The sequence below is a fragment of the Drosophila rhopaloa genome, unplaced genomic scaffold, assembly GCF_018152115.1.
Source record: "Drosophila rhopaloa isolate 14029-0021.01 unplaced genomic scaffold, ASM1815211v1 contig_190, whole genome shotgun sequence".
NCBI classification, from domain to species: Eukaryota; Metazoa; Arthropoda; class Insecta; order Diptera; family Drosophilidae; genus Drosophila; species Drosophila rhopaloa.
This window is the reverse complement of record NW_025335073.1, coordinates 804,149-865,096: the sequence shown is the minus strand read 5'-3', so window position 1 is coordinate 865,096 and position 60,948 is coordinate 804,149. Positions and strand designations below refer to the sequence as shown.

The window sequence follows — 60,948 nt, the reverse complement described above, 5'->3', positions numbered from 1 at the left end:
AACAGCTGATCTGAACAGCTGTTGCTAATCATTATAGCCTGATGAATTTTATACAACATTTCAAACAACAGCGTTATAAATGATTCTTGATAACTGACTGCAAGTGATCTATTATTATCATTAATGTCAAGGATGGCAGCGAGCCAAGCTCAATTCAATGGCATGATCTCGGTCTGCACTCGCTGCTCCCCCAGCCTTTCTCCAGCACTATCTTCACATGCACGGTCCTGAGGTCCACCTTTGCGCGCTTTGTAGGGGCCGCAGAGCTGCCTGAGCGTTGACTTCCGGTGCACAGGCTTCCATTTCATCGGGGTCCACATCTTATGCCTTCACAAACTACATATACTTTAAGACCTGCAATATATTTATTTTAATAGTTAAAGGAAAACCACAAATATAAGTCTGGGGACATTCTCTCGTTCTCCAAGGTGTTCTGCTCCATGTTGTGAATACGATATGCGCTTAGAAAAGAGTAGAGCAACTCTTATTGCTGCCACACGGATGGATAAACAGCAATTATTGATTTGGCGCATTCCATTTTCAAAAGTTCCTCGTCATTATTGTTTATTTTCACGGTCAAGAAGAAGAACTCAGAGATTCACCAGCACTTCAAAATTAACTGACATGAATGACTCTACCCCTTAAATCTGAATATTAAAAGTCCATAAAATCAAGCATTCTTGGTTAAAGCCTAGTACTCAGATCGACGAAAACTGTACGCCAGTCATGAGAGAGAGCGAGAGGCAAACAGCTGGCGTACACTTTTCGTCAAGGGTTTTTGTCACCTAGGACTTCAGATCGATGAAAAAATACCAGAAAATTGCATAGCGTTGCCAGTCTGCGGAAATGAACTTTGGGTGAACCCTAGCGAAAATATTAAAAAATGTAATCTTTTGGCGTGAGCTTCTCATTGAACATTTTAAATAATGGAGGGAAAAAATAAAAAACTCGCAAAAGTCGATTGCCGGAGTTCATATGTGAGGACAAAATAACATTAGTATTAATTTGCCTCTTGTCAGAGCAAAATATTTCATAGGTTAAAAATGTACGATAAAACACAATAAAATTGAAGCTATAAACTTTAAATTAGCAAATAATGATCAGTAAATTAAAAAAAACAACTTTTAAATTTAAATTGTATTGTTTTTTAATTTCTTTGTGCAGCGGCAGACTTGTCTTGCCAAGGTAGTTGATAATATCTTTTAAAGGCTCTTTTCCGCTTGTCAATAAACCCAGCTGATCGACAGTACGACCGTAGCACGCTTAATTGCGATGAACTTTCTAAATTTTGGTCACACTTGAAAGATCGGTCGATTTGTCGGTCTGAGTACTAGGCTTAAGAACTCACTGTTTGTTTTAAAATTGTTTTTTTTAATTGAAAAAACTGTAGAATATTAATTAACGGCTCCAAACGGGCCCTAAGTGATATCGATATTGATGTGTTATCGTAGGTAGATTCCAGTAGTATACATTTTTCTGTGTGTATATGCTATTAGAGAAAAGCCGGGAAATCGTTCTTTTCTACTGTGTCAATTGACATGCTCGATATTTTCAGTGCAACCCTTAAAAATTGTAGTTCTCTTCCTCAACTGCCTACTTCCTTCTTTTGGATTTAGCCGTCTTGTAAGTTGGATGTGTCTCTGGTCTGATAGTTAAAATGTTTTATGTGACTCTTCTGATGATATTCCATGCACCACTCTTAATCTTTTGGTGTTGATTATGGATTGCTGAATTATTTGTGAACACATTTTGTATATGAGATGTTTTGTGCACATTCATATTATATTGTATTTGTATTGTAGATACTAAAATGTACATTTTTAGTACAGTTGGAAGAGTTGATGGACCGATGATGTGACAGTTATTAAATAACGTGTAAATTTGTTACTAGGTCTATCAATTTGCGAAGATGGGGGCATACCGGTACATGCAGGAACTGTATAGGAAGAAACAGAGTGATGTTATGCGATACTTACTTCGTATTCGCGTGTGGCAATACCGCCAACTAACCAAACTACATCGTTCACCAAGACCTACTCGACCGGACAAGGCAAGGCGTTTGGGATATCGTGCAAAGCAAGGGTTCGTGATTTATAGAATTCGTGTCCGTCGCGGTGGCCGCAAGCGTCCAGTACCTAAAGGCTGCACCTACGGTAAGCCGAAGAGTCACGGTGTAAACCAACTAAAGCCATACCGTGGGTTACAATCCATTGCCGAGGTAAGAACTAAAAAAATTATAAACAATTATAGCTTTAATCTTGATGACAACAAATCTTAACATACAAACTATGTTGACTCTTAAACTTCCTTAGATGTCTGACACAAATCTTGCCAAACATGCGGTCCATGTTATACTACAAGTACTAAATCACTTTTTTTCTAGGAACGTGTTGGCCGACGACTTGGTGGCTTGAGAGTCTTGAACTCGTATTGGATTGCGCAAGATGCTTCTTATAAGTATTTTGAGGTAATTTTGATTGACACTCATCACAGTGCTATTCGCCGTGATCCAAAAATCAACTGGATCTGCAAACATGTCCACAAGCATCGCGAGTTGCGTGGCCTTACGTCAGCCGGAAAGAGCTCGCGTGGAATAGGAAAGGGATATAGATACTCCCAGACTATCGGTGGATCTAGGCGTGCTGCCTGGAAGCGTAAGAACCGTGAACACATGCATAGAAAACGATAAATTGTAGCCGTTTTATTCTCGTTTAAATAAAACATTTTGTGCATTATTTACGATATCTACATGCACTGTGAGAACAATATACATGTCATGCATTTATATTTTTGGAAGTTCATTAATAAGGGCATACATACTTTTATATTAAAAACTCGGAATGCAGCTTTGGTATCCTAACAGATGAAGGCCGGGATGACTTTCACAGTAATGGTATTATAATTTCAGCTGAAACGCTGTGAAAACATCCTTCCTTTCCTGTAAAGAATACATACAGTGGATCGCAGCTTATTTCGTGCAGTTACCTAAAAAAAAGTTCAAGTCGTTATTCCAGCTAAACTAAGAAACATAACAGAAAAATTTAAATGCAGTATTTTAAAAGGGAATATTAACTTGTTTACTAAATTAAAACGATTTTCTTAATCGTAAAAACAAAATACTTATTAAATAAAAACAAAATGTGCAGGCTTTTTTCAAGCCGCAGTTTATTTCGTGCAGTTCATTCTTCTTAACTTATTATTTGTAATTTATAAGCTAATATTTGGTATGTCCTCCTTTCTGGTTCACGACAGCCTTGAGACGAATTCCCAAGGAAGAAACTAACTTTTTAGTGGTTTCCACTGGAATTTTTGGCCATTCTTCCATAAGAACACTTCAAGTCGTTTTTGTTCGAAATCTTCCTCTTCCTTATAGCGATGTCCAATATTTCCCATAAATTTGCGATCACATTTAAATCTGGAGACTGTGCTGGCGTTATGACGACATGAGGGCAGTTCCAGACAAGTTAAATCTTCACAATTCCTGCTGAATGTTTCGGATCGTTGTCCTGGTAAAATCGAAATCGATCGCGTATGCCCAGTTTTTCAGCAGTTTGGAGCAGGTTTTCCTTATAAATCTGTAGGTATATCTTGGCCATCCATGATAACTTCAAAAAAAACGAGGTTGCCCCGCCAGAAGCTGCCATACAGGCCCAAACTATAAGATGATCCCGCCATGATTTCCATGTATTTCAGGTAAAGGGAAGTGGTCTGGTCGTGAGGTACCCCGTAATGCACTTATTAAACACTAGCAGGGTGCCCGCAGCTTCGCTTGCGATGGATAACCCCAATATCCTACTTTTCTTATGTAATAAGTATGTAGACATGGGGCAGACCACGTTTTTGCCATTCAATAGAATACATAAAACACTGTACTTCACCAAACAATTGGCCTTTAACCAACAGCGCCATTAATGTTTTAACTTTTAAATGAAAGACTCGAGATATGATATATGGAAACAACTCATTCGTTATTTCCTCCCATTTAGGGTTACAGGTAAATGTTATAAAAATATCAGGTCGGCCATGATGTCGAACATAAGTCATGGCATCCTGGGTCTTTTCATGCATACATATATCGAGGAGAGCTTGTAAAAGTGGAAGGTAAAATCACCATCTGACCAAGTTGAGTCATATCTGCATCTCCCCTACCTATAGCGTCTTGAAGATGTACATACGTAACTTTCTGCTCCCAACTTTTTTTGATTTGCTCGAATATAATTAAGCCGTTCGGTTTCCATTTTTGCACTCATATCAACCAAAAATTGATTAAACAGAGCTCTATAATAATTCAAGTGATTGACTTCAGTCTCCCTAAGAATTATTCGATAACTGTAAAAGCTTAATGCAGATACAGTCTTCTTTAGATCATTTTTAGTTAACGGATCCCGTTGGGGAATATTTATGGAATATCCATCATATCCGTGGCAAAAAATTAATGGATATTGTAGACAGTCATAAGATCGGTAAAGTTCACATTGCTATTATGACTCTCAATAACAATATCCCGACTTGGAAATTGTTGATCAACTAATACCAAACCCACTTCATTTGTTTGAGGTGCATTATAACGACCTCTATGAGCATTTGCTGGCTTTTTAACATCGTTAATGACCATTTTGAAGTCTTTGCAATCTTTTGGGTCACCAATAACTATAAACTAATGTCTACAGATATTAAAACCGTATTAAAGCTCATTTTATATTTTTAAGGAAGCGTACGGAAATGCAAGGCAGAGAGAGAGGGAGGGAGATGGAATCATTTGTTGACATTTGTTGACAATTATACAAATATGCAGGCAGAAAACGTATGGTGCTTATGGAGACACTTAAATTCGATAATAGATCGACTTTTTGCTTAGTTTCTTTGTTTAGAAGATAGCTAGAGCTTTAAACCATCAAATGAATCGTTAAAGCCTAAGGATAAACTTTACCGAAGGAATTTTTGATACTCAGTTTAGAAGTGCCATTTTTCGACGTTTGAAGATATTTTTGGCTAAATTGTAATTTTAGAACGGGTGTTAAAAATAGTAAAAAGCCTTAAATCTAAGCGGTCTAAACATTTATAATGTCTTTAACTATTTTTGGGCGAAAACACGGATTCGATTGCTAAAACGGTTTAGCGTCCAGAATTTTTGAAAGGAAAATTGACCTTTTTCCAATTGGAAGCGATTGGGGCCACTTGGGGAGCCCCAATAAATCTTAGCAAATCAGTTTAAAGTTATTAGAACGTAATAAAAATGCATATTAATATTGTTAGCCAGTGGTATTGGCTGTGCGTTGATTCCCAGTTTTCTTACTGATAGCTTTATATATAGAGATGATGACTGCCTTCCTGCCCTTCTTCCAAAGCCCAGCGGCTTGAACGCTTTGACGGGGTTTATTCGTGTGTGTTGCTGGTATAATTTAATTTTAATTTATTGTTAAGTTTAATTTAGTTTTAAGTTTTTAATTTTATGTTTTAAAAAGAAATCAAGATACACAGAGTCAGAGAGAGAGAGAGAGACAGTGCGAGAGAATGCATTCGGTGTTCAATGCTTGTGTATAATTTGTTGGAATTATTATTCCTACTTTAGGCTAATGTAACTTTTTTTAGAATTGACCTAGAGCTTCAGTAAAACCACCATATGAATCCTTAAAGTATCAGGATTCCCTCGATAAATTTTCATATTGCTAATTGACTTAGATCAGTGTTTTTTTGCCGTTTGGAAAAAATGAGGAAGATTCTTAGATTTTCAGAGATTGATAAAAAATAGTAAACATTAAAATATCGAATATTAAATTAAATAGAATCTTTATTATGTAGAGGACTAAATTTTTGTCCAAAAATCGCATCGATTGATTAACGCGTTTAGCGTCCAGATTTTTTTTATAGAAATTGGGGGTTTTTTTGCCACTGGAAGAAAATGGGGGCATGTTTGTGGCCAAAATAAATCTTAGCAAATCAGTTTAGTGTTATAAGAATTGAATGGTAAAAAATTTTAATAGGGTCATTTAATTAGTTTAGGCTGTGCGTTGATTCTTGGTTTTCAATGAACAGTTTTATATATAGATGTAATTGAGGTTTTCTTTCTTTACACTTTCAGTTTTTAACTGAAACTAAAATGAATCCCCATTTCCACACCACCCGAAGGTAGAGGATACGGCGCGTTTTTATTTAAGGTGGTTTCCCCAAATAGGCCTAGTCCACAATTAAAACATTTTTAATATATTCTTATTTTAAAACCTCTCTGTAAACGACATTCTTTGTTTGACCATCATGAGACAGGATCATAAGGCTCTTTGCCGAGCTGACTCTTGAACAGGCCACATAAAATTGGCCGTGGGAGAAACACTCTTCCCTAAGGTCTAATCCAGCTACTTTCAAAGTCTGTCCTTGTGATTTATTTATTGTTATCGCAAAACAAACCTTTACAGGAAACTGTAGGCGTTTAAATTCAAAAGGTAAGTTTGATGACGTTAAGGGAATTCTTGGTATGAATACTGTCTCTCCCTTGGCGCAGCCAGTAAAAATAACGGCTTCAATAACAAATTTGTGAAGAGTTTTCACTTGCAATCTTGTTCCATTGCATAATTTTTGGGGTTTTATGTTTCTTAATAACATAATTGGTGTTCCGACCTCAAGCGAAAGAATATGCAATGGGAGTCCAGCTGGATTCTGCTGGTTAAGAAATTCTACAGGATAATGTACAGCATTTTCTGGCTCAGTAACAGAGTCTATTGATTTGTATGTAACTTGCTCTCCATTAAATGATTTTATTAGCTGATCATTAATTGAAGCAGCTCTGTCATTTCTTGAAGTTAAAATGGCTCGTTCTGATAACCAGTCCAATGACTTATGTAAGATTTCTGAAATATCAGGAAAAATTTTAGAAGTAAGCTTTTCCAATGTGCTTACTACAGTACCCAAGCTTGATGACAATTTTATTTTGCCCTCAAGCGTCGGATAATCTCCATTTCCTATTTTAAGTAGAGTTAAAATTTCATCACCTAGTAAAATGTACGGGCATATTTTTTTTGTAAGAGCCATTTTGTGTATTTTACACCACAAAAAGGAAGATTTTATGCAAGATTTTATCTCATCAGCCCTTGTTCCTCGGGGTACAACTGGGAGTGTTTGTCTAAAATCTCCAGCTAATAGAACGGTAATACCTCCCATTAATAAGTCATTGCCTTTTATGTCTTTTATCGATCGATCAAGAGCTTCAAATCCACCTTTATGAGCCATAGTACATTCATCCCAAACAATGAGTTTACAATGTTTAAGGACGAATGCCATATTAGACTGTTTGGAAATGTTACAATAAGGTGTTTCTATATTTATTAAATCAAAAGGAAGCTTAAATGCTGAATGGGCTGTCCGTCCTCCGGTTAAGAGCGTGGCCGCAATTCCTGAAGATGCAACAGCTAATGCAATTTTTTTATCTTGTCTAATTTTTGCCAATAGCAAATTTAAAAGAAACGTTTTTCCAGTGCCACCAGGAGCATCCAAAAAATACATTCCTCCGTTTCCAGCGTCAATGCTGTCTAAGATTGTTTTATAACAGTTTTTTTGTTCAAGAGTAAGGGAATTTTCCTCGTTTCTTACTTGAGCTTCATTGCATTCAAAATTTATTTCTCGCAAGTAATCAATGTTTTCCAAAAACTCTTTATCTCTAATTGCCTTGGGTAAACCATAACTTGATAAGACATCTCCGCCCATTGACAATATGAGATCTTCAATACAAATTAAACATTTATTAAAAACTTTTTCTATAAGTTCTGGATCTATATCGTCATCTATTTTAGATTTTAATCTATACAATATATCTTCTGAAAGACTTTCCTTGTACTTATTCCAAAGAAGCATAGCATCAGATAACTGACAATGAGTTAACATAATTGCAAAGAGGTCACGCAATTTATTTGGAGACTGGCATAATGCTGCTTCTTCCAATGTGCAGTCCCAGTGCTTATCATCTTCTAGTAAGCCTAAAGCTTTGCAAGCCAATTGGAATGTTTTATACAAAACACCATTTACAGTTTTTAAAAAAGAGAATGATGTTGGACCCCGAACTTCGTGAAGTAAAAGTCTTAAATAATAACATTCACTATTTTTTGGATGTATTGTATACACACGCCCCAAAGTATTATCTTTTTTAACACCAGAAAACTCTGGTACATCTAACCCCTTCTTTCTTCTTTGGAATTTTTTATTAGCCCAAATGTAATAGGACGGCACCTCAACATAAAGAAGTGTTTTAGCAAAGTGGTCAATTTTGCAAAGATCGAAGAACGCTGTAAGCGTAGTTTTTGCCGGATTAGTTAGTTGATTAGCTAATTGATTGGGTTTATTTGGGTCAAAGTATATCCGCTGACCATTTTCCAAATGAACACTTAAATGAAAAATAGGGGGATATCTTTCATGTATTGGAAACGATAAAATCCTCCATACTGCCTCTGAGCTACTTATATATCGACCACTTTGGTACACATGGACCTCATCTTTAAGACTCTCGACTGCAACTGTTGCTTGGTCACTGCCCTTGTTAACATATTTACAAATGTATTTAATAGACTTTACTGAGTTGCAATGTTCCACATTTATATGAGCTCCAAAGGTCCGCAAAAGCACGGAATTGTATGGCACAACCCAACGATTATCTACAGTTATACCATTAATTTTAACAGTAAGCCCCCCATCCATTGGGGATCTTCGCCGATATTGGGGATAACCATCATTTTCTGTAATAGTTTCCTTAAGAAACTTTTTAGGAAATTTTTTTGTGCATTTACCTTCTTTCATACATGGCGAATTAATATTTAATACACCACATGGCCCATGTATCATGTTAGTCTTAACAATCTCATGCAGCGAAGGATCCTTTTGTAAATCAGGAATTTCTGCACAAATGTAAGAATCGATTTGATTAGGCATAATTTTAATCTTTAACCATATAAGTATGTGTACGTGGGGGAGACCACGTTTTTGCCATTCAATAGAATACATGAAGCACTGTACTTCCCCAAATAACCGGCCTTTAATCAACAACGCCATTAAAGCCTTAACCTTCAAATGAAATACTCGTGATATGATGTCATGTCGATCTTGAGGCTTTTGGCCTGGAAATAACTCATTTGTTATATCCTCCCATTTTGGGTTACATGTAAATGTAATAAAAAGATCAGGACGACCATAATGCCGAACATAAGTCATGGCATCTTGTGTCTTTTCATGCATATATCGAGGTGAACCTGTAAAAGTAGATGGCAAAATAATCATTTGACCAAGTTGAGCCACATCCGCATCACCCCTACCAATAGCGTCTTGAAGATGAATATAACTTTCTGCTCTCAACTTTTTTTGATTTGCTCGAATAAAATTAAGCCGCTCAGTTTCAATTTTTGCATACATATCAACCAAAAATTGATTAAACAGAGCTCTAAAATAATGCAAGTGATTGGCTTCACTTTCTCTAAGCATTATTCTATAGCTGTAAAAGTTCATGGCAGAGACAGTCTTTTTTAGATCAATATTTTTAATAGGGTCACGTTGAGGTATATTTACTGAATAACCGTCCTCTCCGTAGCAAAAAAGTAATGGATATTGTAGGCAGTCATAAGATCGATGAAGTTCACAGATTCGTTTAAGTTTGTTATTATGACTCTCAATAACAATGTCTCGATTTTGAAATTGTTGGTTAACTAATACCAATGCTACTTCATTTGTTTGAGGTGCATTATAACGACCTTTATGAGCCATTGGTGGCATTTTATCAGCGTTAATGACCATTTTGAAGTCTTTGCAATCTTTCGGAACTTTATTAAGAGCAGTTTTAAAATCTTTAACGTATGGATTGCATCTATGCAGCATAGACTGCAGTGATTTTATTAAGCCGTGTTTAACACCGGAATTGTGCTGACACCTTAAATCCACCTCTCGATCATCCTCACCAACAAAATATATCTGTAGATATTGAGCATTTGTTTGAGAAGTTGGTAACAGGCTACCTATCAAATGATAAACTTGGCCTTGTATTTTGAATGTTGGCATATATGCATCGCATACAACTTTTCCACTACCAAAAGATGTCATTTGAAAGCTATTATTATACTTTCTTGGATTGGCCTTGAAATGAGCATGGTTAGGATGGTTCCCCATTAATAAACTTTTAAGAGGTTCAGGTAAAGCCTGAAACGGAGGTAGTTGAATTTTACCCTCTTTACAGCACATGCCTTTGGCCTCATCTTTCCATTTCAATGCACCACAATATTTACATTTGTTATTCATTATACCGATTTTAATTTCAGGATTTGACATATAATCTACTTCGTAATCGTATTTAAATGCAGAGTTTTCTGTTACCCATTTTGAACATGATTTCTTACTATTCCGACTTTGTTTAACAGCATCTGTTTGGTTAACTAAGTTAAATTTTTCTTTTCCCAACTTTAACTGCTTCGCTCTGGTCAAATTGGAAAATCGTTTTCGCCTTTTCCGGTTGTTTTGGTTAGTACGTGGATTATATTCAGAGAATGATAATGAATAAGGCGAATTTTCTGAAGGTATGTAAACATCGAAATGACCATTAGACAAATCACCACTAAAACGAAGCCTTTTTAAAGTACTGCCTTCGTTTCCAATTTTTGCTATACAAATACCATTTTGAAAAACTTCAACAAAAACAGGATACAAATCACATGAAGCTTTCAACTCGGCCAATGAGCCAAACGTATAAGGTTGCCGCATTTCAGTTTCGTATGCAGCACAATTGTCATAAGGGGTACCCATGGAATTGCAGGTATATATACAAAAATTATTCCATCGGCGAACAACGTATCCAACAATCGCCTGACGAATAATGTCAAAAAAGTCTCCATTTTCATGTAAAAGATACGAAATAGCCCTAAACAGGCAAGCTCCATCTCCTGTTATAGGCACTACTAAGTGGGGCACCAATGCACCATCTATGTTTAACAGCTCAATATTCATATCTGCATCCATATTAAGTAAAAAAAAGGAGCTTTAATTATTGAGAATTACAAAATTTGCCTTATTTGTACCTCTAAAAGAATTCAGAAGGCTTTTAAATTTTTGGACAATACTTTTTAAATATTGCAAGTTTTTGAATATCCAAATCGAATAATAATGCAATCAAAGTAATTCTATGATCTTATCATGCAACTCAGCAAATTTTTATAATATTTAAACACATCTGGAATATTCCAAATTTGCCGTATTTCTGTCTCTAAAAGAACACATAAGGCTTTTAAATATTTAGGCAATATTTTGTTAATATTGCAAGTTGTTCAAAATCAAAATCGAATAATACAGAAATTAAACTAAACTACGATCTATTCATGCAATTTAGCAAGTGTTTAGAAAATTTAATCTAGTATGGATAATTAACTGAGGATTTATCAAAGTTTGCATTATTTCTGACTCCATACAGGAAGCTCTTATTAAGACAATATTTTTTAAATAGTGCAATTTATGCAATGTTTATATCGAATAATAAGATTAAAAAGTACAAAAACGCATATATAGATATACAAAAATCACAACTGCACATAATTAAAAAATAACCAAACATTCATTGAAATGTAAATCATTTATGACTTATGAATTAAGAATAGTAAAAACTGGCATAACTAAGCAAATTTTTAAGTTAGCATCAGAGATATCAACAAATTTGCACATTCAATAGAAAAAATTAAAATTCCGAGAAAGGCGAACTAAAATAATAATATTATTGCTCACATACGGTTATACACCAAAATACACGGTTATGCAAAGAAATTTTCCTATTAATTGGCAAAGAGAGGATCATATAAAAGCACAACTCGCGGCAAATTTTCTTGATACGACTCTGACCAAATTGATAGTTTCCTTGTTCACTTCTTCTTTTGCGCACTTGCTACACTCTTTCCTCTCTCTCTATCTACTGCGATCTCCCGCTCTTATGTTTCCTAACAGCGCGTGGCAAAACAGTGTAAATATAAACACCGCAAAAAACAATTTGAATGGTATATTTTTACTACACTATCAAAAACCGGTCAAATAGATTTTCGCCCAAAAAACCTCTTTTGCGTATTCTGGCAGCAATAACTGTAAAGAGCACTCAAAAAAAACATTCCAAAACCATTTAAATTGTTATAATTTTTAGGTCCATAAAGGCGCACTGGAAAAAATGTAACCCAAGATCTTTACCCTTGCTTTCGCTTTTTTGCTGAAATATAAAAGAAAATGCATATTAATGCATGTCTGACCCACACTGCTATGAATACATGAAACACGACAGCACTGAAAAAGCAACAAAAAGTTTTTAGTTATTATTTTTTGCTGAAATAAGAAAGAAATAAAAAAGCAGACACAGTTTTAATTTTTAAATTTTTTGTTTTTATTTTGTGCCATAAAATGCCGATTCCAGTCGGCTAAGTCGGGCACACAATTCGTGATTATCCTGCCTAGCTTTAAACAAATTTTTTTTTAAATTAAAAACTTCATTTTGAAGCTGCTGGGTCTGCCAGCTGGAACCTGAGTTCTTGGGCTTTTTTATTGGCCCTAAAAGCTTAAATTTTTTTGGCTGCTCCTGCGTCGAGAGGTTTTCCTGGACCTGGGGATGCGGCTGCGCATAGCCCCACATCAAATTCGGCTGCGACTGCATCGGCTGCACCAACTGGAACTGCGGCTGCTGAAACTGATGCTGTTGGAGCTGCGGCTGTTGCTGCTGGAGCATTGGCTGTTGGAGCATGGGCTGTTGCTGTTGGAGCATGGGCTGTTGCTGTTGGAGCATGGGTTGTTGCTGCTGGACCATGGGCTGTTGCTGTTGGAGCCCTATTTCATAGCCCTGCTGCTGCGGCAAAAATTGCCAAATTTCCTTGTGGGACATCTTTTCGTGTCGGGCTCAACTTAAGAACTGATCAAGAAATGAAATCAAAGCAAGACCGAAGCGCAGACGAATCAGAACGGAGAGAGAAGAGCGAAAAAATGTCTCTCATCTTAAACACGGAGAGCGTAAATTGCAGAAAAACAGAAGGACCGCAATACGTTTTAGCTTTTGCCATACACACATACAAATATATGTATGTGTGCATTAGAAAACGGAGTCCTAAACGGCGCCAAACAATTTTGTATTAATTTTTTTTTGTGTAACTAATTTTATGAATAGTCACAGATAGAATTGGTTATATTCCCCCTGCCGCATGACTAATAAACCGACTAAATTAAAATAAGAAATATTAAGTTTAGGCCGGAAATTGTTAGTTATGCGTTATATTTTTTAATACCTTAAAATACTTACATTTGTAAATATATGTATGTACTATTGCGCAAATACTCCTTTCCCTGCCACAACACCATTAAAAAATAAAACGCAACTTCCTCATTTGCATTAAATATGTACATACATATGTACACCCAAATGTACACACGTATATACATATGTATTTCCAAGTATTTGCTTGCTAATCTTTATTTTGCTAAATAAAATATTCCTCGTTTCTTGCCCCTAATATTTATGTATATTTACTTATCGGATTACAGACCGGATAAAAGAAAAGATGCACATATGTATGTACATAAGAAATCAATAATTTAGGGCTTTTGCATTTGTATATTTCATTCTTTTAAGTGTATTTGTTTCTGAACATATTCAAGAAATTACTATTTGGTATTGGGTTTGCGAAAATATAGTTATACCAACTTTAATTATTTGTTGTAATGGTATTTCGAAGAAAAAAATGACAATCATAAACCAGAGTCAGGGGGTGGAAAAGAGATGGAGATATATATATGCAAGCGTATGCTGGATAAGACGGCTACTTTTTAATCGGGTATTAAAAATAGTAAAAAGTTAATAATTGAAGCCGTCATATTTTTTAAACATTTATTATGCTTTTAACTATTTTTTAGCGAAAACACGCTATCGATTGGTTTAACGGTTTAGCGTACAGGATTTCATTTTCTAATTGAATGAGTTTTTGGCACTTTAGTGGGGTGTGGGTCACCAATAATTATAAACTCAAGACTACAAAAATTAAAACCTTATTAAAGCTCATTTTATATTTTTAAGGACGCGCAGGGAAATGCAAGGCAGAGGGAGAGGGAGGGAGACCGAATGATTTGTTGACAATTTGTATGAAAATGCAGAGAGAGATACCAATATGCAGGCAGAAAATGTATGATGCATATGGAGACACTTAAATTCGATAATAGATCGACTTTTTGCTTAGTTTCTTTGTTTAGAAGATAGCTAGAGCTCTGGTGAAACTATCAAATGAATCGTTAACGCTTAAGGAAAATTATTACTGAAGAAATTTTTGATACTCAATTTAGAAGTGCCATTTTTCAACGTTTGAAGATATTTTTGGCTAAATTGTAATTTTAGAACGGGTGTTAAAAATAGTAAAAAGCTTCAAATCTAAGCGTTCAATTTATAAAACATTTATAATGACTTAAACTATTTTTATGCGAAAACACGGATTCGATTTGTTAAACGGTTTAGTGTCCAGAATTTTGGAAAAGGAAATTGACCTTTTTTCCAATTGGAAGCGATTGGGGCCATTTGGGGAGCCCCAATAAATCTTAGCAAATCAGTTTAAAGTTATTAGAATGTAATAAAAATACATATTAATATTGTTAACCAGTGGTTTTGGCTGTGCGTTGATTCCCAGTTTTCTTACTGATAGCTTTATATATAGAGATAGCTTTATATATAGAGATGACTGCCCCCCTGACATTAAAACATTAAAAACATTAAAATATCGAATATTAAATTAAATAGAATCTTTATTATGTAGAGGACTAAATTTTGGCCAAAAATCGCATCGATTGATTAACGCGTTTAGCGTCCAGATTTTTTTATAGAAATTGGGGGTTTTTTGCCACTGGAAGAAAATGGGGGCATGTTAGTGTTATAAGAATTGAATGGTACAAAATTTTAAAAGGGTCATTTAATTAGTTTAGGCTGTGCGTTGATTCTTAGTTTTCAATGAACAGTTTTATATATATAGATTCAAACAATAGCCAACATTTTTTTTTTTAATTACCTTCACGTCTCACAAAATTATTCGTTTTTAGTTTCGGCATCAAATTTTGTTTTTTTTTTCATTCAGTATTTTGTTTGTAAGCCGTTGGTTTTCTTAATAGCATTCGGCACCTCACTTCGGAAATATACGACCAAGCCTTTAGGAAAATCAGTTGTAGTACGTTCTTAGAGGAAATCTTATGTTCCTGGACTTTTGGCTTGAGGTCTGGGGTCTGTGGAGCCGTTGGAATCGGGTTGGTGTTGTGCAACAGCCATATCTTTATTTAGATATGCTTTAGTATTCATAATTCCGTTAAATAAAACCTTTTTCCTACTCCTCCGGCTGTCATGCAGCCCCAAACTAGAACGGAACCTCCGCCGTTCCTCACCGTTGGTCTAGCGTTTTTAAAATTAAGCCTAGTACACATATCGACGAAAACTGTCCGCCAGTCATGAGAGAGAGCGAGAGGCAAACAGCTGGCGTTCACTTTTCGTCAAGGGTTTTTTTCACCTCGGCCCTCAGATCGACGAAAAAATACCAGAACATTACATAGCGTTGCCAGTCTGCGGAAATGAACTTTGGGTGAGCCCTAGCGAAAAGATTAAAAAATTTAATCTTTTGGCGTGCGCTTCTCACTAAAGCCTAGTATCCAGATCGACAAACGATTACGCTAGCGTAAAAACTTTAATCTTTTCTGACCATAAGTTTGAGAGTTCATCAGATTTAAGCGTGCTACGGTCGTACTGTCAATCAGCTGGGTTTGTTGACAAGCAGTTAAAATTCAAATATCGTATTTGTTGTGTTTTTTCGTACATTCTGGACCTAAAAAACATTTTGCTCTGACAAGAGGCACCCCAGATAGTATTAAAGTTATTTTGTCCTCACATGTAAACACCTGTAATCGACTTTTGTGAGTTTTTTGAGTTTTTCCCAACATTTCTTATAATATTCAGTGAGAAGCGCACGCCAAAAGATTAAATTTTTTAATCTTTTCGCTAGGGTTGATCAGGGGACCGACGTGAAAAAAAGGCCCGACGAAAAGTGAGCGCCAGCTGTTTGCCTCTCGCTCTCTCTCATGACTGGCGTACGGTTTACGTCGAAGTGGATACTAGGCTTTAACTTTGATTCGCCAGTCGGATAGCCATTTCTCCACTGCCACTAGGTGTTTAGCAAGTTGCGCCGTAGCTTGCTTGGGGCATCTCGAGCGGCTTAGGATCGCTGTGTCATCAGCAAAAGTGGATGTTGCATGCTCGTTGGGATGTCCGCAGTGTAGGTATCTTTCCCAAAAGTTGTCTTTTTATTGCAGGTAGTATATAAGTCGGAACGAGCCGGATCGGGCGACATAGCTCACATAGGAACAATCGGAAAAAACAATTTAAAAAAATTATAACTTTGTTGTTTTTAATTTTTTTTGTTTTTCTTTGGGATTTTGTAATATTTAAATATTATGGAATTACGATTTTAATTAAATTAAAATCGGACAACAATATCATATAACTGCCATAGAAACGATGGCAAAATGCAGCTCCAAATTGTTATGGAACTGCATTTGGTCCTGGGACGGCGCCGGCTAGCTCCCGAATCCCCAGGGCGGAGTATCCCCAATGTCCCTACAGATTCCACAACATAAACATCGATATACGCGCGTCTCACTTCACAAAAACTATCGCTCATCACTAACAAACAAAACAAACCAAAATGTAAACAATGCAAACAATTAGGAGTGACGGGAAATATATGGTGTTTTGGTGGCTATTGGTGACCTAGCCAAGCACGCCCACCCAACCAAGGATGCCCCGGATGATTCTGAGGAGGCATCACCCATAATCAGCTGGTCGAAGTCACTCCTCGCGACTAGGACAGCTCCATCTCCCCCACAGCGACAACTCACTCGCACATTTCGGTCTTCATGTACATTTAATATCCACAGTAAGTACTAAAGTTAACATAACTTGTTCTCCTAGTAATTAATTTATCCTTTCATAGCCTCTACGACCAAACTTGGCCACCGTCTCCAAATTTAACCGGTCAAAGCGGAAGATTACCTTCCTTTGGCAAAGGCTACAGGCGCCGCGGAAATAATGTTCCACCAGTCACTTATTGGTGGAACTCGCATTGAACGAGGCGCACAAAAGGGCACACACTAGGTATGTGTCGGGTCACCTAATCCTGAGGAGCTCCTAGGGAAAAGAAGGGACAGGCCAAACGGTAAGTATTACGCGCTGTAAACAATCCCGCCGAAAACTAATAATCGCGACCCTTTTTTACAGGCAACAACGAGGACAAGAATTGAGGTTTTCGGGTCTAAGTCCGGATAAATTTACAGGTCAACAGGTAAGTACATAAATTTAATAATGTGCACAGTTAAATTAACGTTAATAATTTCAGCCACTTCTGGGCTAGGCGCCGGGCTAACTATGCCCCGACTACAGCGTACTCTGCCGGAGGCCAGCGCCAATAAGGGCCTGTAACACCCGGAGGAACGGTGGTTAAGGAAGGGATAGATGGCGGTGCCTCTCAACGCCGCGCGCACTGGCAGCCTGACGACCCCAAAGCAGGTGGGTCTTAATAGCCCGGAACGGACTCACCGGCGTGTATAAGAAAGCGTTGGCGGCGTCCGAGGATGACGAGTTATGGTGTCCAGATCTCGTAGCTGGCTCGACCGAAGGTGCGTATTTTCCTGATTTTCCCGATTTAATTTCCTCCAATTTAAAATCACGATTTATTTCCAATTTGATTTTCCAGATTTAATTCCCTCCAATTTGAATGTCCAATTTGAATTTCCAATTAGTCCAATTTTATATGTCCAATTAAGTCTTCTAATTTGAACTTCCAATTTAAATTCCTCCAATTTAAATATCCCGGGGCCCTTTGTATTGGGACCCCGGTTGCCCTACGAATAATTATTTATAAATAAAATGAACTATTAAACCTAACACAAATTTTTCTAACACTCACTTTTTATATATTTCGGCACAAACACTATTTTAACATTTTTATGTTCTGTCTGCTGGGACAATATGGCTGCGACTATATAGAAATTTGCCTATCATGCCTATATCTCGCCATATTCCCTTCCCCTCTCTCGAAATTGGGTCATTGGACATATCAAGGCCATCCTAGCCATACCCAGAGCGAACCGGGCTAGTTTAAATAGCTAGATAGCCAAGACATCAGCAGAAGGGGGCGCCACTCCAGTAGGAGTTGCCACCCTCCTACTTTATCGATAGCCCTACCAAAAACGAATACCTCCTTCTTAATTCTTCCAGCCGATTCCAACTCGAAATGCAACACCACCCAAGGATTTAGAGAGACGCCTCCGAACCATGGCCACTCGACGAAATCATTGGGAGCATTGGAGATCGGTGCCTGGCGAAATCCGCATGCAGTTCCAAACGGTGCCCTACGCGGGGCCCACGCATGCCGGTAAGTACTGCCTTTGTTTTTTGTGTTGTGCTCCTTTAATTTATGCTGCCTCATTTCAGGTTATACCCGGATGTCCTTGGCGTGATACACCCCTATCCGACGTCCTTGAAGATCCTCCAGCTCGTAAGCATTGTTGCCGACTGCTTTCACCACCCGAGCTTTGAGGAACTTCCGAGCAAACTTCGCGTTAAAGGCACTTTTGAAGTCGCTGAGGACGAAGTTACGGCGATACACTTCTTGGCCTGGCTTCGCAAGGAACGTCCGAGCTCTCTGGTCGTACTGCTGGCGACTTCGCTCGTACGACTTTTCGAGATTCGTCTGCACCTTGGCCTGGATCACTTTGAGCTTGTCGACTGTTCCCATCCCAGCAATCTCATGGTCGCACAGGGATTTCAACTTTCTCGCCAACTTGTAGCTGGCCCCGTTCAAGAACATGTGATGACCGAAAACCGTGAAGAAGGGCGTTTCGCCAGTTGCTGCGTGTATCGCGTTGCGAAGAGCCACCTCGATCTCCGGGAGAAATGCGTCCCATTCCCGATGGTCTTCCTCCAAATAACTCCGGATTGACGCCAGCACGCTTCGATTAACTCGTTCTGCGGCGTTGCTTTGCGGAGAGTAGACTGGAGTCTTGATGTGGGAAATGCCGAAACTCTCCACTGCCTCCACGAAGATCTTTGACGTAAACTGTCGACCGTTGTCTGAGTGAATGATTTCCGGGACCCCGAACTTGTAGAATACCTCGTGGATGAGGAATTCTACCACGCTGGCGGCCGAGGCTTCCTTCATGGCTTTCAGAAACGTATACTTCGAAAAATGGTCGACGACAATGAAGATCCATGCGTGGCCCTTCTTCGACCTCGGATATTTTCCAAGAAAATCGATGTACAATTTCTGAAATGGCTGCTCAGTCTGGACTCTTTCCCCAATACCAACTTGCATCCGGAAATTCGGCGCCTTGGACTCCTTACAGACATCACATCTGCGTACGAAAGCTCGGACCTGCAGCACCATACCTGGCCAGTAGAACTGTCGCCGTAGGATTTCCAGAGTCTTTCCCATTCCGCCATGAGCTGCTGTTGGGTCCGTATGCGCACGCTCGATTAGGCTGTGGGTCAGACTCTGTGGGATCCACAGTTTCCATTCGGAACCTTCCATCTCATCGTCCAGATTTACCGAAGAGACTCTCTTGAAGATGAGACCATCCACGATCTTCAGGTCCGGTAAGTTATCCAAGTTATTTTCCACCTCCTTCACTAACTCGAGATAATCTTCTCCAGCGAACTCGGTGGTTTCGAACCCCAACAAATCCGTCGGATTAACTACGAGCTCCTCCACACACCGTGAAAGGGTGTCTGCCACGACGTTCTCACTTCCTTTTCGGTGCTCGATGTTGAAGTGGAACCCTTGAAGCTGCAGCGACCACCTCGCCAACCGTCCCGACAGATCCTTCATGGACATGAGCCACTTCAAGCTGGCATGATCCGTGATGCAGGTGAATGGCATCCCTTCGACATATGGCCGGAACTTCCGGATGGCCATGAGCGCCGCGAGACATTCTTTCTCGGTCACGGTGTAATTTACCTGATGTTTATTCATCTTGGCCGAGAAAAAGGCAATTGGCTGTTCTTGTCCGTCGTCGTCTCGCTGGAAAAGCACCGCCCCGACTCCGACGTGTGACGCATCGCACTGGATAAAAAACCGTCTCTTGAAGTCTGCATGCACCAGGACTGGTGCAGTCGTTAAAGCCATCTTCAATGACTCTACGGCTAGCTGGTCCTCTGGACTCAAGGAAAACTTAGAATTTCCAGTTTTCTTCAGCGATTCAGTGAGCGGGGCGGCCAACGTCGCAAAGTTCTTTATGAACCGGCGGTACCATCCAGCAGTCCCAAGGAACGCTCGCACCTCCTTCATCGTCCTAGGCTCTGGCATCCCCCTGATCGCTGCTACTCGTCCCGGATCCATTCGTAGACGACCTCCGCCAACGATAAAGCCCAGGTAGGTCAATGATTTGAAGCAAAACTTTGACTTACTCATACCTATCGTTAACCCCGCTGCTTTCAGGCATTCCGCGACTCTCCGAAGGTATCTGAAATGGGTCTGGATATCTGGAGCCAGTATCAGCAGATCATCTAGATAGACGAATACGTTGGACCGGATCTCAGCTGGGATCACTCGGTCCATGAGTCTCACCAACCGCTGTGCCGCGTTGCAAAGTCCGAAGGGCATCACCCGGAACTAATAGAGAGGCCGACCAGGAACCGTAAAGGCCGTCAGTTCCTTGCTCTTCTGGTCCAACTCGATCTGCCAGAATGCGAACTTCAAATCCACGCTGGAAATGTAGAACGTTTGGTCGATTCTGGACAGGATTCCTTCGATACTCGGCAGCGGGTAAGCGTCTTTAATGGTCAAATCGTTCAATTTGCGCGCGTCTAAGCAGAACCGATCTTTCCCAGGCCTCGACACTACCGACGTCCGGTTGCTCCACGGCTCATGCTCTCCTCGATGACTCCGAGCGCTAGCATCTTGTCCACCTCATCCTCGACAACCTTCTGCTTCGCTGGAGACATGGGATATGGCCGATCCTTGAAGACCTTGGCTCCCTCGATCAGCTCGATCGTGTGCTTCTCCAAATTCGTCGTACCCAGACCATCCTTCTCAAATGTGAGAAACACCTCCTGGATCTCCGCGAGCTGTCGTGCGTCGGCCTCAGATAACGTCCAGGATTCGGGATCCGGTTTCTCCTCGTCGTCGTCTTCCTGTTCGGCGTAGTGCTCCATATCCCTAGCGTGGATTTCGTCTGCCTTGACGCTTTCCGGGTCGCTGGGGCCTATCACCGCTGGAGCCAAGTCAAACGCCTGCCAGAAGTCCACTCCGAAATAGGCTTCCTGCTCCAGGTATGGACATACATAGAACAGGATCCGCTTTATCTGTCCTTGGTACTCCACAGGTAGCTCGACGCGTCCTATAATCGTGCGATCCTCTCCAGACGCCGTTCGGACCACAGACAGGTACTTCTGGATTGGTACATCCAACGCCTCGACGAGCTCTCTTCCACCTTTGCCCAGCAGGCTGACACTAGCTCCCGTGTCCAATAAGCCAGTCAGCTGTTGGGTCAGGATCCGGACTTCAGCGAATGGTCGAGGGTCTCCCGTTCCACTGCGCTTCACAGCGGCAACCACTTCTCGCCTCCTCGCTCGTCTCTTACGGAATCGATCCCTGGCCTTCTGGACTTTCCTAGACACCGTTCGCATGCCGGCTAACTGGTGCTCGGAGAAAATTCGTTTCCTGGTCTCCAGGTACCGACGCATCCTTTCCTCATAAGGTAAGTATTTTAAACTGTGCTTATTCCTACTCGTACATACTAAACCTTTTTTACATTCTAGAACATCTACTGCATCGCGGGACTCTTGTCTGGACGCATCCTTCCCGCTCTCAGATCGCCCAGCCGACCGTTTTCCGCGCAATCCGGACATCTCGGAGACACAGTGTCTGGCCTTCCGCATCGGTAGCAGAACAGGCGCCGTTCTGTTGCCGCGCAGTCACGGAACCCGTGGTCTACGGCTCCGCAATTCCAGCAGCCCGCTCGAAACGGATTTCGGGCCTTCGCTTGTAACGCCTTCTCCTTGTAACGCATTCACCTGCCACTGGGAATCCTCTGCAGTATCTGGACCAGCTGCCTCGCTAACCCTGGCCTTCTCCGCCGGAGGATAACGCATCGGGTGCGCATAGGCCGCGCGTCCTCGTCGTCCAAAATTAAGCTCCACCTCGCAGCACTCTTCCCTCAACTCGTCCACAGTCATCACATCCATTGCGTAAACGAATCTTGCGATACCCTCTCTCAAGCCCTTTTTAATAATTTTTACCATCTGTCGCTCTGACAGTGGTTTTTTTAGGCGAGAGGCTAGCTGCTGCATCGCATGGACATAATCCTCCACGGCTTCTCCCGGCTGTTGCTCCTTCTGCAGAAGCTGATGCATCCGGTCGTGCTCCGTCTGGTGGCCTCGGAACCTGTCCATCAGCGCAGCACGCAGCTGTGGCCATCTCTCCACCCTACGTTGACGCACGTGGACCCAATACCACTCGCGTGCCCGTCCGGTTAGCAGCACATGGAAATGGCGGAGCACTTCCTGCCAAGGGCACTGGTACTGCCGCTGCAGGAACTCGAGCCGGAACAGGAAATCTTCCACCGAGTTTCGCTCGTCCTCGCCATCAAATGAAACGCCCCACCGCTCGATGCGAACCTGTTGGCTGCCGCCACCTGGCCCTGTATTGGCATAAAAGCGCGGCTCCTCGCGAAAATCAGAAACCCTGCGGTCCTCGAAGTGCCAATTTCGAGGCTCGTTGCGTCGCCCTCGTTCGCCATCCAGAGGATATCCTGGACTGCTGCTCTCCACCGGAAACGAATCCAAGGGCCTTCTAGGCGGCTTTGGTGGAACCCTTGGTGGCGGTGGACGGGAGCCAATCGAACTTGCTGATGGTGCAGTCTTTGGAATCGCCCCTGTCTGGACCAGACTTGGAGACAGTGGTGCCGCCGTGTCCGTCCAACCCGGAGGTTGCTGCTGATCGGTATGGTTCCCCTGTGGAAGCTGCGGCCGCTGAGCAGCAGGCCTTAACACCTCGTTCATCAGCTTCATCATTTCCAGGAACCCACCTCGGATTTCATCCCTTAAGGACTGGCTGACGCCGGACTCCTGAGCCTTCCGATGGGTCTCTGCCGCCTGGGCCAATGCCACATTTACTGCCGATTTCGCCGCGTTGTCCAGAAACGCCTCCGAGCTCACTTGCTCCGGAACTTGATGTTGCGTGGGATCTGCTCCCATCTGAAGTTCCCTGCGCAGCTCCTGATGAAGACGACCCAACGGAGTCCTTGGCAGTCCCATCGATATCCGTGGCTGTTCGGCCCCAGCAACCTCATCTAAATCGGTGGACCACAATTTCTCCTCTTCCTCGGCCGGAAGAACCTTCGATCGGAGATCGTAATTGGAAGGCATCGTACAGCACAACAAAAAAAATATATGTATATTTCCCTAAAAATTCTAATATAACACCCGAAACAAATCACCAAAAGAAATAAATACTTAAGAAGAAAAATAAATATAATAACGACAAGTAAATAATAAATAAACAGATAAATATATATACATGTAAGAACAGATAATAATTATTGAAACAAATTTTTAAATAACTAAATAAATGTATAATTTTAGGAAAGATATTTATAATTTTTTTTTAAATAAATAAATACTTGGGAAAATGAATAAATAATTTAGATAAATAAATGGAATTAATAAATAGAATAAATAAATAGATAAATAAATAATATATTATATTTATGATTTTTCCTTTTTATTTTGTTTCTTTTAAGATTTGAATTTGGGGAGATGGAACTGACCCTCGCCGGTGGACTTCCGACCTAGCTCGTCCGGTGCTTTCCAAAACCCAATTTTTCCCGTCACATCCTTTCACACGCCGCTCGTCAACTGGACTGGCTATCACTCTTGGTGATAGCCGCCAGTTAAGGACATCGGCTGCTCGTTGAGTCCTGTTGGCTTTGTTTTCCCGTTTGTGGTTTGATCCTTAAATCGAGGTGTTCGTGCAGCGCGTGTACATAAGTCACGGGTCACGAACACACATTTAAGCATCCAACCGACAGAAGGTATCAAACACATCCGAGAAACAAAAGCCTCAGGATCAACAAAAACAACAACTACGGATTAACTACAACGGACTTTACCCCACAAACACAAAATATAAATAAAAATAAATAAATAAATTAAATTCTACGCCCTAACTATTTTATCACAGTTTACATATGTATATCACAGAGTTATTGCACGGACCTTCGGATGCAAATCCTTCGATCCTATTACAGGCGAAGATGCCACCCGGCGGTCACGACCAGTGTTCTCTGTGACCAGGAGCCATTGCCTCTACTCGGAGTCAAGCCTCCTGCCTGCTCAAAAAATAAATTCCCCTCTAAACCTTTCTCTCTCTGCCACGCAGCCCACCACTCCCGGTGCAGTTGCATGCAACCTGCTGTTGCTCTGCAAGTCACCGGAGCGGAGGCTATGCGAGGCAAATCCCTACACGCGAGACGTCGTCGTCTCGACGATTTATTTTTTTACTTTGGGCGCCACTATGTTATGGAACTGCATTTGGTCCTGGGACGGCGCCGGCTAGCTCCCGAATCCCCAGGGCGGAGTATCCCCAATGTCCCTACAGATTCCACAACATAAACATCGATATACGCGCGTCTCACTTCACAAAAACTATCGCTCATCACTAACAAACAAAACAAACCAAAATGTAAACAATGCAAACAATTAGGAGTGACGGGAAATATATGGTGTTTTGGTGGCTATTGGTGACCTAGCCAAGCACGCCCACCCAACCAAGGATGCCCCGGATGATTCTGAGGAGGCATCACCCATAATCAGCTGGTCGAAGTCACTCCTCGCGACTAGGACAGCTCCATCTCCCCCACAGCGACAACTCACTCGCACATTTCGGTCTTCATGTACATTTAATATCCACAGTAAGTACTAAAGTTAACATAACTTGTTCTCCTAGTAATTAATTTATCCTTTCATAGCCTCTACGACCAAACTTGGCCACCGTCTCCAAATTTAACCGGTCAAAGCGGAAGATTACCTTCCTTTGGCAAAGGCTACAGGCGCCGCGGAAATAATGTTCCACCAGTCACTTATTGGTGGAACTCGCATTGAACGAGGCGCACAAAAGGGCACACACTAGGTATGTGTCGGGTCACCTAATCCTGAGGAGCTCCTAGGGAAAAGAAGGGACAGGCCAAACGGTAAGTATTACGCGCTGTAAACAATCCCGCCGAAAACTAATAATCGCGACCCTTTTTTACAGGCAACAACGAGGACAAGAATTGAGGTTTTCGGGTCTAAGTCCGGATAAATTTACAGGTCAACAGGTAAGTACATAAATTTAATAATGTGCACAGTTAAATTAACGTTAATAATTTCAGCCACTTCTGGGCTAGGCGCCGGGCTAACTATGCCCCGACTACAGCGTACTCTGCCGGAGGCCAGCGCCAATAAGGGCCTGTAACACCCGGAGGAACGGTGGTTAAGGAAGGGATAGATGGCGGTGCCTCTCAACGCCGCGCGCACTGGCAGCCTGACGACCCCAAAGCAGGTGGGTCTTAATAGCCCGGAACGGACTCACCGGCGTGTATAAGAAAGCGTTGGCGGCGTCCGAGGATGACGAGTTATGGTGTCCAGATCTCGTAGCTGGCTCGACCGAAGGTGCGTATTTTCCTGATTTTCCCGATTTAATTTCCTCCAATTTAAAATCACGATTTATTTCCAATTTGATTTTCCAGATTTAATTCCCTCCAATTTGAATGTCCAATTTGAATTTCCAATTAGTCCAATTTTATATGTCCAATTAAGTCTTCTAATTTGAACTTCCAATTTAAATTCCTCCAATTTAAATATCCCGGGGCCCTTTGTATTGGGACCCCGGTTGCCCTACGAATAATTATTTATAAATAAAATGAACTATTAAACCTAACACAAATTTTTCTAACACTCACTTTTTATATATTTCGGCACAAACACTATTTTAACATTTTTATGTTCTGTCTGCTGGGACAATATGGCTGCGACTATATAGAAATTTGCCTATCATGCCTATATCTCGCCATATTCCCTTCCCCTCTCTCGAAATTGGGTCATTGGACATATCAAGGCCATCCTAGCCATACCCAGAGCGAACCGGGCTAGTTTAAATAGCTAGATAGCCAAGACATCAGCAGAAGGGGGCGCCACTCCAGTAGGAGTTGCCACCCTCCTACTTTATCGATAGCCCTACCAAAAACGAATACCTCCTTCTTAATTCTTCCAGCCGATTCCAACTCGAAATGCAACAAAATCGACATGACTTCATTGTTTTAAGTAATATAGGCATAGAAAGCGAAATGTAGTCGATTAGTTATAACTGCAAGGGTATATAAACTTCGGCTTGCCGAAGTTTGCTTTCTGTCTTGTTAATTCGTATACTTTGTGTAATACAACATAAACAAATAAAACATTCAATATTTAAGTTTGTTATGGAACTGCATTTTCTCCTGGGACGGCGCCGGCTAGCTCCCGAATCCCCAGGGCGGAGTATCCCCAATATCCCTACAGTATCCACAACATTAACATCGATATACGCGCGTCTCACATCACAAAAAATATCGGTCTTCACTAACATGCAAAACAAACAAAATCTAAACAATGCAATTAATAGAAGTGACGGGAAATATATGATGTTTTGGTGGCTATTGGTGACCTAGCCAAGCACGCCCACCCAACCAAGGATGCCCCGGATGATTCTGCGGAGGTATCACCCATCATATGCTGGTCGAAGTCACTCCTCGCGACTAGGACAGCTCCATCTCCCCCACAGCGACAACTCACTCGCACATTTCGGTCTTCATGTACATTTAATATCCACAGTAAGTACTAAAGTTAACATAACTTGTTCTCCTAGTAATTAATTTATCCTTTCATAGCCTCTACGACCAAACTTGGCCACCGTCTCCAAATTTAACCGGTCAAAGCGGAAGATTACCTTCCTTTGGCAAAGGCTACAGGCGCCGCGGAAATAATGTTCCACCAGTCACTTATTGGTGGAACTCGCATTGGAACGAGGCGCACAAAAGGGCACACACTAGGTATGTGTCGGGTCACCTAATCCTGAGGAGCTCCTAGGGAAAAGAAGGGACAGGCCAAACGGTAAGTAGTACGCGCTGTAAACAATCCCGCTGAAAACTAATAATCGCGACACTTTCACAGGCAACAACGAGGACAAATTAAGGTTTTCGGGTCTAAGTCCGGATAAATTTACAGGTCAACAGGTAAGTACATAAATTTAGCAATGTGCACATTTAAATTAACATTAATGATTTCAGCCACTTCTGGGCTAGGCGCCGGGCTAACTATGCCCCGACTACAGCGTACTCTGCCGGAGGCCAGCAGCAGTAAGGGCCTGGAACACCCCGAGGAGCGGTGGCGAAGGCGAGCCTGATGGCGGTGCCTCTCAACGCCGCGCGCACTGGCAGCCTGACGACCCCAAAGCAGGTGGGTCTTAATAGCCCGGAACGGACTCACCGGTGAATGTCGGATGGCGTTGGCTGCGTCCGAGGAAGGCGAGTAGTGTTTGTCCAGATCTCGTAGCTGGCTCGACCGAAGGTGCGTATTTTCCTGATTTTCCAGATTTAATTTCCTCCAATTTAAAATCACGATTTATTTCCAATTTGATTTTCCAGATTTAATTCCCTCCAATTTAAATCTCCAATTTGAATTTCCAGATTTAATTAGTCCAATTTTATATGTCCAATTAAGTCTTCTAATTTGCACTTACAATATAAGTATCCCGGGGCCCTTTGTATTGGGACCCCGGTTGCCCTACGAATAATTATTTATAAATAAAATAAACTATTAAACCTAACACAAATTTCTCTAACACTCACTTTTTATTATATTTCGGCACAAACACTATTTTAACATTTTTGTTCTGTCCGCTGGGACAATATGTCTGCGACTATATAAAAATTTGCCTATCATGCCTATATCTCGCCATATTCCCTTTGCCTCTCTCGAAATTGGGTCATTGGACATATCAAGGCCATCCTAGCCATACCCAGAGCGAACCGGGCTAGTTTAAATAGCTAGATAGCCAAGACATCAGCAGAAGGGGGCGCCACTCCAGTAGGGGTTGCCACCCTCCAACTTTATCGATAGCCCTACCAAAGACGAATACCTCCTTCTTAATTCTTCCAGCCGATTCCAACTCGAAATGCAACACCACGCCTCCGAACCATGGCCACTCGACGAAATCATTGGGAGCATTGGAGATCGGTGCCTGGCGAAATCCGCACGCTTGCCGGTAAGTACTGCCTTTGTTTTTTTGTGTTGTGCTCCTTTAATTTATGCTGCCTCTTTTCAGGTTATACCCGGATGTCCTTGGCGTGATACACCCCTATCCGACGTCCTTGAAGTTCTTCCAACTCGTAGGCATTGTTACCAACGGCTTTCACCACTCGAGCCTTAAGGAATTTCCTGGCGAACTTGGCGTTAAACGACTTTCTAAAGTCACTGAGGACGAAGTTACGGCGGTATACCTCCTGACCTGGCTTGGCCATGAAGTTCCGAGCCCGTTGGTCATATTGCTTGCGGCTTTGGTCATAGGCTGTCTCCAGATTCTTTCGGACCTTTTCCTGGATCACTCGGAGTTTGTCCGCCGTCTTCATGCCCGCCATCTCGTGGTCACACAAGGACTTTAGCTTCCTCGCTAACCTATAGTTGGCGCCGTTCAGGAACATATGATGTCCGAACACTGTAAAGAAAGGAGCTTCTCCTGTTGCCGAGTGGATCGCGTTTCGAAGGGCTACCTCAATCTCAGGAAGGTAGACGTCCCAGTCTCGATGGTCACCATCTAAAAAGCTCCGGATTGCGGCCAACACGCTTCGATTTACTCGTTCTGCTGCGTTGCTCTGTGGGGAGTATACCGGAGTCTTTAGGTGTGAGATACCGAAACTCTCCATCGCCTCCTGGAAGATCTTCGACGTGAACTGCCGACCATTGTCTGAGTGTATTACCTCCGGGACGACAAATTTGTAAAATACCTCGTGGATGAGAAAATCGACGACGTTCGAGGATGTAGCTTCCCTCATGGCCTTCAGGAATACAAATTTGGAGAAATGGTCCACCACGATAAAAATCCAGGCATGACCCTTCCTTGACCTCGGATATTTTCCCAAGAAGTCGATATACAGCTTCTGGAATGCCTGTTCCGTCTGGACTCTTTCTCCAATACCGACCTGCATCCCGAAATTTGGCGCCTTGGACTCCTTGCAGACATCACATCCACGCACAAACTCGCGGACTTGGAGAACCATGCCTGGCCAGTAGAACTGCCGTCGGAGGATTTCCAGAGTCTTTCCCATTCCGCCATGAGCTGCTGTTGGGTCCGTATGCGCACGCTCGATTAGGCTGTGGGTCAGACTCTGTGGAATCCACAGTTTCCACTCGGAACCTTCCACCTCATCGTACTGATTTGCCGAGGAGACTCTCTTGAAGATGAGACCATCCTCGATCTTCAAGTCCGGAAAGTTTTCCAAGTTGTCTTCCACATCTTTCACTAACTCGAGATAACCTTCTCCAGCGAACTCGGTGGTTTCGAAACCCAACAAATCCGTCGGATTCACTACGAGCTCCTCCACACACCGTGAAAGCGTGTCTGCCACGACGTTCTCGCTTCCTGTTCGGTGCTCTATGTTGAAGTGGAACCCTTTAAGCTGCAGCGACCACCTCGCCAAACGTCCCGACAGATCCTTCATGGACATGAGCCACTTCAAGCTGGCATGATCCGTGATGCAGGTGAATGGCATCCCTTCGACATATGGCCGGAACTTCTGGATGGCCATGAGCGCCGCGAGACACTCTTTCTCGGTCAAGGTGTAATTTACCTGATGTTTATTCATCTTGGCCGAGAAAAATGCAATTGGCTGCTCTTGTCCGTCGTCGTCTCGCTGGAAAAGCACCGCCCCGACTCCGACGTGTGACGCATCGCACTGGGTAAAGAACCGTCTCTTGAAGTCCGCATGCACCAGGACTGGTGCAGTCGTTAAAGCCATCTTCAAAGCTTCTACCGCAAGCTGAGCCTCTGGACTCAAGGAAAACTTAGAATTTCCAGTTTTCTTCAGCGATTCAGTGAGCGGGGCGGCCAACGTCGCAAAGTTCTTTATGAACCGGCGGTACCATCCAGCAGTCCCAAGGAACGCTCGCACCTCCTTCATCGTCCTAGGCTCTGGCATCCTCCTGATCGCTGCTACTCGTCCCGGATCCATTCGTAGACGACCTCCACCAAATAAAGCCCAGGTAGGTCAATGATTTGAAGCAAAACTTTGACTTACTCATACCTATCGTTAACCCCGCTGCTTTCAGGCATTCCGCGACTCTCCGAAGGTATCTGAAATGGGTCTGGATATCTGGAGCCAGTATCAGCAGATCATCTAGATAGACGAATACGTTGGACCGGATCTCAGCTGGGATCACTCGGTCCATGAGTCTCACCAACCGCTGTGCCGCGTTGCAAAGTCCGAAGGGCATCACCCGGAACTAATAGAGAGGCCGACCAGGAACCGTAAAGGCCGTCAGTTCCTTGCTCTTCTGGTCCAACTCGATCTGCCAGAATGCGAACTTCAAATCCACGCTGGATATGTAAAATGTTTGGTCGATTCTGGACAGGATTCCGTCGATACTCGGCAGCGGGTAAGCGTCTTTAATGGTCAAATCGTTCAATTTGCGCGCGTCTAAGCAGAACCGATCTTTCCCAGGCCTCGAAACTACCGTCGTCCGGTTGCTCCACGGGCTCATGCTCTCCTCGATGACTCCGAGCGCTAGCATCTTGTCCACCTCATCCTCGACAACCTTCTGCTTCGCTGGAGACATGGGATATGGCCGATCCTTGAAGACCTTGGCTCCCTCGATCAGCTCGATCGTGTGCTTCTCCAAATTAGTCGTACCCAGACCATCCTTCTCAAATGTGAGAAACACCTCCTGGATCTCAGCGAGCTGTCGTGCGTCGGCTCCGGATAAGGTCCATGATTCGGGATCCGGTTTCTCCTCGTCGTCATCTTCCTGTTCGGCGTAGTGCTCCATATCCCTAGCGTGGATTTCGTCTGCCTTGACGCTTTCCGGGTCGCTGGGGCCTATCACCGCTGGAGCCAAGTCAAACGCCTGCCAGAAGTCCACTCCGAAATAGGCTTCCTGCTCCAGGTATGGACATACATAGAACAGGATCCGCTTTATCTGTCCTCTGTACTCCACAGGTAGCTCGACGCGTCCTATAATCGAGCGGTCCTCTCCAGACGCCGTTCGGACCACGGATAGGTACTTCTGGATTGGCACATCCATCGCCTCGACGAGCTCTCTTCCACCTTTGCCCAGCAGGCTGACACTAGCTCCCGTGTCCAATAATCCAGTCAGCTGTTGGGTCAGGATCCGGACTTTAGCGAATGGTCGAGGGTCTCCCGTTCCATTGCGCTTCACAGCGGCAACCACCTCTCGCCTCTTCGCTCGTCTCTTCCGGAATCGATCCCTGGCCTTCTGGACTTTCCTATACACCGTTCGCATGCCGGCCAACTGGTGCTCGGAGAATATTCTATTCCTGGTCTCCAGATATCGACGCATCCTCTCCTCATAAGGTAAGTATTTTAAACTGTGCTTATTCCTACTCGTACATACTAAGCCTTTTTTTATTCCTAGAACATCTACTGCTTCGCGGGACTCTTGTCTGGACGCATCATTCCCGCCCTCGGATCGCCCAGCCGACCGTTTTCCTCGCAATCCGGACATCTCGGAGACACGGTGTCTGGCCTTCCGCATCGGTAACAGAACAAGCGCCGTTCTGTTGCCGCACAGTCACGGAACCCGTGGTCTACGGCTCCGCAATTCCAGCAGCCCGCTCGGAACGGATTTCGGGCCTTCGCTTGTAACGCCTCCACTTGCCACTGAGAATCCTCTGCAGTATCTGGACCAGCTGCCTCGCTAACCCTGGCCTTCTCCGCCGGAGGATAACGCATCGGGAGCGCATAGGCCGCACGTCCTCGTCGTCCAAAATTGCGCTCCACCTCGCAGCACTCTTCCCTCAACTCGTCCACAGTCATCACATCCATTGCGTAAACAAATCTTGCAATACCCTCTCTCAAGCCCTTTTTAATTATTTTTACCATCTGTCGCTCTGACAGTGGTTTTTTTAGGCGAGAAGCTAGCTGCTGCATCGCATGGACATAGTCCTCCACGGCTTCTCCCGGCTGCTGCTCCCTCTGCAGAAGCTGATGCATCCGGTCGTGCTCCGTCTGGTGGCCTCGGAACCTGTCCATCAGCGCGGCATGCAGCTGTGGCCATCTCTCCACCCTGCAGTGACGCACGTGGACCCAATACCACTCGCGTGCCCGTCCGGAAATGGCGAAGCACTTCCTGCCAAGGGCACTGGTACTGCCGCTGCAGGAACTCGAGCCGGAACAGGAAATCCTCCACCGAGTTTCGCTCGTCCTCGCCATCAAAAGAAACGCCTGATGCGAACCTGTTGGCTGCCGCCACCTAGCCCTGTATTGGCATATAAGCGCGGCTCCTCGCGGAAATCGGAAGCCCTGCGGTCCTCGTAGTGCCAATTTCGAGGATCGTTGCGTCGCCCTCGTTCGCCATCCAGAGGATATCCTGGACTGCTGCTCTCCACCGGAAACGACTCCAAGGGCCTTCTAGGCGGCTTTGGTGGAACCAAAGACCAATATAAACACCAAGATGCGTAACGCCATACGATTTTTTTGCACACGAATTTTTTGTGGCTTGCTTTTCGCTCTCTGCCCAAAAGCCAGCGAGAGAGCGCTCAAAAGCCAGCCGCTCTTTGCACGCATACTGCGACAGTCAACGAATGTATGTGTGCACATGTATTCACAAGCGAAGAAATTCGCTGCAGCGCGCTGTCGAAATATACTCTTTATTTTAAAATTATAACATTATTAAAAATACTTATTTTGTATTGCCTTTATATTTACTTTATTTACTAATTATTCGAATGTATAATACTTTTTAGTAATGACCAAATATATCTAAGTATGAAAAAAAATAACATAATTTATTTCATACATGACTTCACATTGGAATAATTGTCATTAGGGTATTCAGCATGCGACTTGTGAACGATTTTTAGGAGCCTCAGAAATTTTGCGATTGAACAGGATGAATATTTTTATATTTATTGAATTTTAAATATATGGATTAAAAAATATGTGATATTTTTATTTTATAAAATGGCACCGAAAAAACATTCAAAAAAATATAACAAAACGCTTTCGACAACTTGGAAAAAAGTTATAAATATGTATGTACGTAATATTAAATATAAATAGGATATCTTGTAGCTTAGTTTTATAATTAAGCATTCAATTATAAATATTATAAATAGTTTAACTTTTTATAAAATAATAATATGAGCTTTAAATATTTATTAGGTATACAAAAAAAACGATGGATAAATAAAAATGAATATCTGAATATTAAATTAAATTTTTCGTTTTATATATTTAAATTAATTATACCTTTTAACACAAAACATATAAAACTGCTTGAGTAAATAAGAATAGATTTAAGTGCAGGTTGATAATATTAGATATGATGTTATTCGTATTTACTTTAAATATTTTAAGTCATTAGATCAAAGTTTAATATATTTGAATAAAAATTACATTTAATATTTCCATTTTAAAGTTAATAAAAACAGCCATGCGAAAGAAGCGAAATATATTTAATTAAATATCCTTTAAATATATTAAATTTAAATATAGTTCGCTTTGTTTTTTTTTAACAATCCTAGTATATTCAAATTTATAAAACTTTATTGAAATATTTTTAAATTTAATCAAGCAGTTTTATATTTTTTGTATTAAAAGTTATGTTTTTAGCTTTAATTTAAATATGTAAAACGAAACTTTGAATTAAATATGCAGATATTAATTTTTAAGTTATGTAAAAAAGTTTTGCATCAAGCTTCATTGCCATATATACATAAATGCAATTTAAATAATCATCCTGTTCAATCATAGAAGTTCTTTTGACACACAATTAGTTTCTTAGTCCAGAAATGATTTCTGGACGAAAATCGTCTTCTCAAACAAATACGCACACATACGCACTTCCTTATTTGTGCAATTCTATTTTTAGATTTTTACGCTCTCAACTTTGTGCGAGCGGAGAGAGCGGAATTTTCGTCGCCACCAAAAAACGAGCTGCATATTGCAAAACCAATGTATGGGCGTTACGCATCTTAGTGATTATATTGGTCTTTGGTGGAACCTTTGGTGGCGGCGGACGGGAGCCAATCGTACTTGCTGATGGTGCCGTCTTTGGAATTGCCCCTTTCTGGACCAGACTTGGAGCCTGTGGTGCCGCCGTGTCCGTCCAACCCGGATGTTGCTGCTGATCGGTATGGTTCCCCTGTGGAAGCTGCGGCCGCTGAGCAGCAGGCCTTAACACCTCGTTCATCAGCTTCATCATTTCCAGGAAGCCACCTCTGATTTCATCCCTTAAGGACTGGCTGACGCCGGACTCCTGAGCCTTTCGATGGGTCTCTGCCGCCTGGGCCAATGCCACGTTTACGGCCGATTTCGCCGCGTTGTCCAGAAACGCCTCCTGGGTACGGTCATCCTTTCCATCGATCTGTGGAAGCTGGATCGCCTCCGAGTTCACTTGCTCGAGAACTAGATGTTGTGTGGAATCTGTTCCCACCTGAAGCTCCCTGCGCAGCTCCTGATGAAGACGACCCAACGGAGTCCTTGGCAGTCCCATCGATATCCGTGGCTGTTCGGCCCCGGCAACCTCATCTAAATCGGTGGACCACAATTTCTCCTCTTCCTCGGCCGGAAGAACCTTCGATCGGAGATCGTAATTGGAAGGCATCTTCGTATCGCACAAACAACAAAACCAAAATAGACCTATCTCCCTCAGAATTCCTATATCCTACCCTAAACAAATCACCACAAGAAATAAATACTTAAGAAGAATAATAAATAAACAGATAAATATATAAACATGTAATAACAGATAATAAATATAGAAACAAAATTTTAAATAAATAAATAAATGTTCGAAATATATAAATGTAATTTTAGGAAAGAAGTCGATACATTTTTTTTCAGTAAATAAATAAATATTTGGAAAAATAAATAAATAATGTACGAAAATAAATAGAATAAATAGATAGGGTAAATAAATAAATAAATAATATATCTATGATTCTTCCCTTTTGATTTGATTCTTTTGAGATATTTTTGGACATGGGGAGATGGAACTGACCCTCGCCGGTGGACTTCCGACCTAACTCAGTGCTTTCTCCAAAACCCAACTTTTCCCGTCACATCCAGCCATTCGTCAACTGAACTGGCTATCACTCTTGGTGATAGCCGCCAGTTAAGGACTTTGGCTGGTGGTTGAGTCCTGTTGGCTTTCCCGTTTGTAGATTGATCCTAAAAACGAGGTGTTCGTGCAGCGCGTATAAGTCACGGGTCACGAACACACATTTAAGCATCCAACCGACAGAAGGTATCAAACACATCCGAGAAACCAAAAGCCTCCGGATCAACAAAAAAAACAACAAATTGAATTACTACAACTGACTTTACTACACAAACACAAAATATAAATAAATATAAATAAATAAATCAAAATCTACGCCCTAACTATTTCATCACAGTTTTTATCACAAATTTAGCTATCTGCGGATGCAAATCTTTTGCCTTCAGGGCCAAGATGCCACCCGCAGGTCACCTAGTCTGTGCTGTGACCAGGAGCCATTGTCTCCATTCGGAGTCAAGCCTCATGCCTGCTCAAAAAAATAAATTCCCCTTAACTTTTTACTTTGCCTCGCAGCCCACCACTCCCGGTGCAGTTGCATGCAACCTGCTGTTGCGCTGCAAGTCACCGGTGTGAAAGCTATGCGAGGCAAATCCCTACATGCGAGACGTCGTCGTCTCGACGATTTATTTTTTTTACATTGGGAGCCACTATGTTATGGAACTGCATTTTCTCCTGGGACGGCGCCGGGTAGCTCCCGAATCATCATTGACTTCGAAGTTCCCAAAATTTTCTTTCATTATATTAATAGATGAACCCGTGTCAACCATGGCTATTAGAAGTTTACCTTTACTGATTACTCTGATATATGGGTAGAATTTTCTGGCTCCGAGGCTATTTGCTGAAAATTTACGTCCATCCTATTCTGTGTGCTCTCACTTTGTCTTTGTCTTTTTACAGGAGCATTTGGGGAATTATTATATGTACATATGTTGACGTTTGGTAATTTAATGGATTTTCTGCCTTGAGCTAGAGAATTTCTAAATTCTTGATAATAGCGATTTTGATTCGCTGAAGACTGAGGAACTATTGAATTATTTAAATTTGGATTTGGATTTGAATACGAATTTGAATTTGAATAACTGTTAAAATTATTACTGTGTCTTGGGTAATAATTTGAATTATTCTTTTGGTGATAATAATTTTGGTGGGTATTTCCCGAATTCCTGCGATTATCGTAACGCACCGATCTATAGTTCTCAAAGGGAACTGCATCCCAGTGTCCTAATACCATTGCTCTTTCTTTTAAATTGTTAATTGTGGAAATATCTCCTTTTGATAAAGCATTATACAATCTATCAGGAAGGTTTTTTTTCTATGCACTTCGTAATGGTTTTGTTTAATGATGCTGTATAAATAGTTTTATCTGTTTGATCTATTTCTAAATCTAACTTATTTATTTACGCCCGATGTAACCACCTAGGTCGGCGGGATTGCCATCAAAATAGGGCAACTTTTTTACTTGACCAATTAATTGATTCAAATGGAGCTCCGATAATTGGATTGGGGTTGCCATTTTTGGTTTTATAAAAGTTTCAATATTTCACTTTTAAATTATTTAATTTTTTAGTGGTATTGACCGAATTGGAATTTTTTTGTTTTATGTGTTTTCAATATTTTACTTTTAAATTATTTAATTTTTAGTGGTATTGACCGAATTGGATTTTTCACTGGTTTATGCGAGTAGAGTCTTTTGCGGATTTCACTAGTGTTCTTAAACGGTTTCTGATTTATTCGCACTAGTCAGGATATACTAGTTTTTGACGTTTAACTTTTTCACTAGAAATCCTACCGGCTGCGCCAATTAAATATTTTTACCATAAGTTTTACATAAAAAAAAACTTTATTTAATTTTTATTTATCAACTAGTACAATGGTTATTTGGAAGAACACCGTCCTAACTGTTTTAAGACTCAAACTGAACTCTCTCTCTAACTCCTACTTCTTCTACGATCAAACTTCGGTTCTGAACTTTGGAGCTTTTTAATGAGTGGCTTTAGTGTTTATTGAGTGACTTTCATAATTGTACTTTGGACCGTTCTTTGTTCTCATCTTGTTTATGATTTCGGTCCCGAAATCTGAGTATCCTGAGTCGTCAGATCAGCGGCTCATTTAAATTGTTTAGTCTATTAGTCTGGAGTTTTTAATAACATGGAAATTTTCCATGGTTTAAGCAAAGACCAATATAAACTGATTATATTGGTCATTGGTTTGAGGGTGTCTTAAAGTAATGTGAACGTGTGTATGTATGTATGTGTGGGTGTGTAGACATGTACATAGAGGTTTGTGGTGCTATGGATATGTCACTATATATATCACGGTATTTAATGTTCGGGCAATAATAAATAATGTGATGTTCACACTCGGATTGGTTGGACAAAAAAAATAAATAGGGAAATGCCAATTAAATTTGGTTTTGCATTGGTCGGAATTTAATTTGATATTTAATCATTTAATCGGAATTACGAAAAATGCGTAATGGGACACAGGTTCGGTCGTGCACATAGGTGTAGGTGGGCGAAAATATTTTAAAACTATTAGATACCCGTTACTCAGCTAAACAACTTAATATAAATATGCCTTCTTGTGTTTTTTTTTGTTTTTTTTTTTAAATAATGTGAATTATAGTGACCACAGGAAAAAAGGACAAAAAGTTAAAAGATCTCTTAGTGCTGGCAGCTTTACAGCACGAGCATCAGCACCAGCGCTGCTTTAGCGCAGGCAGCTTTTGTCCTGCACCAGCAGCTGTGTTTATGTTTATGTTTTTGAGTGCAATAAAATGACTAGAAATATTAAACATACATACTTATATTGGCTAAACACATACATTTTTAAATAGTATTATGTATATTAAAGTCAAAATGTTTGCACAACGGGTATAGCGTATAGCTTTCTTTGAAAGGAGTTATCTTTGCCGGGCAATTGCAACTGTGTACAATGTAAATACATACATATGTATATGCTTACATACATACGCCATTGTTTGACTCAGACCTCCAATTTGACTAACTAGATTTCACAGACGGACAGACAGACGGACATGGCTAGATCGACTCGGCTAGTGATCCTGAACAAGAATATATATACATTATAGGGTCGAAAACGCTTCCTTCTACCTGTTACATACTTTTGCACGAATACAATATACCCTTTTACTCTACGAGTAACGGGTATAAATCTTTTAGCTGTGGAAACAGCGAAGGATTGACACTTTAAATAAGTAGGGGGCCGATTTTGGCGGATCCCCTGTAATTAATATTCACTGTGCGTTGGAAATATATTTTAGCACACTTTAAACTTTTCGCTGAGATTGTTCACTGGATTTTAATTATGTATGTACACTTATGTATATTTCGGAATGTATGTAATTGGCTTTGATGTACGGCCAAATGTACTTATGTACTCCAAATGTACTTAATTTGCACAAAAGGAAAATGGATTAAAATGGCCGCACGATCAAAGGAAAATAAGGAAGGGCAAAATTTTATTTTAATTGCCGTTGTCGGTTTAATCGTAGTTTGATTTTGGACAAATCATACAGAAAGTCAAACGAAACGGAGTTTTCGATGGCTGACTAATGACCGACAATTAAATAAATGTTTATTCACGTAAGTCGGTAAAAGAACTGCTTAAACATAATTAGCACGATGCCCTTCAGAGCGTACTGGAGACTTCATGGAGAGCCTGGAAGCGCAGGAAGCGCAGGCAGCCAGAGCGGGGGAGTTGGCGATCGGAACGGACAAGAGCGGGCCAAAAAACAGGTTGCTTCGTGGCCTGAGGAGGTGGCTAGGCGATAAGGTGAAACGAAGTTTCCCGATCTCAGTCAGCAAGCCGAAGCAACGCAGCAACGGAGCGACGCAGAAGCAAGCCAGGAGCGTCGCAGCGGCAAACCAGGATCAGCGCAGCTGCAAGCCAGGAGCGACGCAGCAGAAGACAGCGACAACGGGCAGCAAAGCAGTAGCAATAAGGCTATATTTTGAGAATCAATAAACCAGCACCAACGCAATCCTTTCTGGCGTTATCCTTTGGTCACGGGCAGTCACTCAATATAAATTTGGTGGAACGAACTCACAACCTCTCTGAGCTAGCCGCACGTTTACGTAGCGAGCATAAAACTAAGAATCACAATCACTACAATTGTAACCAATTTATTTTGGCAGAGCTTGCTGCTGAGTTTTCACGGGTTCCCATCATATAAACATTCCCACCCTCGCAAACGGCGAGCCAAGCTTGAGAAAGACGTAAGCAAATTCCCCCTAGCTAGCCGCCAAAGGCGAGCCAAACTTAAGACTAAACATCCGTAAGAATCCCAACACCGCGAACCCTCATTTTTAGGCATCGCGTTCGCTTCCAAATTTTCCATGCTACTCACATTAATCTTAATCGGTAATTAACTTCGGAAACCAAGACTTCGGAAAATTACGAAGATAAACTTTAAAAGCTTCGATCCCGAGGCAACAAGGGAAGAGAACCAACTTAAGCTTGGGCAGTCGTGAAATTAGTCTACGAATGATAGTATTGTGGTGTGTCCCAATTGATTTCTACAATGCAGTGTAATGTATTCCAATTAAGTTATCAAAAGCAGTGTTATTTTGAAGTCAACCTTCTGGTTGAATGTATCTTTATTGAATGTTCTTTAGTTCTCTTAAACTAAGGCTTGATAGCTGTCGGCGCAGCGGCAGAGCAGCCGTTTTATATATTTTATATATCTAAAGTAACAATATGTAAAATGTGCAGAGAGAGAGAGAGAGTTATGCATGCACATATGTAGATAAGCGGTCAGCGTGGGAACCATGCTCGGCTCTAAGCGGTGAATGCAATGAGTTCATATCGTATTACGTTTGCACTTGAAATGTGTTTGGGCACTTGGCACGCTGTCGCTGAGTGACAAAGGCAATGCCCTATGTATATTATTTGTATATCAACAAAGCGTTGTGACTTCGGCTAACAAGGTGTTGCCGCTCAATATTTATGTTAAGTAATAAGAACTTATATGTGCATACACTACATCTCCCTCCTTTTAAAAAATAACGTAATTTCATGAAGTTATTTTATTTCTTATTATGTATAAAAATTAAAAAAAATTTTGTTTTTTTTTGGGGTTTTTATTGTTTATATTTGTTATTTTTCTTAATAGCGATAAAGAAAATGAAATGATCAAAAATATTTATATATCAAAAATATTTATATATATAAAATATTTATATATGTATATATGTATGTTCAGCGACCACTTTGGGGACACACAAATTTTGGGGTTTCCGTTATAAAACTGAATAAAAGAGGACCCAAAAACTATCCACAATAAATTTTGGAGCTCTTCAAGCTTTCCCACGTTATTTATTTACATTTGTGTATGTAGCGTCTATTTCAGGAACACGAAATATATATTGAATTTTGGGGACTTTGTCCTCAAAATAAACTTTTTATTAAATACATAAATTGGGCACTTTTTATATAGGTATAGAATGCTTATTTCGGGGACAAAAGTACAAGGTTGCCACCTGGTTGAACATATTGCTTATCCCAACGTACACAACGAGGACACTCCATCGAGTCCCCAAAATTATATTCATATAGACCTTACGTTATATAAGTCAATTGAACTTTTTTTTATAAAAAGGCGATTTTCGGGACAACAAATAAAGAGACCCCAAAATTATATTCATATAAACTTTAAGAAAATAAATAAGTTTTCCAACTTAGAGGTCGCTTTTGACAGAATCATTGCATTGAGAAATTTTTTGACATCCACCGAGGTACTCAAATAAAGGGTTTAAACATGTAACGCCGTGTAATTTTTGCAATTGTTTTTAACTTTTTATTTTTGAGCGAAAATGAAAAAAATACACTTACATTTCATTTATAAGTTTTTAAATCATAAAAATAAAAATAACATTCATGAATAACATTCTTTATAATGTAACTTAAAGTTTATATTTTTTCTTATTAAGAGAAGATCCAGTCTTGCGCCCTTCAGCTTTTCTCTGGTTGTCAATCCAAGACTTGACTTGCTGGGGTGTTCTATCCTTAAGATGGGGATTCCTATTGATTACCTCGATGCATTTTTTTAACGAAGGTAATTTTGAAATTTGAGCTGGTTCGCCAAACTCGATGGTCAAGGCGTTAATTTCTTCAGCAGTCCAGCGTTTTCGTTGAATTTTTCCAAAAGAAGATCCTAAAAAAAGGGTTTATTAAAAATGTTATTAATTTTATTCAAAAGCTAAAAATAATATTTAATAATTTTAGCGATTTTAATCTTAGAAGGTTTTAAATGCAATTCATTGCAATACATACTCTTTTTTTCGTTGTTTTTAAAATTTTGGAGAAACTCGTCATCGGATCCACTTTCAGATTTGTTGTCCGAATAGTTTGACCCGGAGTCTTCGAAATCATCTACAAAATATAAACAACTATATTTATAGTGCTTACAAAAAACATAATACAAAATAATTCTGATTTTAATAAATTAATTTTTACATAGATTATATTTAACGTAAATAATTAATTTCATTCTTTATACTCGAACATTCTGGTCAAAAAATATGTGCTTTATTCTTGTAAATAATTAATTAATTTTAGTCTTAACATAAATCACATTTTTTTTGTTGCACAAAAAATTGTATTGCAAGATATTGTTCTTGATTAGAGCCAGATCAACCACAAACAATTATCACCGTTAAAAAGAAGTTATGATCATAAATGTTAATAAATATGTAAGCCACTGGCACCCATTAACATTACTCACTATTTGTTAACGGAACAGGAATAGATTCATCCTCTGGATCGTCGTTTCCCAAAGCTGCCATTAGCATTTTTGACACCTCTGTAATTTCTGCTACTGATACAGGTATGCGGTATATGCTCTTGTGTATATCCTTGTGGTGTCCCATAAAGTTTGCAAGTCTGTCTATTTGCATATCTTCTACATTTAACGGAGAGGTATACGTAGCTAAATGTTTTCTGAGCATAGTACCTCTTAAAGCCATTGAACATCTAGCTCCACACCTTTCCGCAAACATTTTTAAAATGGGACACGCCCTTACATAAGGTTTTGCTAAGGGCTTACAATGGGCAACGCTGAATATATAGATGTTTGTTTCTTTTACGCCAGCCTTTTTTCTATACTTTAAAATAGTCTCTATACAAAATTTATCAAAAGGCGTAAGAAGCACTGGAACCGTTCTATTCAGCTTTCCGCGAATTGTTAGTCTTGTATATTTATTGGCAATCTCTTGTGATTCCTTTGATAGGGATGCGAAATTTTCAAGGTCCATATTTTCCTCAATGGCGTGGCCAGTGTTATAATTCTCAATAGTGAGTCGTTCAATTTCACCAGCTCGTCGTCGATTAAAAATTTGCAGGGCGATAAGTGTACTTTGAATCAAAGAGTTCCAGGCATTTAAATCAAATTTATTTTTTAATACGTGAAGAGCTTTTTCTGAGTTGTTTCTGACATAATCAAAAAGCTTTTTAATATCTTCCTTACATGGAAGAATGGTTCGTGCTGAACGTTTGATTTTCGACTGATCCTCACAAGCTTTTTTGTTTATAAAAATCGGAATTTCAGTTTCCCATAAAACTAAAAAATCTTTTACTGATTTTTTTGATCGTCATTCTGTGTTTTTATGCTTTGTGCCAGTAGTCTGTAGGCGCATTTTTTTATTAACGCGGTGAGGTTAGTCGCTACCGAAGGCGTTTTAAAAAATTGAGTGGTTGAATCCCATTTCGCAACAGAACGAATGCAGCATACAAGAACGTCTAAATGTTTCGGTGCAATGGCGTCTTTGAGCTCTCGAATGTCTTCAGAATTTTTCTTTAATTCCATAACCAATCTGCTAAGCAACCTTATATTCGCTCTAATCATGTCATATTGAAGTTCATTGTGGCGGAAGCATTGTTCATTTGCATATAATATTATAAGCTCATCGTAAAGTAGGTTTCGTGAAATTTCGTCATCATTTAACACCGGCAATACTTTTTCCCGTAGAACATCGACAGCAGAGTGATGGACAAATCCTGTTTTGGCACGACCATTCTTAAGTAAATCACGAGTTCCTTTTTTGTGACTACTACCAGGGCAGTTTTTTACATGGCTGCGCAAAGTGTTCTTTGGAAAGAACCCACAACAAAATTTGCAGCAAACAAAATCAGCAGCTTGGTTTTTTGAGTTTTTTTGTTTCTGTCGAGGAACAATCAAAATGCCTTTGTTGAACTGTTTATCTGTGTTAAACATGAAGTCGCCTTTCTTTCTGATTTCATCAATTAATTGTTTCCTTTTTTTGTCATTTTTTGGAAGACAATTAAATTTCCTCACTGAGCTCTCATTCTTATGAACGAGTTGCAAATGGCGTGCAAATTTTGTTTGCAGTTTTGGACAGAACATACAAAAATGTTTTTTCGATTTTTCTATCAATTTTTTGGTTGGAATAATCAAGTCTCTTACGTCATATAAAGGAACATCAGGCTTATAAGAAAAATTTTGAGATACCGCGGTATTATTTAAAGAGAGATGAGCTCGGAGTATGGGCCTGGGCCTTTTGCGTTCTTAGCAGTGGATTCTAGATTTAGATGCGAAATTTAAAATATTAGTTTTAACTTATTGAAATTTTCTTGGTGCTTAGATATTCTTAGTTTAAATTTAAGAATCTTAAACACAGTCAAAATAAAATAGTTTATCCCGCATTTCTTCTCAATTTTTGCAGTATTCGGTTTTATGAACACTTACAAAAAAAAAATCATACAGATCGGACCGTTAAAATGTCAAATATAATAACCTTTGGCTATGTGAAAAACAATATTAAGGCTTTGGATGCATTTTGGCGCGACAGTTCCAGGGAAATTTTATATGTCCATAACTTTTTTTTCTAATTAGCCCTTCGAACATCTTAGAATTGACGCATAGATTATTTTTTAGCCATGTTATTTAAATACTGTCTTAATTCCGATCACTTATTTCCATTTAACTAGATAATTATTTTGAGAACCTTGTTTATGACACATAAAATAAATATAGACTGGACTTTATATTACTTACCTGCAGCCACTTTAACTTTTTTCTTAATATTCTTCACGCGCACACGCAATAACTTTTTGGGACTCACTTTGAAGCTTAGGCGGTTAACAAGAGAATGCAGATCCGATATGTGCATATATGAGTATGTACATTGTACTTTCCGGTCCGAGAAACTTTCGATAATTTGTTTTTATATACAATAATATCCCATTCACACTAATACTACTTTCAATAACGCAGCGCGTTTTTTGTTAATTAATGATTGCACACTGCCGCTAAAATTTGCAACATCGAAAAAGTTGTTGCACCGTGTTAACGTTTAGTACGCCGGTTAGTACAATAATAGTATTTATTTGTTAAGCCTAGTATCCAGATCGACAAACAATTACGCTAGCGTAAAAACTTTAATCTTTCCAGTGTGACCAAACTTTTGAGAGTTCATCAGATTTAAGCGTGCTACGGTCGTACTGTCAATCAGCTGGGTTTGTTGACAAGCAGTTAAAATTCAAATATCGTATTTGCAGGAAAGAGCCTTTAAAAGATATTATCAAATACCTTGGCAAGACAAGTCTGCCGATGTACAAAGAAATTAAAAAACAATACAATTTAAATTTAACAGCTGTTTTTTTTAATTTACTGATAATTATTTGCTAATTTAAAGTTCATAGCTGCACTTTTATTGTGTTTTTTTGTACATTCTGGACCTAAAAAACATTTTGCTCTGACAAGAGGCACCCCAGATGGTATTAATATTATTTTGTCCTCACATGAATCGACTTTTGTGAGTTTTTTGAGTTTTTTCCTCCATTTCTTATAATGTTCAGTGAGAAGCGCACGCCAAAAGATTAAATTTTTTAATCTTTTCGCTAGGGTTGACCCAAAGTTCATTTCCGCAGTTTGCATCTCGCTTTTTCTCATGAAAATCTGGGGATTCGTGATAAATTCCGATTTTATCAGGACAATTATCCCAAGCACACATCGGGAACTCTGCCGACATGGCTCATTTAAAATTGCCCCCATATCATGAAACCATCAGCCTGGTCTCCAGATAATAATGTTATTGATAATTGGTGGGCTATATTGGACAGAAAAATTCGAAAGCGTAAAAATTTCCATAAGACGGACCTAAAAAACGCATTACTCAAAGAATGGGCCAAAATTAGTCCCCAAGTGACTTAAAAATTGGTCGACTCAATCCCAAAAAGACTTTAAATTATTGTTTACACGGAGGCTGGTCATACAAAATATTATTTTATCATTTTTAGTTCTTAATCTTTAAAAAATATATTCTTTTCATGGCTGGTTGAAATAAAATGTGGCATTCATTTTACCTGTTATTTGAGTCTTAAAATCAAAATAAATATTAAAAAAATATTTAAAAATGTAAGAATTGATGAAATAAAAGTTAAAATACAGATCTATAAATCTGGGTTTAAAATGTTCCAATATCCCTCTAAATTTGGCAAATACAGCGATTTAAAGTTTTACTTGAGCACTGGTTGAAATAAGCTGTGAGCCACTGTATATACATATGTATGTAAGCATTACCAACATGTAATGTGACTACGTTTTCATTATACAATACTAGATCATTCATACATTTATTATTATTTTAATTTATATATTTTGTAATTGTTTGCTAAAAACTCAGTTGCGTATTTAAATGGATGTTGTAGAAACGCCGTCTGTCTGAACAATGTATTAGTTTTTGTTTACTTTTGTACATTAGGGCGGACTTGTTTGCCTTTTGGTACCCTTAATTAGGAAATGAAGAAAAATTCTACGTATGTGTGCCATGCCTACTCTAACGCCCACAAACCGCGAAAAACTGTGGCGCCCAAGCTGTACTGAAAACTTAGACTGAAATGTACATATTTCTTGCTTCGATACCTAAAAACAATTTGACACGCACACTCTAACAGCCAAAATTCCCTTAAAGCATATTAACAAAATCCTGGCGCCCACATCTTTTCAGTTTTTGTTAAAGTGTAAATGCCATTTTGTTTGGTTATTAATAACTGCCGAAACCTAGAAGAAATTTTTTATATCGGGGATCGGAAATGTATGAAAGCATTACGAACATGTAATGTGACTACGTTTTTATTATAAACTACTAGATCATCGATACATTTATTATTATTTTAATTTATACATATATTGTTATTGTTTGCTAGAAACACAGTTGCGTATTTGGATGTTGCAGAAACGCCGTCTGTCTGAACAATGTGTTAGTTTGAAGTTACGTACATACATATGTACATTAGGGCGGACTTTTTTGCCTTTAATTAAAGCATGAAGGAAAATTCTACGTGTCGTATAAATAATTTGTAGTCAAACTTTGTGTCCGTTGCGCACCTCCTAAGTGTTTAAATAATTTGTTTTTGTTTTTGCACAAATTTATTGAACACAGAAAGCTATCATTTAAGATTCTGAGCTCATATGACCTTAAAGAAGGCCACCCTAATATAATTCATACATACCTATGTATGTATATCTGTAAGCATTACCAACAAACAATATGACTGCGTTATAATTGTACAATAATATATTATCGATACATTTATTTCATAAATTTATTTATGGTATTTGTTTGTTAAAAACACTTTTGATTTTTCTGAACTGCCGTCCCCCTACCCTTGCAGTTCTTGCAATATGTATATGTATGTATGAATGGGAGGAATGTGGGATACCGAGATTATTATTACATATTATTTAGCTAAAATATAGCTTATGTTAAGTATTTTCCACATTTTCATCGACATGGTGAAAAAGTATCATATTAGCCCTCCTTCTTCTATTAAAACGCATGGCAGCAAGTAGGTCTTGCTCTTTTTAATAGATACTAATGGAGTTCTTGTTTCCGCATCGTTAACAAACTTTCAACAATTTCTAAATGATAAAAATTTAAATTATAGGTTTTTAACCTTTGCATTTAAAAAAAAAATTTGAAATTTTGTAATTGCTATGTTTTGTATACTATTCGATACATAAGTAAACTCATTAATCAGGAATTAACATAAAAATAACTTTTTTTTATTGAATATTATTGTTGTATTGCCAATTAAAATAAAAAAAAACCCTTTGTTGGAAATTGGTAGTATATAACCAAACCCAAAAAATTAAATAAAATAATTTTTTTTTTATGAAAGTGGAGCAAAACTTTGCCAACTATCTGTTTCTCTTGGTTGCCATTAAAGATTACTTCAAATAATTTAATTATTTGTGAAGTCCCCAAACAAGACATTGATACGGTATGCATATATACAGCACAGAGATGCCACCTTTCAGAAAAAAATTATGTACAATTTTTTAAATATAGCTTTAACTTAAGAATTTTCAACATGTTTTCATCGAAATGGGGTTAGAATATCATATTAACATAAATTTAAACTTTCCACATTTATAGTCATTGCATTACACGCACTTTTATCAGAAGTCCCCATAATCAATGATAAATATATATTAAAAAAATAAAAGTATTAAAAACTATTATTTAAAATGAGTATATATAAGAACAGGTTATTGAATCTTTGCAGCAAAAAGACCTCTTTTTATAACAGTAAATAAATGGACCAAAATAATTCGTACTTCACTGCGTATATTAAAATGTCCCCGAAATAGACGCTATATGCCAGAAAATTTTGAGGACTGTCCCTAAAATCAGCAAAAGTCCTTTAAATGATCGATATACATAAAAAATGTCCCCAAAGTCAACGTTGTGCATATATATGTTATTATCTATGTATGGCCATACTCAGTGTGATTATGAAATAAAAAGTTTTAGTCTATCCTTATGAACTATCTGTTTTTTGTTTTTGTCATTAACTATTAGCACTTTATTTTTATTCTTATGCTCTTCTATCATTATCTTAGCTCTTTTATATGCTAATAATGCTTCTAATCTGTATTTACTTTCTTTAGCATAATCATCTATATTATATATTGTTTCTATGCTGTCTATGCTATTAAATTGTTTTGGCAAATTACTTGTTTTACCAAATACTAGCACATATGGACAATAATTATGTGCCATAGAGGGGGTCGTGTTGAAACAAAAGACAAAGTATTGAAGCCAAAGTACGTCCCAATCAGTTTTATCAGGTTTATCACCAACGTTCTGGTGGTGGTGTGCTGTAGATGTAATATTTTTAATATTTAAATATTTGCACAAATTGCATATAATTGAATTCTTGAATTCTGTTCCCCTGTCCGTAATGAACGTCTTCATTGGACCGTACTTCAGAATAAAAGATTCAAATATTGCTTTAGCGACAGTATTAGCATTCTTATTTGGAACAGGAATGCAACTAAATACTTAGTTAAGTCACATATTAAAGTGACTGCATACTCGTTGCCATTTTCTTTGTGGACCTATAGTGTCCACTATCACTCTGTCGAAAACATTTGTAGGTGTGTCTGTTATTGTTTGTGGGGTAGAGGTGGAGAATAATCGATGTTTGTGGACATCGATGTTTTCGATGTTTTTGGTGAAAAACATCGATGTTTAATCGATGTTTAACAAAATTTTTTTTTTTGTTATTATATTTTAATTTTATTAATATTTTTGTTTTTGTTAAGGAACAGAAGCTTATCGACGACTGATGGCAATAAGCGAGTGCGACGGTCCGAAATCATTTGGCCTGCCTTGCTAAAGAGGCGTTCAGACTCGCATGAGGATGCTGGAATACAAAGGAACTTTTTCGAGATCTTTTTAAATGGTTCATCAGTTGACATCTGAAATAAGATATTTTGTTTAATTGAATATTTGAAGAACAAAAGACTTAGCATATAAAGTTTTACCTCCCAATACGCCAACGGATCGCACTTTTCCGGTTGGTTCCCTTTCTCTAGATGTTGGCGTAAGAGTATAATGGAATCCGCCCGAAGTGATTGAACTGTTGTCTCCATTTTAGTTTTGAGGAATGAGAACCGTGTAGGTTCCTCTGTTGGTGGTGCTGGCTGCGGTCGTGGAGTTGTTGTCATAACGGAGTTCAGCTCTTCCTGCAAAGCCTTGGCCGCTTCCTCCGAGTTCGATTGGGCAAGGAACCCTTGCTTCTTGAATCGCGGATCGAGAATTGTTGCGATACGAGGAATCGTTCTAGTTTCATATGCAAACAATCTTTCCCTTAGACGAATCTTCATGTAATCTGCGGCAGCGATTCCTTCAATTGTTTTGAAATCGAATCCATTAACTTTGTGGAAAAGTTCACAAATTACAGGAATGATCAACGAAATTGAGACATTGGTGTTCGTCGAAACCGACAAGGTTGCATCCGCGCATGGAGCAAGCAATATCGAAATCTCTTTTAAAACGTCAATTTCTTCGGCAGACAACGGTGAAGGGGCATTGTGAGATACAGCCAATACTACACTAATATATTCGTTTGTCAGAATTACTCGCTTGATCATTTCGTATGCGCTATTCCAGCGCGTCGGCATTTCTTGAACCAGGCCATATGGAGTTTCTGTTTTTTGTGCTGCTTTGAATTTTGCATACGCAGTCGAGCTTCTTTTAAAAAACGATACAACAGTCTTGCATTTGCTTAGAATTTCCTCTAATATTGGCTGTTTTAATATGTCCTGGACCAGCAGGTTAATAGTGTGGGCCACACACGGCAAGTGTTTGTATTTTAATGAAACGCACGCCTTTTTCATGGAAGCGTCGTTATCAGACACAAGACATACAACTTTTTGCGCTATCGCCCAGTCATCTAGCACCGATTTTATCGTTTCTGCTATATTTGCAGCGGTGTGATTTGTTGGCTTTAGAAGATGTTGTGTTGATAAAATTGCCGATTCCAATTTGAAATTATTGGATATGAAATGGCATGTAATGGTTATGTAGCCCAGTTAGAGATGGAAAACATCGATGTTTGGCAAGCCAAACATCGATGTTACCGATGTTTTGAAAACATCGATTACATCGATGTTAACATCGATTTTTCTCCACCTCTATTGTGGGGTCTTGCTATGTTTAGTTATTTTAGCTTTCTGGCATTATTGATATTTTTCGTATGTGCTCAGTGATATCACGAGTCATATTCTTCCAAAAATAATGTCTTTTGATTTTTGCTAAAGTCTTTGAAATGCCAGTATGACCTCCTTGTATGGGATCATGGAAGTTAGACAGAATGACTTCTCTATCTGTTTGTTTATCTATTAGGGTCACCGGGTTGAGTAGCGCTACTCTTAATCTGATGGACGTTGATGCACTACGAGCAGTACAAACAAGTGGCCCAACGACACCAAGCACGTGCTTGTTACGCGCGGGCCCTATTATCAATTTGGGCAAAAAATGCGAGTTCGTGAGGAAAATACATAAATTAAATAGAGACAAGACACAAGTGAAAATAAAAGGCACAATTAAGAGAAAATCAAATGAGTTAAAATATTAGTTTTTAATAACGGGATAGAAGTGGAAATGCAAATTAGATAATACAGGTTGTTATAAGTATTGCATAGAACGCGAAAGGGCTCGTGCAGACAAAAATTTGATGAACATCATGGCAAATTTAGAGGGATACAATTTCGTGTTAGTCTAACAGGAACATTGAAAGTTAGGCGGTTTACAAGTTCTGCAGAATCAATATCACCTCTTATAAGATTATGCATAAAAATTGTACCAAGCATTTTTCTACGATTTACAAGTGTAGGTAAATTAAGCAACAGTTATTTACTCTGGTAGGAAGGTAGCCTTACGTTTTGATCCCAGTTCAAACTACGACGGGCAAATAGAAGAAATTTTTTTTGTACCGACTCAATACGGTCAATGTGAACTTAATATTGTGGACTCCAAACCCACGAACAATATTCCAAAATAGGACGGACAAGGGAGGTAAATAATAATTTGGTCGTATAAGGGTCATCAAATTCTTTTGACCAACGCTTTATAAAGCCAAGAACACTCATGGCTTTATTAGCAGTGGACATTATGTGGCAGTCAAATTTAAGTTTAGGGTCCAGAAGAACACCTAAATCGTTAACTGAATATATACGGTCGAGTGACGTATTTTCAAGAAAATAAATAATAAACGTAGGAGTGCCCCTATAAAAAGTCATAACGTTGCATTTAAGGTAGTTCAACTTTAAAAGGTTGTACTCATATTATTCATGAAAACAATCAATATCTGACTGTAAGTTAAATCCCGACGCTATATCATTATATGATAAACAAAGCTTAACATCATCAGCATACATTAGTACACGAGAATGCGTTAAGATAGAGGGAAGATCGTTGATAAACAAAGTAAACAGCAAAGGGCCCAGATGACTTCCCTGAGGGACTCCAGATTTTTACGTGGATCAATTTTGAAACAGAATTCTTGAATATAACCCTCTGAGTCCTACCATTCAAGTAACTTGAAATCCAAGTTAATAGATTACCAGGAAACCCAAGCAGATCTAATTTGAATAAGAGAAGAGAGTGGTTGACGGAGTCAAAGGCCTTACTAAAATCTGTAGATATAACGTAGGTCTGCATTTTTTTCTGAAATTCATTTATTACAATAGATGACAATTCAAGAAGGTTGGCGGTGGTCGATCTTCGCTTAACAAAACCATGCTGACACGGTGATAAAAGCGAGGAACATAAATGTTGCAAATGAGAAGTGATAATACGTTCAAATGCTTTAGGAATTGCCGACAATTTGGAAATACCTCTATAATTCTTGGCATCAGCTTTCGCACCCTTTTTATGAAGTGGAATAATAAAATAGTCCTTCCAGATAGTAGGAAAAACTGATGATGAAATAGACAAATTAAAAAGTTTAAGAATCGGTTTACAAATTGTTGACGCACAAAACTTGAGCACACATCCAGGAAGTCCATCTGGACCGGGAGAATAAGTCGGTGTTGTTGTTTCAAAATCTATTAAGAGAGAGATTTCAGTAATTAAAGGGGTAAAAATACAATTTGCCCTATTTAAGGGATTAGGGTAGTTAGAATTTGACCAAGCTGTCGAACTATAAGTGGTTTGGAAAAACTCAGCAAATAAATCAGCAATGTCGGAATCCGTCGATGCCTCCGTGGAGTTTAGACGTACCGATGAAGGCAATGCCGATGACTTACGCTTGGCATTAACAAAGTTGAAGAACTGTTTCGGATCATTTGAAAATTCAAATTTACATCGATTTAGATGCATAGATAAGCAATGACTGTTGAAAACATTAAAATCCGATCGAGCCACTACATATTTCGAAAAATCTGATGGCTTACCCGATTTTTTATACTTTTTATAAGTATTTGATTTAAGGTTTTTAAGTCTTTGAAGAATAGTATAGTATATAGAATAGTTCAGTGGCACTTTCAATGTCTGTACAATTGTACAAGTCTGTCTAATTATAATGAGAAATCATATCGTTAAGTTTATTATAGTCACATTTACGAAAGCATCTCATTTTAGTTGGGGGGACTAAATTCCATTGTTGGATGATATCGGTCTTCAGGTAAAACAAGAGCGTCAATTCTACATACCGTGACCTCGGACGGGTCTGAAACAAACACAAGATCTAATTGTCTATTTAAAGAATTTCGTATAAAGCTTACTTGCTGTAACGATAATTCTAAGAATTCTTTCGGATGTTAGGCTAGAGGTAACGGCAATCAGTACACCGCCCCCCTACGTGAGGGGCGATCGGTCCTATAAGTATTAAAGTTATTTGACAGAACTTCAGAGTCAGATATCTCTGGTTTTAGCCAAGTTTCCGTAAAAGCCAAAATATCTTCGGTGAATGCAGAGGAGTCGGCATAAAGCTTGTGTAGCTTCATATTTAGTCCCCTAACATTTTGATACGCCAAGAATAAACTTTTTAGTTTTTTGGCACAGGCCTGTTATTTGTTCTCGGTTTATTTGGAACCAATTCTTTAATTACTAAATCATCATTAAGCCAAAAACTTTCAGAAAGTAACACCTTAAACACAGACGATATCCTACGAGCGTAAGAAAATCAAAATTGTTCAACTGCAATATCCTCGGATGGGAATTTTTCACGTATAAATTCCAAAACATCCTCAGATGTGGTATCTGGGGTGAATCTAGAAACAAATAATTGCTTCCTTTGTGGAACAACTGAAAGTTTCTTACGCCCCCCAGCAGCAGTCTGAACCACACTGGGCTGAGAACTAGGAACGGTGCCTACTGTACCTGTAGGTACGGTCGGCAACGAATTCTTCGACTTAGCCAGTACTGTAAATAAAAGTGTCTTTAGTTGAAGACGCAAGAGTACAATTTTTTTTAGAACAGACAAGAGCCATTGTAAGCTTAAAGCAAATAAAAAAATAAGAATATGAAAAATACCTCAAAGTAAATTTGGCACTGGGATCAAATCCAAAAACCACAAGGGGGCAAGACACGAAAAAAGTAAGACCGCGAGATTACGAATTAAATCGAATAAAGAGAGCACGAGAGAATAAATCTTATATCAACTGAGCGTGGCTTGTGCAACACAACAACTTTAATCAATAAACAGATGCAATGTAAAGCATGCAAGAGAGAGAGTTAGAGAAATAAACGAAAAAGTCTACCAGAAGTTCATAGAGAGTAAATTACAGTTATAAAATAGAGCGGGAGAGATGGAGTAAAAGAGTTCTAGCAAGTATAGAGAGCGTAAATTACAATAACAAAGCTACAAGATTAAACAAATTTAATAGAAATGTTAAAACAATTATAAACACATACCCGTTTACTGGGATATTTTATTGCCCATTAATTTGAAACTATTATTATATTTTGTAGGTCTTTGATGGTTATTCTTGATAACGCATCAGCTACATAGTTGTCTTTTCCCTTTAAGTATTCAACTGAGAAATCATATTCTTCTAATTCAAGCCTCATGCGTGTCAGTTTAGAACTGGGATTGGTCATTGAGAAAAGGTATTGTTATGGAACTGCATCGTCCTGGGACGGCCCCGGCTAGCTCCGGAATCCTCAGGGTGGAGTACCCCCAATGTCCCTACAGCTTCCACAACACTAAACATCGATTACTATCGACGTCTCACTCTACAAATACTAACATCTCTAACAACGAAAAAGTAATCAAATACAAATACGACGGAAAAGTGGCCTTCCTGTGGTGCCCCTAGTGTCGCGAGGGAGGCACCACCCATGTTCTAAGGCCGGAGCCACTGCCAGGCCAGACAACGACCGGTTCATCTCCCCGCTGGTAATTGCCTTAGGTCCACAACATCTTCATCTCCATTCTAAGTACATTTATTTATTAATATATACATACGATTGCCAAATATAAACGTTAAGCATATCCTCTACTCCTTATACCATTACTTACAGGTCAGGCAAAACCACTACCCGGCCTGGACTGCACCAGCTGCAAGGTTGGAAATTTGGCCCCCCAGAAAAATTTAAACCAAGCGGCTGTAATTAATTTAACACCTCTTGTCTCTCCTAATCACCCTGCTGGAGCTCCAAGAGGACACAAATATGGTAAATATGAATAATATGAATAGATTGTTTTACGTTCTGCTAAGCCCGCTTTCGCATTTTCAGACCCTGAGTTTTGCGCAAGGCTGGACTCAAGCTGGCGGAATCACGAAGACATGCGGAAACGGACGAGGGTAACTATATAAATTTACAAGTACTGAAATAAGATTATTCTGTTTGGTTCCAATTTGTGTTTTTTATTTAGTAGGAGCAGCAATGGTGCCGCTCCAACGATCAAAGTGTCTCTGTTCTTTTACAATATTCTTTAAGTCTAATTAAGTCTAAGTCTCGTAGCTGCGCTGCTCGCAGGTGGCGGCAGAGAGACGGCTATGTACCTATATATTATATGTATTAAATTATGCTCTCTTAAACTGGAGCGCGAGGGTATATGCATGCACTTGAGTTCGGCCGGCGTGTGTAACAGAATGCTGACACTTGCACTTTCTGTGAGCGCGCCGATCGACTCGTGTTCGGCCACTTAGGTTTTTTGACCGGGCCTTTATGAATGCACTGCAACAAAGTGTTACAGTGTGTTTACAGTAGATATTCAATATATGCGCATACTACATCTCCCTCCTTTTGAAAAATAACGTAATATATTATGAAGTTATTTTATTGGTATATTTTATTTAAAGGAATTTTTTTTTTTTATTTAACTTTGCTTTTATTTATTGAATCTTCTCTTAATTTTGAGACTAACAATAAGTTTACGAATCTTAACATTAAAATTTAACTAACAGTATAATAAAGTAAAGTACTTTTCCTTCTGTTCTGCGATCACTTCTTTGACTGGTAGAATGTTTAAGTCGCGATGTATGGTTTCGTTGCGAACGTACCACGGTGCCCCGGTGATTGTTCTCAAGATCTTCGACTGAGCTCGCTGGACTATGTCAATATTGCTATTGCTGGCATTCCCCCATAACTGAGAGCCGTACATCCATATAGGTTTTAGTACCGAGTTATACAGCAGGACTTTATATTCAAGACTAAGAGGAGACCGAGCGTGGATAAGCCAATGAAGGCTACTGGCTTTTAGCTTTAGGTGTGTTCTTTTGGCTTCAATGTGCCGGCGCCATGTGAGTCTTCTGTCGAGGTGTACTCCTAGATATGTCACTTCGTTTGCTTGCGGGAGTAGAGTATGGTTTAACATGAGCGGCGGGCAGTTTTGCCTGTTCAGGGTGAACGTAACGTGCTTGCATTTTTGTTCGTTCACTTTAATTCGCCAATCTGATAGCCACTTTTCTACATCGACCAGATGAAGAGCGAGCTGCGCAGTTGCTTGCATCGGGCATTTTGAGCGGCTGAGAATGGCTGTATCATCAGCAAACGTAGATGTTGTTAGTCGTGTGCTTGTTGGGATGTCTGCTGTGTAGAGGACATATAATGTTGGCCCGAGCACGCTTCCTTGAGGAACTCCAGCTCCAATAGTGAAATCGTCAGTTATAGCAGTGTTGCATCGAACAGCAAATTTTCTGTCGTAGAGGTAAGACTCTAAAAGCTTATGGGTGTTGTTGGGGAGCATTGTCTTGATCTTGTACATTAGACCTTCTAGCCAAACTCTATCAATTGCTTGAGAGACGTCTAAAAATATGGCAGTACAGTACTCTCGTTTTTCGAACGCGTTCCGAATTTCTGATGTTATCCGGTTGACCTGCTCAATTGTTCCGTGCTTTTCACGAAGCCCAAATTGATGTGACGGAATTCCTTCCTGGATTCTTAGGTATGTGTTTATCCGAATCAATTCGCATTTTTCAAAGAGTTTAGATAAGCATGAGAGTAGGCTTATAGGTCTATACGACGTGGGAATTGTGTGGTCTTTTCCTGGCTTTGCTATCATTATTATAATCGACTTTTTCCATCTCACTAGAAAGTGGCCAAGTTTTGCGATGGCATTAAACAGCTGGGTGATAGTGCAAACGGCGCAATATGGGAGCTCAATGATCATTTTGGGAGTTATGAGGTCGCAGCCCGGGGATTTTTTCGGATTCAGCTGATTTTTGATGATGTTAACGATTTCGTTTGGGCGAAACTCGATTGGTTCATGTTGAAGCTGAGGCTCATGTGGTAAAGTCGGCAAGGTGAACGCACTAGTGGCAGGATTTGGTTGGAAGACATTTTTAAGGTGGTTGGCAAACGTGCTGGCTCTGTCTGCATCGCTGCGCGCCCAGCCGCCTGTGGGGTTTCTAATAGGCATCACGGTTACTTTCGGTGAGCTTAGATTAGGGTGAGCTCTCCATAGTGAGTGTTTTGTGCTAGATGTTGACAATTGCTCTATGTAGCGTCGGTGGACATGTGCTTCTTCTTGCTGTAAAGCTTTTGTGAGTTGACGTGAGGCATATTTGAAGCTTTGCCTAGCAGATGGTGATCTGTGGAGTTGCCACTCTCGACGTAAGCGTCGCTTTTCGAGGACGAGCTGTTCTATTTGTAGATTTGTCTTCTTTTGGTTGCTTTGTGTACTTGTGGTTTGGGGTGTTGAAACTCGAGCTGCAGAGACGAGTACAGACTCTAGTGTATTAACAAATCTGTCTACGTTGGCTTCATCGTTGAGATGAGGACTTAGCTCAATTTGTCAGCTAATGTATTTCTTGTACTTAACCCAATTGGTTTTCTGAGATGTCAATTTAAACGATTGCTCCAATGCGCCTGGATGTCGGAGAAGAATAAACAGGACAGGCGAGAGATCCGATGAAAGATCCGAGAGGCATTCGGTGCTTATCAGATTTTTAGAAATGTTTTTGGTAATTGCAAAGTCTATTAAATCGGGTAGTTTCCTTGGGTCTGCCGGCCAGTATGTTGGTCTGCCAGGAGAAACATAGTCCAGCTTGTTCTTGGCTTTTATAACTGCATTATAGAGCTGTTTTCCTTTTGGAGTCACGAGACGTGATCCCCAGTGTGTGTGCTTGGCGTTGTAGTCCCCTGCTGCTATGAAGTGGTCTCCTAGTGAGTTGAAAAACTGCATAAACTCATCTTCAGCTATGGTGAAGCGAGGCGGGCAGTATACGGCGGCTAGTGTAAGTTGGTTGCCAGTATTTGTTTGTATATTTATAGATGTGGCCTGTAGATAATTTTTAGCAAATTTGTTATGATAGTGGTGCTTAATACGGCTTCTGATTAGAATTCCAGTCCCACCATGTGCTTTACTATCTGGATGATTTGTTCCGTAAAATGAGTAACCTCGTAGTTGAAAATTGTATTTATTTGTAAGGTGTGTTTCTGAAAGCAGCATTACGTCGATATGGTTGTCGAGTAGGAATTGAGCTAACTCAAGTTTATGCTGTGAGACGCCGTTAGCGTTCCACGTAGATATCCTTAGGGAAATCATTATTTGGATTGTTGTGAAACCAGCATTTGAATCAGTAGATTTTGGTTTCGCATTAAATCTTGCATAGTTGTGCGCATAAACGACATAAACTCCGTAAGGCTTTGCTGCAGGCTGTATATCATATCTTCGAAGTTGCTTTTTGACTGCTCCGGGAATTGTTGCTGCTGAGCCGTGTTCGGTTCTTGGTATGCTGATTGCAGAAATGAACTTTTTGAGACAGGGTTAGCCAGTCCTGATTTTAAAGCGCTTGCGTAAGTCACATTTTTATCAGAGTTTAAGGGTCCTAGTGAGGATCTGGCTGCAGTGGAGAAGAAGACTTCAGGGTTTGATCTGGAAGCTGTCATCTGTTTATTTTGGGTGCGGGCGGCAGTTCCTCTCTGGTGGATGCGACTTTTCAGCTCCTTGTAAACAGGGCAGCCTCTGTAGTTAGCAGTGTGATTGCCACCGCAGTTGCCGCACTTTTTCGAGTTGCAGTCATCTTTGCTCGTTGGGCAGTGTGCGGAGTCATGAAGATCTCCACAAACTACACACACCGGGCGCAGTTTACAGTATGACCTTGTATGGCTTGGCAGTTCGCACATTGTACCGGGCCATTGCGTTTGTGCGGTTCCTCAACTGTAATTCTGCGGTGCAGCAGGAACTGAAGATTGTAAATGGGGTGCACTTCGTATTTCTTTAAAGGCTTATTTTCTGGTTCGAGCTCAACCTTAAAGAGTGGCTGCGGCTTTCTATCCTTGTTAAGGATGTTGAAGACTGTCTTAGCGTTAAATCCCTTCTCTTGAAGCGCCTTTGTTATCTCTGCAGGCGTTACGTCGGACTCTATGCCTTTAAGTACGACTTGCAGGCCCTTGCTACTTTTTAGCTGATACGTGTAAAAGTTCTTTTTATTCTCGGAAAGATATTTCGATAATACTCTGTAATTATCTTCAGACTTCATTTGAACCTTTGTTTCCTGGATGTTGCCCTTTACTAGAGGTATTATGTGGAAGTTATCCTTTCCAATAAGCTTGATAATTTTGTTGACAAGAACATTGGAACTTTTTTCTCGAATATAAATAGGCGGAGGTTTTGGCTTCCTTTTCTCGACTTCAGTGGATTCGGCCGCCTCAACGTCATAGGCGTCTTCCAAGATTTTAAATCGGTTTGAGTTCGTGGGCGTTTCTATTCCAGCTAGGCTAGCATTGTTACGGGTTATTTTGCGTTGAGAATTTAGAGGGCTCAGCTTCCTTTTGATTTGGATGTAGCGATCCATATTAGTCTGCACAGCCGGCTTAGTACATTCATTGGTTTTGTTCTGTTTTTCGGGCAGCGCAGTGGCAGACTTATTAATATTTGCGCTGCTAGCTGATGATGTCATTAAACGAGCAGTCGATACGGTTGCAGTTGTTGTTGTACTTACAGTTGACGTTGTTAAAGAAATTGGGGTGCTAGTTACTGCTGATGAGCTTAGGTTATTGCATACCTGCATTGGAGCACATTCAGCGCTCTTTGGCCGCAGAGACGTCGATGGTAGCGAGGGGGAGCAAGAACGCGCTCTCTCGCTCGATACGTTTAAGAACTCGGTCAAGTTGGGGGTAATTGCCCGCGCTTGATCAGAGCTTGCATTATTTTCGGTTGCTTTAAAAGAGAAGTACGCGTTATTTCTTTGTACTGAGAGCCGTCTCTCGTCTTGCTCACGTTGACGTTGTGTGCGAACGTCGTTCAGACTCATTGTATTCGTGGTAAAGTTAATTAGAGTTTTAAGTGTTAAGTTTTATATTAATTAAATGACCAATCAATATAAACATTCGCGATTTCATCGCAGAAAGCGTCTTTTCGCGTTATAGTAGATTTATTAAAACGGTCACTGCACTTTTGTGATTTTATTGAATATTTTTTCCCGGAGCACAATAAATACACGTCTGCATGCGACGACGGTTTAATTGTATACTGTATACTTTAAAGGAATAATAATAATTTTTTTTATTAAAATTTTTTTAAAAAATTTGTTTTATTTTGATATAAAGAGAATGGAATTTATAATAGTATTCTTATTTAAGAAAGAAGTATTTCTAAGCATGGCCATGCTAAATGCAATTATGAAATAAACGTTTTTAATCTATCCCTATGAACTTTTTGTTTTTTGTTTTTATTATTCATTATTATAATGTTATTTCTTTCTCCTATTTCCATTACTTTATACGGACCAGTATATTTAGGATTTAACTTATGACCTGTCTCGTTTTTTAATAAAACTTGGTCACCCTCTGATATATCTATATCCCTTACTTTATGATCGTATATTAGTTTATTTCTATTTTTATTTGCTTCTAACATAACTCTAGCCCTTTTATAGGCTACTTCTAATCTATACTTACTTTCCTTAGCATAGTCATCTATATTATATAGTGCTTCTACACTGTCTATGCTATTAAAATGTTTCGGTAAATTACTTGTTTTACCGAATACTAGCTCATATGGACAATAAGTATGTGCCATAGAGGGGGTCGTGTTGAAACAAAAGACAAAATATTGAAGCCATACGTCCCAATCAGTTTTGTCAACCGATATGTAAGATCTTATGTACTCATTGAAAGTTCTATGACTTCTTTCTATTGTTCCAACTGTCTGGTGGTGGTGTGCTGTGGATGTAATATTTTCAATATTTAAATATTTGCACAAATCGTCTATAATTGAATTCTTATATTCTGTTCCCATGTCCGTAATGAACGTCTTCATTGGACCGTACTTCAGGATAAAAGATTCAAATATTGCTTTAGCGACAGTATTAGCATTTTTATTCGGAACAGGTATGGCAACTAAATACTTAGTTA

The 60,948-nt window shown here is 39.7% G+C and overlaps 3 protein-coding genes, 6 long non-coding RNA genes and 1 other non-coding gene across 15 annotated transcripts; 6 read left to right on the top strand and 4 right to left on the bottom strand.

Annotated features, from left to right (window-relative positions):
- Window positions 1-1,541: 1,541 nt before the first annotated feature.
- On the top strand, window positions 1,542-2,770 carry LOC108041544 (60S ribosomal protein L15). Its single transcript, XM_017119471.1, has 3 exons — window positions 1,542-1,623; window positions 1,892-2,218; window positions 2,384-2,770. The coding sequence occupies exons 2-3, from the start codon at window positions 1,910-1,912 to the stop codon at window positions 2,687-2,689; spliced, it is 615 nt and encodes a 204-aa protein (XP_016974960.1). The 5' UTR covers window positions 1,542-1,623; window positions 1,892-1,909; the 3' UTR covers window positions 2,690-2,770.
- On the top strand, window positions 1,661-1,737 carry LOC123037667. The gene has a single exon (XR_006417597.1). It is a non-coding gene; the product is annotated as a small nucleolar RNA Me18S-Gm1358 (small nucleolar RNA).
- A 13,771-nt stretch (window positions 2,771-16,541) lies between the features above and the next one.
- On the top strand, window positions 16,542-18,070 carry LOC108038540. Of its 2 annotated transcripts, none has more exons than XR_006417591.1 (5): window positions 16,542-16,934; window positions 16,992-17,213; window positions 17,276-17,339; window positions 17,394-17,673; window positions 18,044-18,070. It is a non-coding gene; the product is annotated as an uncharacterized LOC108038540 (long non-coding RNA). The 2 variants fall into 2 exon arrangements; XR_001768941.2 differs by lacking the exon at window positions 18,044-18,070 and adding an exon at window positions 17,751-17,969.
- On the bottom strand, window positions 17,811-18,391 carry LOC123037644. Its single transcript, XR_006417592.1, has 2 exons — window positions 17,964-18,391; window positions 17,811-17,898 (listed from the first exon to the last, which is right to left on the bottom strand). It is a non-coding gene; the product is annotated as an uncharacterized LOC123037644 (long non-coding RNA).
- Window positions 18,392-24,453: 6,062 nt separating this feature from the next.
- Window positions 24,454-27,927, top strand: LOC108037608. 3 transcript variants are annotated; one of them, XR_006417586.1, is made up of 5 exons: window positions 24,454-24,966; window positions 25,024-25,245; window positions 25,308-25,371; window positions 27,358-27,637; window positions 27,715-27,927. It is a non-coding gene; the product is annotated as an uncharacterized LOC108037608 (long non-coding RNA). The 3 variants fall into 3 exon arrangements; XR_006417585.1 differs by lacking the exons at window positions 27,358-27,637; window positions 27,715-27,927 and adding exons at window positions 25,426-25,705; window positions 26,076-26,102 and having other exon boundaries at window positions 24,465-24,966; XR_006417584.1 differs by lacking the exons at window positions 27,358-27,637; window positions 27,715-27,927 and adding exons at window positions 25,426-25,705; window positions 25,783-26,001 and having other exon boundaries at window positions 24,467-24,966.
- On the bottom strand, window positions 25,843-26,299 carry LOC123037637. The gene is made up of 2 exons (XR_006417587.1): window positions 25,996-26,299; window positions 25,843-25,930 (listed from the first exon to the last, which is right to left on the bottom strand). It is a non-coding gene; the product is annotated as an uncharacterized LOC123037637 (long non-coding RNA).
- LOC108038761 lies at window positions 26,639-27,016 on the top strand. The gene is made up of 2 exons (XR_001768966.2): window positions 26,639-26,901; window positions 26,959-27,016. It is a non-coding gene; the product is annotated as an uncharacterized LOC108038761 (long non-coding RNA).
- Window positions 27,928-41,145: 13,218 nt separating the features above from the next.
- LOC123037666 lies at window positions 41,146-44,631 on the bottom strand. 2 transcript variants are annotated; one of them, XM_044459323.1, is made up of 4 exons: window positions 44,400-44,626; window positions 42,111-43,923; window positions 41,660-41,758; window positions 41,149-41,540 (listed from the first exon to the last, which is right to left on the bottom strand). In XM_044459323.1, exons 2-4 carry the CDS (start codon window positions 42,637-42,639, stop codon window positions 41,290-41,292), a joined length of 879 nt encoding a protein of 292 aa, XP_044315258.1. In that variant the 5' UTR covers window positions 42,640-43,923; window positions 44,400-44,626; the 3' UTR covers window positions 41,149-41,289. The 2 variants fall into 2 exon arrangements, with proteins under 2 accessions (XP_044315259.1, XP_044315258.1); XM_044459324.1 differs by lacking the exon at window positions 42,111-43,923 and having other exon boundaries at window positions 41,146-41,540; window positions 44,400-44,631.
- A 4,271-nt stretch (window positions 44,632-48,902) lies between these two features.
- Window positions 48,903-50,158, bottom strand: LOC123037665 (zinc finger BED domain-containing protein 4-like). Its single transcript, XM_044459322.1, has 2 exons — window positions 49,179-50,158; window positions 48,903-49,112 (listed from the first exon to the last, which is right to left on the bottom strand). The coding sequence occupies exons 1-2, from the start codon at window positions 50,031-50,033 to the stop codon at window positions 48,918-48,920; spliced, it is 1,050 nt and encodes a 349-aa protein (XP_044315257.1). The 5' UTR covers window positions 50,034-50,158; the 3' UTR covers window positions 48,903-48,917.
- Window positions 50,159-54,225: 4,067 nt separating this feature from the next.
- On the top strand, window positions 54,226-54,948 carry LOC108048443. Of its 2 annotated transcripts, none has more exons than XR_001769488.1 (3): window positions 54,226-54,538; window positions 54,664-54,816; window positions 54,880-54,948. It is a non-coding gene; the product is annotated as an uncharacterized LOC108048443 (long non-coding RNA). The 2 variants fall into 2 exon arrangements; XR_001769489.1 differs by having other exon boundaries at window positions 54,226-54,579.
- Window positions 54,949-60,948: the final 6,000 nt, after the last annotated feature.

Excerpts from the sequence above, each read along its gene's own strand:
- LOC123037666 (XM_044459323.1), bottom strand. The coding sequence starts at position 42,639 with ATGGACCTTGAAAATTTCGCATCCCTATCAAAGGAATCACAAGAGATT. Across the intron at positions 41,759-42,110 it reads TCCTGTTCCGTTAACAAATA|ATGATTTCGAAGACTCCGGG; the intron begins GTGAGTAATGTT and ends TATATTTTGTAG. Across the intron at positions 41,541-41,659 it reads TAAAAACAACGAAAAAAAGA|GATCTTCTTTTGGAAAAATT; the intron begins GTATGTATTGCA and ends CCCTTTTTTTAG.
- LOC123037665 (XM_044459322.1), bottom strand. The coding sequence starts at position 50,033 with ATGAAAAAGGCGTGCGTTTCATTAAAATACAAACACTTGCCGTGTGTG. Across the intron at positions 49,113-49,178 it reads ATCCGTTGGCGTATTGGGAG|ATGTCAACTGATGAACCATT; the intron begins GTAAAACTTTAT and ends ATCTTATTTCAG.
- LOC108041544 (XM_017119471.1), top strand. The coding sequence starts at position 1,910 with ATGGGGGCATACCGGTACATGCAGGAACTGTATAGGAAGAAACAGAGT. Across the intron at positions 2,219-2,383 it reads GGTTACAATCCATTGCCGAG|GAACGTGTTGGCCGACGACT; the intron begins GTAAGAACTAAA and ends CTTTTTTTCTAG.